This window comes from Scyliorhinus torazame, chromosome 4 (genome assembly GCF_047496885.1).
Source record: "Scyliorhinus torazame isolate Kashiwa2021f chromosome 4, sScyTor2.1, whole genome shotgun sequence".
Classification (NCBI taxonomy): Eukaryota; Metazoa; Chordata; class Chondrichthyes; order Carcharhiniformes; family Scyliorhinidae; genus Scyliorhinus; species Scyliorhinus torazame.
This window is the reverse complement of record NC_092710.1, coordinates 42772804-42839738: the sequence shown is the minus strand read 5'-3', so window position 1 is coordinate 42839738 and position 66935 is coordinate 42772804.

Sequence of the window (66935 nt, the reverse complement as noted above, 5' to 3'; positions counted from 1 at the left end):
AGTGTGGCACTGCAAAGGAAAGTGAGAGTGAGGAGAGTGGCACTGCAAGGGTAAGTGAGAGCGAGGAGCGTGGCACTGCAAGGGTAAGTGAGAGTGAGGAGTGTGGCACTGCAAGGGTAAGTGAGAGCGAGGAGTGTAGCACTGCAAGAGTAAGTGAGAGCATGGAGTGTGGCAGTGCAAGGGTAAGTGAGAGCATGGAGTGTGGCACTGCAAGGGTGAGAGCGAGGAGTGTGGCACTGCAAGGGCAAGTGAGAGCGAGGTGTGTCACACTGCAAGGGTAAGTGAGAGCGGGGAGTGTGGCAGTGCAAGGGTAAGTGAGAGCGAGGAGTGTGGCACTGGAAGGGTGAGAGCGATGAGTGTGGCACTGGAAGTGCAAGTGAGGGCGAGGAGTGTGGCACTGCAAGAGTAAGTGAGAGCGAGGAGTGTGGCAATGCACGGGTAAGTGAGTGCGAGGAGCGTGGCACTGCAAGGGTGAGAGCGAGGAGCGTGGTACTGCAAGGATAAGTGAGAGCGAGGAGTGTGGCACTGCAAGGGTAAGTGAGAGCGAGGAGTGTGGCACTGCAAGGGTAAGTGAGAGCGAGGAGTTTGGCACTGCAAGAGTAAGTGAGAGCGAGGAGCGTGGCACTGCAAGGTTAAGTGAGAGCGAGGTGTGTGGCACTGCAAGTGTAAGTGAGAGCGAGGATTGTGGCACTGCAAGGGTAAGTGAGAGCGAGGAGTGTGGCACTGCAAGGGTAAGTGAGAGCGAGGAGTGTGGCACTGCAAGGGTAAGAGAGAGCGAGGAGTGTCGCACTGCAAGGGTAAGTGAGAGCGAGGAGTGTGGCACTGCAAGGGTAAATGAGAGCGAGGAGTGTGACACTGCAGGGGTAAGTGAGAGCGAGGAGTGTGGCACTGCAAGGTTAAGTGAGAGCGAGGTGTGTGGCACTGCAAGGTTGAGAGTGAGAAGTGTGGCACTGCAAGGGTAAGTGAGAGCGAGGAGTGTGGTACTGCAAGGGTAAGAGAGAGCGAGGAGTGTGGCACTGCAAGGGTAAGTGAGAGCGAGGATTGTGGCACTGCAAGGGTAAGTCAGAGCGAGGAGTGTGGCACTGCAAGGGTAAGTGAGAGCGAGCAGCGTGGTACTGCAAGGGTATGAGAGAGCGAGGGGTGTGGCACTGCAAGGGTATGTGAGAGCGAGGATTGTGGCACTGCAAGGGTAAGTGAGAGCGAGGAGTGTGGCACTGCAAGGTTAATAGAGAGCGAGGAGTGTGGCACTGCAAGGGTAAGTGAGAGCGACGAGTGTGGCACTGCAAGGGTAAGTGAGAGCGAGGATTGTGGCACTGCAAGGGTAAGTGAGAGCGAGGAGAGTGGCACTGCAAGGGTAAGTGAGAGCGAGGAGAGTGGACTGCAAGGGTAAGTGAGAGCGAGGAGAGTGGCACTGCAAGGGAAAGTGAGAGCCGGAAGTGTGGCAGTGCAAGGGTAAGTGAGAGCGAGGAGTGTGGCACTGCAAGGGTGAGAGCGAGGAGTGTGGCACTGCAAGGGTAAGTGAGAGTGAGGAGCGTGGTACTGCAAGGGTATGAGAGAGCGAGTGGTGTGGCACTGCAAGGGTAAGTGAGAGCGAGGATTGTGGCACTCCAAGGGTAAGTGAGAGCGAGGATTGTGGCACTGCAAGGGTAAGTGAGAGCGAGGAGTGTGGCACTGCAAGGGTAAGTGAGAGCGAGGAGCGTGGTACTGCAAGGGCATGAGAGAGCGAGTGGTGTGGCACTGCAAGGTTAAGTGAGAGCGAGGATTGTGGCACTCCAAGGGTAAGTGAGAGCGAGGAGTGTGGCACTGCAAGGGTAATAGAGAACGAGGAGTGTGGCACTGCAAGGGTAAGTGAGAGCGACGAGTGTGGCACTGCAAGGGTAAGTGAGAGCGAGGATTGTGGCACTGCAAGGGTAAGTGAGAGCGAGGAGTGTGGCACTGCAAGAGTAAGTGAGAGTGAGGAGTGTGGCACTGCAAGGGAAAGTGAGAGCGAGGAGTGTGGCACTGCAAGCGTAAGTGAGAGCGAGGAGTGTGTCACTGCAAGGGTAATACAGAGCGAGGAGTGTAGCACTGCAAGGGTAAGTGAGAGCGAGGAGTGTGGCACTGCAAAGGTAAGTGAGAGCGAGGAGTGTGGAACTGCAAAGGAAAGTGAGAGCGAGGAGTGTGGCACTGCAAGGTTAAGAGAGAGCGAGGAGTGTGGCATTGCAAGGGTAAGTAACAGCGAAGAGTGCGGCACTGCAAGGGTGAGTGAGAGCGAGGAGTGTGACAATGCAAGGGTAAGTGAGAACGAGGATTGTGGCACTGCAAGTGTGAGAGCGAGGAGTGTGGCACTGCAAGGTTAAGTGAGAGCGAGGAGTGTGGCACTGCAAGGGTAAGTGAGAGCGAGGAGTGTGGCACTGCAAGGTCAAGTGAGAGCGAGGAGTGTGGCACTGCAAGGGTAAGTGAGAGTGAGGAGTGTCGCACTGCATGGGTAAGTGAGAGCGAGGAGTGTGACACTGCAAGGGTAAGTGAGAGCCGGAAGTGTGGCAGTGCAAGGGTAAGTGAGAGCGAGGAGTGTGGCACTGCAAGGGTGAGAGCGAGGAGTGTGGCACTGCAAGGGTAAGTGAGAGTGAGGAGTGTCGCACTGCATGGGAAAGTGAGAGCGAGGAGTGTCGCACTGCATGGGTAAGTGAGAGCGAGGAGTGTGACACTGCAAGGGAAAGTGAGAGCGGGAAGTGTAGCAGTGCAAGGGTAAGTGAGAGCGAGGAGTGTGGCACTGCAAGGGCAAGTGAGACGAGGAGTGTGGCACTCCAAGGGTAAGTGAGAGCGAGGAGCGTGGCACTGCAAGGTTAAGTGAGAGCGAGGTGTGTGGCACTGCAAGTGTAAGTGAGAGCGAGGATTGTGGCACTGCAAGGGTAAGTGAGAGCGAGGAGTGTGGCACTGCAAGGGTAAGTGAGAGCGAGGAGTGTGGCACTGCAAGGGTAAGAGAGAGCGAGGAGTGTCGCACTGCAAGGGTAAGTGAGAGCGAGGAGTGTGGCACTGCAAGGGTAAATGAGAGCGAGGAGTGTGACACTGCAGGGGTAAGTGAGAGCGAGGAGTGTGGCACTGCAAGGTTAAGTGAGAGCGAGGTGTGTGGCACTGCAAGGTTGAGAGTGAGAAGTGTGGCACTGCAAGGGTAAGTGAGAGCGAGGTGTGTGGCACTGCAAGTGTAAGTGAGAGCGAGGATTGTGGCACTGCAAGGGTAAGTCAGAGCGAGGAGTGTGGCACTGCAAGGGTAAGTGAGAGCGAGCAGCGTGGTACTGCAAGGGTAAGTGAGAGCGAGGAGTGTGGCACTGCAAGGGTAAGTGAGAGCGAGGATTGTGGCACTGCAAGGGTAAGTGAGAGCGAGGAGAGTGGCACTGCAAGGGTAAGTGAGAGCGAGGAGAGTGGACTGCAAGGGTAAGTGAGAGCGAGGAGAGTGGCACTGCAAGGGAAAGTGAGAGCCGGAAGTGTGGCAGTGCAAGGGTAAGTGAGAGCGAGGAGTGTGGCACTGCAAGGGTGAGAGCGAGGAGTGTGGCACTGCAAGGGTAAGTGAGAGTGAGGAGCGTGGTACTGCAAGGGTATGAGAGAGCGAGTGGTGTGGCACTGCAAGGGTAAGTGAGAGCGAGGATTGTGGCACTCCAAGGGTAAGTGAGAGCGAGGATTGTGGCACTGCAAGGGTAAGTGAGAGTGAGGAGTGTGGCACTGCAAGGGTAAGTGAGAGCGAGGAGCGTGGTACTGCAAGGGTATGAGAGAGCGAGTGGTGTGGCACTGCAAGGTTAAGTGAGAGCGAGGATTGTGGCACTCCAAGGGTAAGTGAGAGCGAGGAGTGTGGCACTGCAAGGGTAATAGAGAGCGAGGAGTGTGGCACTGCAAGGGTAAGTGAGAGCGACGAGTGTGGCACTGCAAGGGTAAGTGAGAGCGAGGATTGTGGCACTGCAAGGGTAAGTGAGAGCGAGGAGTGTGGCACTGCAAGAGTAAGTGAGAGCGAGGAGTGTGTCACTGCAAGGGTAATACAGAGCGAGGAGTGTAGCACTGCAAGGGTAAGTGAGAGCAAGGAGTGTGGCACTGCAAAGGTAAGTGAGAGCGAGGAGTGTGGAACTGCAAAGGAAAGTGAGAGCGAGGAGTGTGGCACTGCAAGGTTAAGAGAGAGCGAGGAGTGTGGCATTGCAAGGGTAAGTAACAGCGAAGAGTGCGGCACTGCAAGGGTGAGTGAGAGCGAGGAGTGTGACAATGCAAGGGTAAGTGAGAACGAGGATTGTGGCACTGCAAGTGTGAGAGCGAGGAGTGTGGCACTGCAAGGTTAAGTGAGAGCGAGGAGTGTGGCACTGCAAGGGTAAGTGAGAGCGAGGAGTGTGGCACTGCAAGGGCAAGTGAGAGCGAGGAGTGTGGCACTGCAAGGGTAAGTGAGAGTGAGGAGTGTCGCACTGCATGGGTAAGTGAGAGCGAGGAGTGTGACACTGCAAGGGTAAGTGAGAGCCGGAAGTGTGGCAGTGCAAGGGTAAGTGAGAGCGAGGAGTGTGGCACTGCAAGGGTGAGAGCGAGGAGTGTGGCACTGCAAGGGTAAGTGAGAGTGAGGAGTGTCGCACTGCATGGGAAAGTGAGAGCGAGGAGTGTCGCACTGCATGGGTAAGTGAGAGCGAGGAGTGTGACACTGCAAGGGAAAGTGAGAGCGGGAAGTGTAGCAGTGCAAGGGTAAGTGAGAGCGAGGAGTGTGGCACTGCAAGGGCAAGTGAGACGAGGAGTGTGGCACTCCAAGGGTAAGTGAGAGTGAGGAGTGTCGCACTGCATGGGTAAGTTAGAGCGAGGAGTGTGACACTGCAAGGGTAAGTGAGAGCGAGGAGTGTGGCACTGCAAGGTTGAGAGTGAGAAGTGTGGCACTGCAAGGGTAAGTGAGAGCGAGGAGTGTGGTACTGCAAGGGTAAGAGAGAGCGAGGAGTGTGGCACTGCAAGGGTAAGTGAGAGCGAGGATTGTGGCACTGCAAGTGTAAGTCAGAGCGAGGAGTGTGGCACTGCAAGGGTAAGTGAGAGCGAGCAGCGTGGTACTGCAAGGGTATGAGAGAGCGAGGGGTGTGGCACTGCAAGGGTATGTGAGAGCGAGGATTGTGGCACTGCAAGGGTAAGTGAGAGCGAGGAGTGTGGCACTGCAAGGTTAATAGAGAGCGAGGAGTGTGGCACTGCAAGGGTAAGTGAGAGCGAGGAGTTTGGCACTGCAAGAGTAAGTGAGAGCGAGGAGCGTGGCACTGCAAGGTTAAGTGAGAGCGAGGTGTGTGGCACTGCAAGTGTAAGTGAGAGCGAGGATTGTGGCACTGCAAGGGTAAGTGAGAGCGAGGAGTGTGGCACTGCAAAGGTAAGTGAGAGCGAGGAGTGTGGCACTGCAAGGGTAAGAGAGAGCGAGGAGTGTCGCACTGCAAGGGTAAGTGAGAGCGAGGAGTGTGGCACTGCAAGGGTAAATGAGAGCGAGGAGTGTGACACTGCAGGGGTAAGTGAGAGCGAGGAGTGTGGCACTGCAAGGTTAAGTGAGAGCGAGGTGTGTGGCACTGCAAGGTTGAGAGTGAAAAGTGTGGCACTGCAAGGGTAAGTGAGAGCGAGGAGTGTGGTACTGCAAGGGTAAGAGAGAGCGAGGAGTGTGGCACTGCAAGGGTAAGTGAGAGCGAGGATTGTGGCACTGCAAGGGTAAGTCAGAGCGAGGAGTGTGGCACTGCAAGGGTAAGTGAGAGCGAGCAGCGTGGTACTGCAAGGGTATGAGAGAGCGAGGGGTGTGGCACTGCAAGGGTATGTGAGAGCGAGGATTGTGGCACTGCAAGGGTAAGTGAGAGCGAGGAGTGTGGCACTGCAAGGTTAATAGAGAGCGAGGAGTGTGGCACTGCAAGGGTAAGTGAGAGCGACGAGTGTGGCACTGCAAGGGTAAGTGAGAGCGAGGATTGTGGCACTGCAAGGGTAAGTGAGAGCGAGGAGAGTGGCACTGCAAGCGTAAGTGAGAGCGAGGAGAGTGGACTGCAAGGGTAAGTGAGAGCGAGGAGAGTGGCACTGCAAGGGAAAGTGAGAGCCGGAAGTGTGGCAGTGCAAGGGTAAGTGAGAGCGAGGAGTGTGGCACTGCAAGGGTGAGAGCGAGGAGTGTGGCACTGCAAGGGTAAGTGAGAGTGAGGAGCGTGGTACTGCAAGGGTATGAGAGAGCGAGTGGTGTGGCACTGCAAGGGTAAGTGAGAGCGAGGATTGTGGCACTCCAAGGGTAAGTGAGAGCGAGGATTGTGGCACTGCAAGGGTAAGTGAGAGCGAGGAGTGTGGCACTGCAAGGGTAAGTGAGAGCGAGGAGCGTGGTACTGCAAGGGTATGAGAGAGCGAGTGGTGTGGCACTGCAAGGTTAAGTGAGAGCGAGGATTGTGGCACTCCAAGGGTAAGTGAGAGCGAGGAGTGTGGCACTGCAAGGGTAATAGAGAGCGAGGAGTGTGGCAATGCAAGGGTAAGTGAGAGCGACGAGTGTGGCACTGCAAGGGTAAGTGAGAGCGAGGATTGTGGCACTGCAAGGGTAAGTGAGAGCGAGGAGTGTGGCACTGCAAGAGTAAGTGAGAGTGAGGAGTGTGGCACTGCAAGGGAAAGTGAGAGCGAGGAGTGTGGCACTGCAAGCGTAAGTGAGAGCGAGGAGTGTGTCACTGCAAGGGTAATACAGAGCGAGGAGTGTAGCACTGCAAGGGTAAGTGAGAGCGAGGAGTGTGGCACTGCAAAGGTAAGTGAGAGCGAGGAGTGTGGAACTGCAAAGGAAAGTGAGAGCGAGGAGTGTGGCACTGCAAGGTTAAGAGAGAGCGAGGAGTGTGGCATTGCAAGGGTAAGTAACAGCGAAGAGTGCGGCACTGCAAGGGTGAGTGAGAGCGAGGAGTGTGACAATGCAAGGGTAAGTGAGAACGAGGATTGTGGCACTGCAAGTGTGAGAGCGAGGAGTGTGGCACTGCAAGGTTAAGTGAGAGCGAGGAGTGTGGCACTGCAAGGGTAAGTGAGAGCGAGGAGTGTGGCACTGCAAGGGCAAGTGAGAGCGAGGAGTGTGGCACTGCAAGGGTAAGTGAGAGTGAGGAGTGTCGCACTGCATGGGTAAGTGAGAGCGAGGAGTGTGACACTGCAAGGGTAAGTGAGAGCCGGAAGTGTGGCAGTGCAAGGGTAAGTGAGAGCGAGGAGTGTGGCACTGCAAGGGTGAGAGCGAGGAGTGTGGCACTGCAAGGGTAAGTGAGAGTGAGGAGTGTCGCACTGCATGGGAAAGTGAGAGCGAGGAGTGTCGCACTGCATGGGTAAGTGAGAGCGAGGAGTGTGGCACTGCAAGGGCAAGTGAGACGAGGAGTGTGGCACTCCAAGGGTAAGTGAGAGTGAGGAGTGTCGCACTGCATGGGTAAGTTAGAGCGAGGAGTGTGACACTGCAAGGGTAAGTGAGAGCGAGGAGTGTGGCACTGCAAGGTTGAGAGTGAGAAGTGTGGCACTGCAAGGGTAAGTGAGAGCGAGGAGTGTGGTACTGCAAGGGTAAGAGAGAGCGAGGAGTGTGGCACTGCAAGGGTAAGTGAGAGCGAGGATTGTGGCACTGCAAGGGTAAGTCAGAGCGAGGAGTGTGGCACTGCAAGGGTAAGTGAGAGCGAGCAGCGTGGTACTGCAAGGGTATGAGAGAGCGAGGGGTGTGGCACTGCAAGGGTATGTGAGAGCGAGGATTGTGGCACTGCAAGGGTAAGTGAGAGCGAGGAGTGTGGCACTGCAAGGTTAATAGAGAGCGAGGAGTGTGGCACTGCAAGGGTAAGTGAGAGCGACGAGTGTGGCACTGCAAGGGTAACTGAGAGCGAGGATTGTGGCACTGCAAGGGTAAGTGAGAGCGAGGAGAGTGGCACTGCAAGGGTAAGTGAGAGCGAGGAGAGTGGACTGCAAGGGTAAGTGAGAGCGAGGAGAGTGGCACTGCAAGGGAAAGTGAGAGCGAGGAGTGTGGCACTGCAAGCGTAAGTGAGAGCGAGGAGTGTGTCACTGCAAGGGTAAGAGAGAGTGAGGAGTGTGGCACTGCAAGGGTAAGTGAGAGCGAGGAGTGTGGCACTGCAAAGGTAAGTGAGAGCGAGGAGTGTGGCACTGCAAATGAAAGTGAGAGTGAGGAGAGTGGCACTGCAAGGGTAAGTGAGAGCGAGGAGCGTGGCACTGCAAGGGTAAGTGAGAGTGAGGAGTGTGGCACTGCAAGGGTAAGTGAGAGCGAGGAGTGTAGCACTGCAAGAGTAAGTGAGAGCATGGAGTGTGGCAGTGCAAGGGTAAGTGAGAGCATGGAGTGTGGCACTGCAAGGGTGAGAGCGAGGAGTGTGGCACTGCAAGGGCAAGTGAGAGCGAGGTGTGTCACACTGCAAGGGTAAGTGAGAGCGGGGAGTGTGGCAGTGCAAGGGTAAGTGAGAGCGAGGAGTGTGGCACTGGAAGGGTGAGAGCGAGGAGTGTGGCACTGGAAGTGCAAGTGAGGGCGAGGAGTGAGGCACTGCAAGAGTAAGTGAGAGCGAGGAGTGTGGCAATGCACGGGTAAGTGAGTGCGAGGAGCGTGGCACTGCAAGGGTGAGAGCGAGGAGCGTGTTACTGCAAGGATAAGTGAGAGCGAGGAGTGTGGCACTGCAAGGGTAAGTGAGAGCGAGGAGTGTGGCACTGCAAGAGTAAGTGAGAGCGAGGAGTTTGGCACTGCAAGAGTAAGTGAGAGCGAGGAGCGTGGCACTGCAAGGTTAAGTGAGAGCGAGGTGTGTGGCACTGCAAGTGTAAGTGAGAGTGAGGATTGTGGCACTGCAAGGGTAAGTGAGAGCGAGGAGTGTGGCACTGCAAGGGTAAGTGAGAGCGAGGAGTGTGGCACTGCAAGGGTAAGAGAGAGCGAGGAGTGTCGCACTGCAAGGGTAAGTGAGAGCGAGGAGTGTGGCACTGCAAGGGTAAATGAGAGCGAGGAGTGTGACACTGCAGGGGTAAGTGAGAGCGAGGAGTGTGGCACTGCAAGGTTAAGTGAGAGCGAGGTGTGTGGCACTGCAAGTGTAAGTGAGAGCGAGGATTGTGGCACTGCAAGGTTAAGAGAGAGCGAGGAGTGTGGCATTGCAAGGGTAAGTAACAGCGAGGAGTGTGGCACTGCAAGGGTGAGTGAGAGCGAGGAGTGTGGCACTGCAAGGGTAAGTGAGAGCGAGGATTGTGACACTGCAAGGGTAAGTGCAGCGAGGATTGTGGCACTGCAAATGTGAGAGCGAGGAGAGTGGCACTGCAAGGGTAACAGAGAGCGAGGAGTGTGGCACTGCAAGGGTAAGTGAGAGCGATGAGTGTGGTACTGCAAGGGCAAGTGAGAGCGAGGAGTGTGGCACTGCAAGGGTAAGTGAGAGCGAGGAGTGTGGCACTGCAAGGGTAAGAGAGAGCGAGGAGTGTGGCACTGCAAGGGTAAGTGAGAGCGAGGAGTGTGGCACTGCAAGGGTAAATGAGAGCGAGGAGTGTGACACTGCAGGGGTAAGTGAGAGCGAGGAGTGTGGCACTGCAAGGTTAAGTGAGAGCGAGGTGTGTGGCACTGCAAGTGTAAGTGAGAGCGAGGATTGTGGCACTGCAAGGGTAAGTGAGAGCGAGGATTGTGGCACTGCAAGGGTAAGTGAGAGCGAGGAGTGTGGCACTGCAAGGGTAAGTGAGAGCGAGGAGTGTGGCACTGCAAGGGTAAGAGAGAGCGAGGAGTGTCGCACTGCAAGGGTAAGTGAGAGCGAGGAGTGTGGCACTGCAAGGGTAAATGAGAGCGAGGAGTGTGACACTGCAGGGGTAAGTGAGAGCGAGGTGTGTGGCACTGCAAGTGTAAGTGAGAGCGAGGATTGTGGCACTGCAAGGTTAAGAGAGAGCGAGGAGTGTGGCATTGCAAGGGTAAGTAACAGCGAGGAGTGTGGCACTGCAAGGGTGAGTGAGAGCGAGGAGTGTGGCACTGCAAGGGTAAGTGAGAGCGAGGATTGTGGCACTGCAAATGTGAGAGCGAGGAGAGTGGCACTGCAAGGGTAACAGAGAGCGAGGAGTGTGGCACTGCAAGGGGAAGTGAGAGCGATGAGTGTGGTACTGCAAGGGCAAGTGAGAGCGAGGAGTGTGGCACTGCAAGGGTAAGTGAGAGCGAGGAGTGTGGCACTGCAAGGGTAAGAGAGAGCGAGGAGTGTGGCACTGCAAGGGTAAGTGAGAGCGAGGAGTGTGGCACTGCAATGGTAAATGAGAGCGAGGAGTGTGACGCTGCAGGGGTAAGTGAGAGCGAGGAGTGTGGCACTGCAAGGGTAAGTGAGAGCGAGGAGTGTGGCACTGCAAGGGTAAGTGAGAGCGAGGAGTGTGGCACTGCAAGGGTAAGAGAGAGCGAGGAGTGTGGCACTGCAAGGGTAAGTGAGAGCGAGGAGTATGGCACTGCAAGGGTAAATGAGAGCGAGGAGTGTGACACTGCAGGGGTAAGTGAGAGCGAGGAGTGTGGCACTGCAAGGGTAAGTGAGAGCGAGGCGTGTGGCACTGCAAGGGTAAGTGAGAGCGAGGATTGTGGCACTGCAAGTGTGAGTGAGAGCGAGGATTGTGGCACTGCAAGGGTAAGTGAGAGCGAGGAGTGTGGCACTGCAAGGTTAAGAGAGAGCGAGGAGTGTGGCATTGCAAGGGTAAGTGAGAGCGAGGAGCGTGGCACTGCAAGGTTAAGTGAGAGCGAGGAGTGTGGCACTGCAAGTGTAAGTGAGAGCGAGGATTGTGGCACTGCAAGGGTAAGTGAGAGCGAGGCGTGTGGCACTGCAAGGGTAAGTGAGAGCGAGGAGTGTGGCACTGCAAGGTTAAGAGAGAGCGAGGAGTGTGGCATTGCAAAGGTAAGTAACAGCGAGGAGTGTGGCACTGCAAGGGTGAGTGAGAGCGAGGAGTGTGGCACTGCTAGGGTAAGTGAGAGCGAGGAGTGTGACACTGCAAGGGTAAGTGAGAGCGAGGATTGTGGCACTGCAAGTGTGAGAGCGAGGAGTGTGGCACTGCAAGGGTAAGAGAGAGCGAGGAGTGTGGCACTGCAAGGGTAAGTGAGAGCGAGGAGTGTGGCACTGCAAAGGCAAGTGAGAGCGAGGAGTGTGGCACTGCAAGGGTAACTGAGAGTGAGGAGTGTCGCACTGCATGGGTAAGTGAGAGGGAGGAGTGTGACACTGCAAGGGTAAGTGAGAGCGGGAAGTGTGGCAGTGCAAGGGTAAGTGAGAGCGAGGAGTGTGGCACTGCAAGGGTGAGAGCGAGGAGTGTGGCACTGCAAGGGTAAGTGAGAGTGAGGAGTGTCGCACTGCATGGGAAATTGAGAGCGAGGAGTGTCGCACTGCATGTGTAAGTGAGAGCGAGGAGTGTGACACTGCAAGGGTAAGTGAGAGCGGGAAGTGTGCCAGTGCAAGGGTAAGTGAGAGCGAGGAGTGTGGCACTGCAAGGGTAAGTGAGAGTGAGGAGTGTGGCATTGCAAGGCTAAGTGAGAGCGAGGAGTGTGGCACTGCAAGGGTCAGTGAGAGCGAGAAGTGTGGCACTGCAAGTGTGAGTGAGAGCGAGGAGTGTGGCACTGCAAGGGTAAGAGAGAGCGAGGAGTGTGGCACTGCAAGGGTAAGTGAGAGCGAGGAGTGTGGCACTGCAAGGGTAAGTGAGAGCGAGGAGTGTGGCACTGCAAGGGTAAGAGAGAGCGAGGAGTGTGGCACTGCAAGGGTATGTGAGAGCGAGGAGTGTGGCACTGCAAAAGTAAGTGAGGGTGAGGAGAGTGGCACTGCAAGGGTAAGTGAGAGCGAGGAGCGTGGCACTGCAAGGGTAAGTGAGAGCGAGGAGTGTTGCAGTGCAAGAGTAAGTGAGAGCGAGGAGTGTGGCACTGCAAGGGTAAGTGAGAGCGAGGAGTGTGGCACTGCAAGGGTAATTGAGAGCGAGGACTGTGGCACTGCAAGGGTAAGAGAGAGCGAAGAGTGTGGCACTGCAAGGGTAAGTGAGAGCGAGGTGTGTGGCACAGCAAGGGTAAGTGAGAGCGAGGAGTGTGGCACTGCAAGGGTAAGTGAGAGTGAGGAGTGTGGCACTGCAAGGGTAAGTGAGAGCGAGGAGTGTAGCACTGCAAGGGTAAGTGAGAGCGTGGAGAATGGCACTGCAAGGGTGAGAGCGAGGAGTGTGGCACTGCAAGGGCAAGTGAGAGCGAGGAGTGTGGCACTGCAAGAGTAAGTGAGAGCGAGGAGTGTGGCATTGCAAGGGTAAGTGAGAGCGAGGAGTGTGACACTGCAAGGGTAAGTGAGAGCGGGAAGTGTGGCGGTGCAAGGGTAAGTGAGAGCGAGGAGTGTGGCACTGGAAGGGTAAGTGAGAGTGAGGAGTGTGGCATTGCAAGGCTAAGTGAGAGCGAGGAGTGTGGCACTGCAAGGGTAAGTGAGAGCGAGGAGTGTGGCACTGCAAGGGTAAGAGAGAGCGAGGAGTGTGGCACTGCAAGGGTAAATGAGAGCGAGGAGTGTGCCACTGCAAGGGTGAGAGCGAGGAGTGTGGCACTGCAAGGGTAAGTGAGAGCGAGGAGCGTGGCACTGCAAGGGTAAGTGAGAGCTAGGAATGTGGCACTGCAAGTGTAATTGAGAGTGAGGAGTGTGGCACTGCAAGGGTAAGTGAGAGTGAGGAGTGTCGCACTGCATGGGTAAGTGAGAGCGAGGAGTGTGACACTGCAAGGGTAAGTGAGAGCGGGAAGTGTGGCACTGCAAGGGTAAGTGAGAGCGAGGAGTGTGGCACTGCAAGGGTGAGAGCGAGGAGTGTGGCACTGCAAGGGTAAGTGAGAGCGAGGAGTTTGGCACTGCAAGGGTATGTGAGAGCGAGGAGTGTGGCACTGCAAAGGTAAGTGAGGGTGAGGAGAGTGGCACTGCAAGGGTAAGTGAGAGCGAGGAGCGTGGCACTGCAAGGGTAAGTGAGAGCGAGGAGTGTTGCAGTGCAAGAGTAAGTAAGAGCGAGGAGTGTGGCACTGCAAGGGTAAGTGAGAGCGAGGAGTGTGGCAATGCAAGGGTAAGTGAGAGCGAGGAGTGTGGCACTGCAAGGGTAAGTGAGAGCGAGGAGTGTGGTACTGCAAGGGTAAGTGAGAGCGAGGAGTGTGGCACTGCAAGGGTAAGTGAGAGCGAGGAGTGTGGCACTGCAAGGGTAAGTGAGAGCGAGGAGTGTGGCACTGCAAGGGTAATTGAGAGCGAGGACTGTGGCACTGCAAGGTTAAGAGAGAGGGAAGAGTGTGGCACTGCAAGGGTAACTGAGAGCGAGGTGTGTGGCACTGCAAGGGTAAGTGAGAGCGAGGAGTGTGGCACTGCAAGGGTAAGTGACAGTGAGGAGTGTGGCACTGCAAGGGTAAGTGAGAGCGAGGAGTGTAGCACTGCAAGAGTTAGTGAGAGCGAGGAGTGTGGCAGTGCAAGGGTAAGTGAGAGCGTGGAGTGTGGCACTGCAAGGGTGAAAGCGAGGAGTGTGGCACTGCAAGGGTAAATGAGAGCGAGGAGTGTGGCACTGCAAGAGTAAGTGAGAGCGAGGAGTGTGGCATTGCAAGGGTAAGTGAGAGCGAGGAGTGTGACACTGCAAGGGTAAGTGAGAGCGGGAAGTGTGGCAGTGCAAGGGTAAGTGAGAGCGAGGAGTGTGGCACTGCAAGGGTAAGTGAGAGTGAGGAGTGTGGCATTGCAAGGCTAAGTGAGAGCGAGGAGTGTGGCACTGCAACGGTAAGTGAGAGCGAGGAGTGTGGCACTGCAAGGGTAAGAGAGAGCGAGGAGTGTGGCACTGCAAGGGTAAGTGAGAGCGAGGAGTGTGGCACTGCAAGGGTAAATGAGAGCGAGGAGTGTGGCACTGCAAGGGTGAGAGCGAGGAGTGTGGCACTGCAAGGGTAAGTGAGAGCGAGGAGCGTGGCACTGCAAGGGTAAGTGAGAGCTAGGAATGTGGCACTGCAAGGGTAAGTGAGTGCGAGGAGTGTGGCACTGCAAGGGTAAGAGAGAGTGAGGAGTGTGGCACTGCAAGGGTAAGTGAGAGCGAGGAGTGTGGCACTGTAAGGGTAAGTGAGAGCGAGGAGTGTGGCACTGCAAGGGTAAGTGAGAGCGAGGAGTGTGGCACTGCAAGGGTAAGTGAGAGTGAGGAGTGTGGCACTGCAAGGTTAAGAGAGAGCGAGGAGTGTGGCATTGCAAGGGTAAGTAACAGCGAGGAGTGTGGCACTGCAAGGGAAAGTGAGAGCGAGGAGTGTGGCACTGCAAGGGCAAGTGAGAGCGAGGAGTGTGGCACTGCAAGGGTAAGTGAGAGTGAGGAGTGTCGCACTGCATGGGTAAGTGAGAGCGAGGAGTGTGACACTGCAAGGGTAAGTGAGAGCGGGAAGTGTGGCAGTGCAAGGGTAAGTGAGAGCGAGGAGTGTGGCACTGCAAGGGTGAGAGCGAGGAGTGTGGCACTGCAAGGGTAAATGAGAGTGAGGAGTGTCGCACTGCATGGGAAAGTGAGAGCGAGGAGTGTCGCACTGCATGGGTAAGTGAGAGCGAGGACTGTGACACTGCAAGGGTAAGTGAGAGCGGGAAGTGTGGCAGTGCAAGGGTAAGTGAGAGCGAGGAGTGTGGCACTGCAAGGGCAAGTGAGAGCGAGGAGTGTGGCACTGCAAGGGTAAGTGAGAGTGAGGAGTGTCGCACTGCATGGGTAAGTGAGAGCGAGGAGTGTGACACTGCAAGGGTAAGTGAGAGCGGGAAGTGTGGCAGTGCAAGGGTAAGTGAGAGCGAGGAGTGTGGCACTGCAAGGGTGAGAGCGAGGAGTGTGGCACCACAAGGGTAAGTGAGAGTGAGGAGTGTCGCACTGCATGGGAAAGTGAGAGCGAGGAGTGTCGCACTGCATGGGTAAGTGAGAGCGAGGAGTGTGACACTGCAAGGGTAAGTGAGAGCGGGAATTGTGGCAGTGCAAGGGTAAGTGAGAGCGAGGTGTGTGGCACTGCAAGGGTAAGTGAGAGTGAGGAGTGTGGCAATCCAAGGCTAAGTGAGAGCGAGGAGTGTGACAATGCAAGGGTCAGTGAGAGCGAGGAGTGTGGCACTGCAAGTGTGAGTGAGAGCGAAGAGTGTGGCACTGCAAGGGTAAGTGAGAGCGAGGAGTGTGGCACTGCAAGGGTAAGTGAGAGCGTGGAGTGTGGCACTGCAAAGATAAGTGAGGGCGAGGAGTGTGGCACTGCAAGGGTAAGTGAGAGCGAGGACTGTGGCACTGCAAGGGTAAGAGAGAGCGAAGAGTGTGGCACTGCAAGGGTAAGTGAGAGCGAGGTGTGTGGCACTGCAAGGGTAAGTGAGAGCGAGGAGTGTGGCACTGCAAGGGTAAGTGAGAGTGAGGAGTGTGGCACTGCAAGGGTAAGTGAGAGCGAGGAGTGTAGCACTGCAAGAGTTAGTGAGAGCGAGGAGTGTGGCAGTGCAAGGGTAAGTGAGAGCGTGGAGTGTGGCACTGCAAGGGTGAGAGCGAGGAGTGTGGCACTGCAAGGGCAAGTGAGAGCGAGGTGTGTCGCACTGCAAGGGTAAGTGAGAGCGGGGAGTGTGGCAGTGCAAGGGTAAGTGAGAGCGAGGAGTGTGGCACTGGAAGGGTGAGAGCGAGGAGTGTGGCACTGGAAGTGCAAGTGAGAGCGAGGAGTGTGGCACTGCAAGAGTAAGTGAGAGCGAGGAGTGTGGCAATGCACGGGTAAGTGAGTGCGAGGAGCGTGGCACTGCAAGGGTGAGAGCGACGAGCGTGGTACTGCAAGGATAAGTGAGAGCGAGGAGTGTGGCACTGCAAGGGTAAGTGAGAGCGAGGAGTGTGGCACTGCAAGGGTAAGTGAGAGCGAGGAGTGTGGCACTGCAAGAGTAAGTGAGAGCGAGGAGTGTGGCAGTGCAAGGGTAAGTGAGTGCGAGAGGTGTGGCACTGCAAGGGTGAGAGCGAGGAGCGTGGCACTGCAAGGTTAAGTGAGAGCGAGGAGTGTGGCACTGCAAGTGTAAGTGAGAGCGAGGATTGTGGCACTGCAAGGGTAAGTGAGAGCGAGGAGTGTGGCACTGCAAGGGTAAGAGAGAGCGAGGAGTGTGGCACTGCAAGGGTAAGTGAGAGCGAGGAGAGTGGCACTGCAAGGGTAAATGAGAGCGAGGAGTGTGACACTGCAGGGGTAAGTGAGAGCGAGGAGTGTGGCACTGCAAGGGTAAGTGAGAGCGAGGCGTGTGGCACTGCAAGGGTAAGTGAGAGCGAGGAGTGTGGCACTGCAAGGTTAAGAGAGAGCGAGGAGTGTGGCATTGCAAGGGTAAGTAACAGTGAGGAGTGTGGCACTGCAAGGGTGAGTGAGAGCGAGGAGTGTGGCACTGCAAGGGTAAGTGAGAGCGAGGAGTGTGACACTGCAACGGTAAGTGAGAGCGAGGATTGTGGCACTGCAAGTGTGAGAGCGAGGAATGTGGCACTGCAAGGGTAAGAGAGAGCGAGGAGTGTGGCACTGCAAGGGTAAGTGAGAGCGAGGAGTGTGGCACTGCAAAGGTAAGTGAGGGTGAGGAGAGTGGCACTGCAAGGGTAAGTGAGAGCGAGGAGCGTGGCACTGCAAGGGTAAGTGAGAGCGAGGAGTGTTGCAGTGCAAGAGTAAGTGAGAGCGAGGAGTGTGGCACTGCAAGGGTAAGTGAGAGCGAGGAGTGTGGCAATGCAAGGGTAAGTGAGAGCGAGGAGTGTGGCACTGCAAGGGTAAGTGAGAGCGAGGAGTGTGGCACTGCAAGGGTAAGTGAGAGCGAGGAGTGTGGCACTGCAAGGGTAAGTGAGAGCGAGGAGTGTGGCACTGCAAGGGTAATTGAGAGCGAGGACTGTGGCACTGCAAGGGTAAGAGAGAGCGAAGAGTGTGGCACTGCAAGGGTAACTGAGAGCGAGGTGTGTGGCACTGCAAGGGTAAGTGAGAGCGAGGAGTGTGGCACTGCAAGGGTAAGTGAGAGTGAGGAGTGTGGCACTGCAAGGGTAAGTGAGAACGAGGAGTGTAGCACTGCAAGAGTTAGTGAGAGCGAGGAGTGTGGCAGTGCAAGGGTAAGTGAGAGCGTGGGGTGTGGCACTGCAAGGGTGAGAGCGAGGAGTGTGGCACTGCAAGGGTAAATGAGAGCGAGGAGTGTGGCACTGCAAGAGTAAGTGAGAGCGAGGAGTGTGGCATTGCAAGGGTAAGTGAGAGCGAGGAGTGTGACACTGCAAGGGTAAGTGAGAGCGGGAAGTGTGGCAGTGCAAGGGTAAGTGAGAGCGAGGAGTGTGGCACTGCAAGGGTAAGTGAGAGTGAGGAGTGTGGCATTGCAAGGCTAAGTGAGAGCGAGGAGTGTGGCACTGCAAGGGTAAGTGAGAGCGAGGAGTGTGGCACTGCAAGGGTAAGAGAGAGCGAGGAGTGTGGCACTGCAAGGGTAAGTGAGAGCGAGGAGTGTGGCACTGCAAGGGTAAATGAGAGCGAGGAGTGTGGCACTGCAAGGGTGAGAGCGAGGAGTGTGGCACTGCAAGGGTAAGTGAGAGCGAGGAGCGTGGTACTGCAAGGGTAAGTGAGAGTTAGGAATGTGGCACTGCAAGGGTAAGTGAGTGCGAGGAGTGTGGCACTGCAAGGGTAAGAGAGAGTGAGGAGTGTGGCACTGCAAGGGTAAGTGAGAGCGAGGAGTGTGGCACTGTAAGGGTAAGTGAGAGCGAGGAGTGTGGCACTGCAAGGGTAAGTGAGAGCGAGGAGTGTGGCACTGCAAGGGTAAGTGAGAGTGAGGAGTGTGGCACTGCAAGGTTAAGAGAGAGCGAGGAGTGTGGCATTGCAAGGGTAAGTAACCGCGAGGAGTGTGGCACTGCAGTGGTAAGTGAGAGCGAGGAGTGTGGCACTGCAAGGGCAAGTGAGAGCGAGGAGTGTGGCACTGCAAGGTTAAGTGATAGTGAGGAGTGTCGCACTGCATGGGTAAATGAGAGCGAGGAGTGTGACACTGCAAGGGTAAGTGAGAGCGGGAAGTGTGGCAGTGCAAGGGTAAGTGAGAGCGAGGAGTGTGGCACTGCAAGGGTGAGAGCGAGGAGTGTGGCACTGCAAGGGTAAGTGAGAGTGAGGAGTGTCGCACTGCATGGGAAAGTGAGAGCGAGGAGTGTCGCACTGCATGGGTAAGTGAGAGCGAGGACTGTGACACTGCAAGGGTAAGTGAGAGCGGGAAGTGTGGCAGTGCAAGGGTAAGTGAGAGCGAGGAGTGTGGCACTGCAAGGGCAAGTGAGAGCGAGGAGTGTGGCACTGCAAGGGTAAGTGAGAGTGAGGAGTGTCGCACTGCATGGTTAAGTGAGAGCGAGGAGTGTGACACTGCAAGGGTAAGTGAGAGCGGGAAGTGTGGCAGTGCAAGGGTAAGTGAGAGCGAGGAGTGTGGCACTGCAAGGGTGAGAGCGAGGAGTGTGGCACTGCAAGGGTAAGTGAGAGTGAGGAGTGTCGCACTGCATGGGAAAGTGAGAGCGAGGAGTGTCGCACTGCATGGGTAAGTGAGAGCGAGGAGTGTGACACTGCAAGGGTAAGTGAGAGCGGGAATTGTGGCAGTGCAAGGGTAAGTGAGACCTAGGAGTGTGGCACTGCAAGGGTAAGTGAGAGTGAGGAGTGTGGCATTGCAAGGCTAAGTGAGAGCGAGGAGTGTGACACTGCAAGGGTCAGTGAGAGCGAGGAGTGTGGCACTGCAAGTGTGAGTGAGAGCGAAGAGTGTGGCACTGCAAGGGTAAGTGAGAGCGAGGAGTGTGGCACTGCAAGGGTAAGTGAGAGCGTGGAGTGTGGCACTGCAAAGATAAGTGAGGGCGAGGAGTGTGGCACTGCAAGGGTAAGTGAGAGCGAGGACTGTGGCACTGCAAGGGTAAGAGAGAGCGAAGAGTGTGGCACTGCAAGGGTAAGTGAGAGCGAGGTGTGTGGCACTGGAAGGGTAAGTGAGAGCGAGGAGTGTGGCACTGCAAGGGTAAGTGAGAGTGAGGAGTGTGGCACTGCAAGGGTAAGTGAGAGCGAGGAGTGTAGCACTGCAAGAGTTAGTGAGAGCGAGGAGTGTGGCAGTGCAAGGGTAAGTGAGAGCGTGGAGTGTGGCACTGCAAGGGTGAGAGCGAGGAGTGTGGCACTGCAAGGGCAAGTGAGAGCGAGGTGTGTCGCACTGCAAGGGTAAGTGAGAGCGGGGAGTGTGGCAGTGCAAGGGTAAGTGAGAGCGAGGAGTGTGGCACTGGAAGGGTGAGAGCGAGGAGTGTGGCACTGGAAGTGCAAGTGAGAGCGAGGAGTGTGGCACTGCAAGAGTATGTGAGAGCGAGGAGTGTGGCAATGCACGGGTAAGTGAGTGCGAGGAGCGTGGCACTGCAAGGGTGAAAGCGACGAGCGTGGTACTGCAAGGATAAGTGAGAGCGAGGAGTGTGGCACTGCAAGGGTAAGTGAGAGCGAGGAGTGTGGAACTGCAAGGGTAAGTGAGAGCGAGGAGTGTGGCACTGCAAGAGTAAGTGAGAGCGAGGAGTGTGGCAGTGCAAGGGTAAGTGAGTGCGAGAGGTGTGGCACTGCAAGGGTGAGAGCGAGGAGCGTGGCACTGCAAGGTTAAGTGAGAGCGAGGAGTGTGGCACTGCAAGTGTAAGTGAGAGCGAGGATTGTGGCACTGCAAGGGTAAGTGAGAGCGAGGAGTGTGGCACTGCAAGGGTAAGAGAGAGCGAGGAGTGTGGCACTGCAAGGGTAAGTGAGAGCGAGGAGAGTGGCACTGCAAGGGTAAATGAGAGCGAGGAGTGTGACACTGAAGGGTTAAGTGAGAGCGAGGAGTGTGGCACTGCAAGGGTAAGTGAGAGCGAGGCGTGTGGCACTGCAAGGGTAAGTGAGAGCGAGGAGTGTGGCACTGCAAGGTTAAGAGAGAGCGAGGAGTGTGGCATTGCAAGGGTAAGTAACAGCGAGGAGTGTGGCACTGCAAGGGTGAGTGAGAGCGAGGAGTGTGGCACTGCAAGGGTAAGTGAGAGCGAGGAGTGTGACACTGCAAGGGTAAGTGAGAGCGAGGATTGTGGCACTGCAAGTGTGAGAGCGAGGAGTGTGGCACTGCAAGGGTAAGTGAGAGCGAGGAGTGTGGCACTGCAAGGGTAAGTGAGAGTGAGGAGTGTGGCACTGCAAGGGTAAGTGAGAGCGAGGAGTGTAGCACTGCAAGAGTAAGTGAGAGCGAGGAGTGTGGCACTGCAAGGGTAAGTGAGAGTGAGGAGTGTGGCACTGCAAGGGTAAGTGAGAGCGAGGAGTGTAGCACTGCAAGAGTTAGTGAGAGCGAGGAGTGTGGCAGTGCAAGGGTAAGTGAGAGCGTGGAGTGTGGCACTGCAAGGGTGAGAGCGAGGAGTGTGGCACTGCAAGGGTAAATGAGAGCGAGGAGTGTGGCACTGCAAGAGTAAGTGAGAGCGAGGAGTGTGGCATTGCAAGGGTAAGTGAGAGCGAGGAGTGTGACACTGCAAGGGTAAGTGAGAGCGGGAAGTGTGGCAGTGCAAGGGTAAGTGAGAGCGAGGAGTGTGGCACTGCAAGGGTAAGTGAGAGTGAGGAGTGTGGCATTGCAAGGCTAAGTGAGAGCGAGGAGTGTGGCACTGCAACGGTAAGTGAGAGCGAGGAGTGTGGCACTGCAAGGGTAAGAGAGAGCGAGGAGTGTGGCACTGCAAGGGTAAGTGAGAGCGAGGAGTGTGGCACTGCAAGGGTAAATGAGAGCGAGGAGTGTGGCACTGCAAGGGTGAGAGCGAGGAGTGTGGCACTGCAAGGGTAAGTGAGAGCGAGGAGCGTGGCACTGCAAGGGTAAGTGAGAGCTAGGAATGTGGCACTGCAAGGGTAAGTGAGTGCGAGGAGTGTGGCACTGCAAGGGTAAGAGAGAGTGAGGAGTGTGGCACTGCAAGGGTAAGTGAGAGTGAGGAGTGTGGCACTGTAAGGGTAAGTGAGAGCGAGGAGTGTGGCACTGCAAGGGTAAGTGAGAGCGAGGAGTGTGGCACTGCAAGGGTAAGTGAGAGTGAGGAGTGTGGCACTGCAAGGTTAAGAGAGAGCGAGGAGTGTGGCATTGCAAGGGTAAGTAACAGCGAGGAGTGTGGCACTGCAAGGGAAAGTGAGAGCGAGGAGTGTGGCACTGCAAGGGCAAGTGAGAGCGAGGAGTGTGGCACTGCAAGGGTAAGTGAGAGTGAGGAGTGTCGCACTGCATGGGTAAGTGAGAGCGAGGAGTGTGACACTGCAAGGGTAAGTGAGAGCGGGAAGTGTGGCAGTGCAAGGGTAAGTGAGAGCGAGGAGTGTGGCACTGCAAGGGTGAGAGCGAGGAGTGTGGCACTGCAAGGGTAAGTGAGAGTGAGGAGTGTCGCACTGCATGGGAAAGTGAGAGCGAGGAGTGTCGCACTGCATGGGTAAGTGAGAGCGAGGACTGTGACACTGCAAGGGTAAGTGAGAGCGGGAAGTGTGGCAGTGCAAGGGTAAGTGAGAGCGAGGAGTGTGGCACTGCAAGGGCAAGTGAGAGCGAGGAGTGTGGCACTGCAAGGGTAAGTGAGAGTGAGGAGTGTCGCACTGCATGGGTAAGTGAGAGCGAGGAGTGTGACACTGCAAGGGTAAGTGAGAGCGGGAAGTGTGGCAGTGCAAGGGTAAGTGAGAGCGAGGAGTGTGGCACTGCAAGGGTGAGAGCGAGGAGTGTGGCACCGCAAGGGTAAGTGCGAGTGAGGAGTGTCGCACTGCATGGGAAAGTGAGAGCGAGGAGTGTCGCACTGCATGGGTAAGTGAGAGCGAGGAGTGTGACACTGCAAGGGTAAGTGAGAGCGGGAATTGTGGCAGTGCAAGGGTAAGTGAGAGCGAGGAGTGTGGCACTGCAAGGGTAAGTGAGAGTGAGGAGTGTGGCATTGCAAGGCTAAGTGAGAGCGAGGAGTGTGACAATGCAAGGGTCAGTGAGAGCGAGGAGTGTGGCACTGCAAGTGTGAGTGAGAGCGAAGAGTGTGGCACTGCAAGGGTAAGTGAGAGCGAGGAGTGTGGCACTGCAAGGGTAAGTGAGAGCGTGGAGTGTGGCACTGCAAAGATAAGTGAGGGCGAGGAGTGTGGCACTGCAAGGGTAAGTGAGAGCGAGGACTGTGGCACTGCAAGGGTAAGAGAGAGCGAAGAGTGTGGCACTGCAAGGGTAAGTGAGAGCGAGGTGTGTGGCACTGCAAGGGTAAGTGAGAGCGAGGAGTGTGGCACTGCAAGGGTAAGTGAGAGTGAGGAGTGTGGCACTGCAAGGGTAAGTGAGAGCGAGGAGTGTAGCACTGCAAGAGTTAGTGAGAGCGAGGAGTGTGGCAGTGCAAGGGTAAGTGAGAGCGTGGAGTGTGGCACTGCAAGGGTGAGAGCGAGGAGTGTGGCACTGCAAGGGCAAGTGAGAGCGAGGTGTGTCGCACTGCAAGGGTAAGTGAGAGCGGGGAGTGTGGCAGTGCAAGGGTAAGTGAGAGCGAGGAGTGTGGCACTGGAAGGGTGAGAGCGAGGAGTGTGGCACTGGAAGTGCAAGTGAGAGCGAGGAGTGTGGCACTGCAAGAGTAAGTGAGAGCGAGGAGTGTGGCAATGCACGGGTAAGTGAGTGCGAGGAGCGTGGCACTGCAAGGGTGAGAGCGACGAGCGTGGTACTGCAAGGATAAGTGAGAGCGAGGAGTGTGGCACTGCAAGGGTAAGTGAGAGCGAGGAGTGTGGCACTGCAAGGGTAAGTGAGAGCGAGGAGTGTGGCACTGCAAGAGTAAGTGAGAGCGAGGAGTGTGGCAGTGCAAGGGTAAGTGAGTGCGAGAGGTGTGGCACTGCAAGGGTGAGAGCGAGGAGCGTGGCACTGCAAGGTTAAGTGAGAGCGAGGAGTGTGGCACTGCAAGTGTAAGTGAGAGCGAGGATTGTGGCACTGCAAGGGTAAGTGAGAGCGAGGAGTGTGGCACTGCAAGGGTAAGAGAGAGCGAGGAGTGTGGCACTGCAAGGGTAAGTGAGAGCGAGGAGAGTGGCACTGCAAGGGTAAATGAGAGCGAGGAGTGTGACACTGCAGGGGTAAGTGAGAGCGAGGAGTGTGGCACTGCAAGGGTAAGTGAGAGCGAGGCGTGTGGCACTGCAAGGGTAAGTGAGAGCGAGGAGTGTGGCACAGCAAGGTTAAGAGAGAGCGAGGAGTGTGGCATTGCAAGGGTAAGTAACAGCGAGGAGTGTGGCACTGCAAGGGTGAGTGAGAGCGAGGAGTGTGGCACTGCAAGGGTAAGTGAGAGCGAGGAGTGTGACACTGCAAGGGTAAGTGAGAGCGAGGATTGTGGCACTGCAAGTGTGAGAGCGAGGAATGTGGCACTGCAAGGGTAAGAGAGAGCGAGGAGTGTGGCACTGCAAGGGTAAGTGAGAGCGAGGAGGGTGGCACTGCAAAGGTAAGTGAGGGTGAGGAGAGTGGCACTGCAAGGGTAAGTGAGAGCGAGGAGCGTGGCACTGCAAGGGTAAGTGAGAGCGAGGAGTGTTGCAGTGCAAGAGTAAGTGAGAGCGAGGAGTGTGGCACTGCAAGGGTAAGTGAGAGCGAGGAGTGTGGCAATGCAAGGGTAAGTGAGAGCGAGGAGTGTGGCACTGCAAGGGTAAGTGAGAGCGAGGAGTGTGGCACTGCAAGGGTAAGTGAGAGCGAGGAGTGTGGCACTGCAAGGGTAAGTGAGAGCGAGGAGTGTGGCACTGCAAGGGTAATTGAGAGCGAGGACTGTGGCACTGCAAGGGTAAGAGAGAGCGAAGAGTGTGGCACTGCAAGGGTAACTGAGAGCGAGGTGTGTGGCACTGCAAGGGTAAGTGAGAGCGAGGAGTGTGGCACTGCAAGGGTAAGTGAGAGTGAGGAGTGTGGCACTGCAAGGGTAAGTGAGAACGAGGAGTGTAGCACTGCAAGAGTTAGTGAGAGCGAGGAGTGTGGCAGTGCAAGGGTAAGTGAGAGCGTGGAGTGTGGCACTGCAAGGGTGAGAGCGAGGAGTGTGGCACTGCAAGGGTAAATGAGAGCGAGGAGTGTGGCACTGCAAGAGTAAGTGAGAGCGAGGAGTGTGGCATTGCAAGGGTAAGTGAGAGCGAGGAGTGTGACACTGCAAGGGTAAGTGAGAGCGGGAAGTGTGGCAGTGCAAGGGTAAGTGAGAGCGAGGAGTGTGGCACTGCAAGGGTAAGTGAGAGTGAGGAGTGTGGCATTGCAAGGCTAAGTGAGAGCGAGGAGTGTGGCACTGCAAGGGTAAGTGAGAGCGAGGAGTGTGGCACTGCAAGGGTAAGAGAGAGCGAGGAGTGTGGCACTGCAAGGGTAAGTGAGAGCGAGGAGTGTGGCACTGCAAGGGTAAATGAGAGCGAGGAGTGTGGCACTGCAAGGGTGAGAGCGAGGAGTGTGGCACTGCAAGGGTAAGTGAGAGCGAGGAGCGTGGCACTGCAAGGGTAAGTGAGAGCTAGGAATGTGGCACTGCAAGGGTAAGTGAGTGCGAGGAGTGTGGCACTGCAAGGGTAAGAGAGAGTGAGGAGTGTGGCACTGCAAGGGTAAGTGAGAGCGAGGAGTGTGGCACTGTAAGGGTAAGTGAGAGCGAGGAGTGTGGCACTGCAAGGGTAAGTGAGAGCGAGGAGTGTGGCACTGCAAGGGTAAGTGAGAGTGAGGAGTGTGGCACTGCAAGGTTAAGAGAGAGCGAGGAGTGTGGCATTGCAAGGGTAAGTAACAGCGAGGAGTGTGGCACTGCAGTGGTAAGTGAGAGCGAGGAGTGTGGCACTGCAAGGGCAAGTGAGAGCGAGGAGTGTGGCACTGCAAGGGTAAGTGATAGTGAGGAGTGTCGCACTGCATGGGTAAATGAGAGCGAGGAGTGTGACACTGCAAGGGTAAGTGAGAGCGGGAAGTGTGGCAGTGCAAGGGTAAGTGAGAGCGAGGAGTGTGGCACTGCAAGGGTGAGAGCGAGGAGTGTGGCACTGCAAGGGTAAGTGAGAGTGAGGAGTGTCGCACTGCATGGGAAAGTGAGAGCGAGGAGTGTCGCACTGCATGGGTAAGTGAGAGCGAGGACTGTGACACTGCAAGGGTAAGTGAGAGCGGGAAGTGTGGCAGTGCAAGGGTAAGTGAGAGCGAGGAGTGTGGCACTGCAAGGGTAAGTGAGAGCGAGGAGTGTGGCACTGCAAGGGTAAGTGAGAGTGAGGAGTGTCGCACTGCATGGTTAAGTGAGAGCGAGGAGTGTGACACTGCAAGGGTAAGGGAGAGCGGGAAGTGTGGCAGTGCAAGGGTAAGTGAGAGCGAGGAGTGTGGCACTGCAAGGGTGAGAGCGAGGAGTGTGGCACTGCAAGGGTAAGTGAGAGTGAGGAGTGTCGCACTGCATGGGAAAGTGAGAGCGAGGAGTGTCGCACTGCATGGGTAAGTGAGAGCGAGGAGTGTGACACTGCAAGGGTAAGTGAGAGCGGGAATTGTGGCAGTGCAAGGGTAAGTGAGACCTAGGAGTGTGGCACTGCAAGGGTAAGTGAGAGTGAGGAGTGTGGCATTGCAAGGCTAAGTGAGAGCGAGGAGTGTGACACTGCAAGGGTCAGTGAGAGCGAGGAGTGTGGCACTGCAAGTGTGAGTGAGAGCGAAGAGTGTGGCACTGCAAGGGTAAGTGAGAGCGAGGAGTGTGGCACTGCAAGGGTAAGTGAGAGCGTGGAGTGTGGCACTGCAAAGATAAGTGAGGGCGAGGAGTGTGGCACTGCAAGGGTAAGTGAGAGCGAGGACTGTGGCACTGCAAGGGTAAGAGAGAGCGAAGAGTGTGGCACTGCAAGGGTAAGTGAGAGCGAGGTGTGTGGCACTGGAAGGGTAAGTGAGAGCGAGGAGTGTGGCACTGCAAGGGTAAGTGAGAGTGAGGAGTGTGGCACTGCAAGGGTAAGTGAGAGCGAGGAGTGTAGCACTGCAAGAGTTAGTGAGAGCGAGGAGTGTGGCAGTGCAAGGGTAAGTGAGAGCGTGGAGTGTGGCACTGCAAGGGTGAGAGCGAGGAGTGTGGCACTGCAAGGGCAAGTGAGAGCGAGGTGTGTCGCACTGCAAGGGTAAGTGAGAGCGGGGAGTGTGGCAGTGCAAGGGTAAGTGAGAGCGAGGAGTGTGGCACTGGAAGGGTGAGAGCGAGGAGTGTGGCACTGGAAGTGCAAGTGAGAGCGAGGAGTGTGGCACTGCAAGAGTATGTGAGAGCGAGGAGTGTGGCAATGCACGGGTAAGTGAGTGCGAGGAGCGTGGCACTGCAAGGGTGAAAGCGACGAGCGTGGTACTGCAAGGATAAGTGAGAGCGAGGAGTGTGGCACTGCAAGGGTAAGTGAGAGCGAGGAGTGTGGAACTGCAAGGGTAAGTGAGAGCGAGGAGTGTGGCACTGCAAGAGTAAGTGAGAGCGAGGAGTGTGGCAGTGCAAGGGTAAGTGAGTGCGAGAGGTGTGGCACTGCAAGGGTGTGAGCGAGGAGCGTGGCACTGCAAGGTTAAGTGAGAGCGAGGAGTGTGGCACTGCAAGTGTAAGTGAGAGCGAGGATTGTGGCACTGCAAGGGTAAGTGAGAGCGAGGAGTGTGGCACTGCAAGGGTAAGAGAGAGCGAGGAGTGTGGCACTGCAAGGGTAAGTGAGAGCGAGGAGAGTGGCACTGCAAGGGTAAATGAGAGCGAGGAGTGTGACACTGAAGGGTTAAGTGAGAGCGAGGAGTGTGGCACTGCAAGGGTAAGTGAGAGCGAGGCGTGTGGCACTGCAAGGGTAAGTGAGAGCGAGGAGTGTGGCATTGCAAGGCTAAGTGAGAGCGAGGAGTGTGGCACTGCAAGGGTAAGTGAGAGCGAGGAGTGTGGCACTGCAAGGGCAAGTGAGAGCGAGGTGTGTCGCACTGCAAGGGTAAGTGAGAGCGGGGAGTGTGGCAGTGCAAGGGTAAGTGAGAGCGAGGAGTGTGGCACTGGAAGGGTGAGAGCGAGGAGTGTGGCACTGGAAGTGCAAGTGAGAGCGAGGAGTGTGGCACTGCAAGAGTAAGTGAGAGCGAGGAGTGTGGCAATGCACGGGTAAGTGAGTGCGAGGAGCGTGGCACTGCAAGGGTGAGAGCGACGAGCGTGGTACTGCAAGGATAAGTGAGAGCGAGGAGTGTGGCACTGCAAGGGTAAGTGAGAGCGAGGAGTGTGGCACTGCAAGGGTAAGTGAGAGCGAGGAGTGTGGCACTGCAAGAGTAAGTGAGAGCGAGGAGTGTGGCAGTGCAAGGGTAAGTGAGTGCGAGAGGTGTGGCACTGCAAGGGTGAGAGCGAGGAGCGTGGCACTGCAAGGTTAAGTGAGAGCGAGGAGTGTGGCACTGCAAGTGTAAGTGAGAGCGAGGATTGTGGCACTGCAAGGGTAAGTGAGAGCGAGGAGTGTGGCACTGCAAGGGTAAGAGAGAGCGAGGAGTGTGGCACTGCAAGGGTAAGTGAGAGCGAGGAGAGTGGCACTGCAAGGGTAAATGAGAGCGAGGAGTGTGACACTGCAGGGGTAAGTGAGAGCGAGGAGTGTGGCACTGCAAGGGTAAGTGAGAGCGAGGCGTGTGGCACTGCAAGGGTAAGTGAGAGCGAGGAGTGTGGCACTGCAAGGTTAAGAGAGAGCGAGGAGTGTGGCATTGCAAGGGTAAGTAACAGCGAGGAGTGTGGCACTGCAAGGGTGAGTGAGAGCGAGGAGTGTGGCACTGCAAGGGTAAGTGAGAGCGAGGAGTGTGACACTGCAAGGGTAAGTGAGAGCGAGGATTGTGGCACTGCAAGTGTGAGAGCGAGGAATGTGGCACTGCAAGGGTAAGAGAGAGCGAGGAGTGTGGCACTGCAAGGGTAAGTGAGAGCGAGGAGGGTGGCACTGCAAAGGTAAGTGAGGGTGAGGAGAGTGGCACTGCAAGGTTAAGTGAGAGCGAGGAGCGTGGCACTGCAAGGGTAAGTGAGAGCGAGGAGTGTTGCAGTGCAAGAGTAAGTGAGAGCGAGGAGTGTGGCACTGCAAGGGTAAGTGAGAGCGAGGAGTGTGGCAATGCAAGGGTAAGTGAGAGCGAGGAGTGTGGCACTGCAAGGGTAAGTGAGAGCGAGGAGTGTGGCACTGCAAGGGTAAGTGAGAGCGAGGAGTGTGGCACTGCAAGGATAAGTGAGAGCGAGGAGTGTGGCACTGCAAGGGTAATTGAGAGCGAGGACTGTGGCACTGCAAGGGTAAGAGAGAGCGAAGAGTGTGGCACTGCAAGGGAAACTGAGAGCGAGGTGTGTGGCACTGCAAGGGTAAGTGAGAGCGAGGAGTGTGGCACTGCAAGGGTAAGTGAGAGTGAGGAGTGTGGCACTGCAAGGGTAAGTGAGAACGAGGAGTGTAGCACTGCAAGAGTTAGTGAGAGCGAGGAGTGTGGCAGTGCAAGGGTAAGTGAGAGCGTGGAGTGTGGCACTGCAAGGGTGAGAGCGAGGAGTGTGGCACTGCAAGGGTAAATGAGAGCGAGGAGTGTGGCACTGCAAGAGTAAGTGAGAGCGAGGAGTGTGGCATTGCAAGGGTAAGTGAGAGCGAGGAGTGTGACACTGCAAGGGTAAGTGAGAGCGGGAAGTGTGGCAGTGCAAGGGTAAGTGAGAGCGAGGAGTGTGGCACTGCAAGGGTAAGTGAGAGTGAGGAGTGTGGCATTGCAAGGCTAAGTGAGAGCGAGGAGTGTGGCACTGCAAGGGTAAGTGAGAGCGAGGAGTGTGGCACTGCAAGGGTAAGAGAGAGCGAGGAGTGTGGCACTGCAAGGGTAAGTGAGAGCGAGGAGTGTGGCACTGCAAGGGTAAATGAGAGCGAGGAGTGTGGCACTGCAAGGGTGAGAGCGAGGAGTGTGGCACTGCAAGGGTAAGTGAGAGCGAGGAGCGTGGCACTGCAAGGGTAAGTGAGAGCTAGGAATGTGGCACTGCAAGGGTAAGTGAGTGCGAGGAGTGTGGCACTGCAAGGGTAAGAGAGAGTGAGGAGTGTGGCACTGCAAGGGTAAGTGAGAGCGAGGAGTGTGGCACTGTAAGGGTAAGTGAGAGCGAGGAGTGTGGCACTGCAAGGGTAAGTGAGAGCGAGGAGTGTGGCACTGCAAGGGTAAGTGAGAGTGAGGAGTGTGGCACTGCAAGGTTAAGAGAGAGCGAGGAGTGTGGCATTGCAAGGGTAAGTAACAGCGAGGAGTGTGGCACTGCAGTGGTAAGTGAGAGCGAGGAGTGTGGCACTGCAAGGGCAAGTGAGAGCGAGGAGTGTGGCACTGCAAGGGTAAGTGATAGTGAGGAGTGTCGCACTGCATGGGTAAATGAGAGCGAGGAGTGTGACACTGCAAGGGTAAGTGAGAGCGGGAAGTGTGGCAGTGCAAGGGTAAGTGAGAGCGAGGAGTGTGGCACTGCAAGGGTGAGAGCGAGGAGTGTGGCACTGCAAGGGTAAGTGAGAGTGAGGAGTGTCGCACTGCATGGGAAAGTGAGAGCGAGGAGTGTCGCACTGCATGGGTAAGTGAGAGCGAGGACTGTGACACTGCAAGGGTAAGTGAGAGCGGGAAGTGTGGCAGTGCAAGGGTAAGTGAGAGCGAGGAGTGTGGCACTGCAAGGGTAAGTGAGAGCGAGGAGTGTGGCACTGCAAGAGTTAGTGAGAGCGAGGAGTGTGGCAGTGCAAGGGTAAGTGAGAGCGTGGGGTGTGGCACTGCAAGGGTGAGAGCGAGGAGTGTGGCACTGCAAGGGTAAATGAGAGCGAGGAGTGTGGCACTGCAAGAGTAAGTGAGAGCGAGGAGTGTGGCATTGCAAGGGTAAGTGAGAGCGAGGAGTGTGACACTGCAAGGGTAAGTGAGAGCGGGAAGTGTGGCAGTGCAAGGGTAAGTGAGAGCGAGGAGTGTGGCACTGCAAGGGTAAGTGAGAGTGAGGAGTGTGGCATTGCAAGGCTAAGTGAGAGCGAGGAGTGTGGCACTGCAAGGGTAAGTGAGAGCGAGGAGTGTGGCACTGCAAGGGTAAGAGAGAGCGAGGAGTGTGGCACTGCAAGGGTAAGTGAGAGCGAGGAGTGTGGCACTGCAAGGGTAAATGAGAGCGAGGAGTGTGGCACTGCAAGGGTGAGAGCGAGGAGTGTGGCACTGCAAGGGTAAGTGAGAGCGAGGAGCGTGGTACTGCAAGGGTAAGTGAGAGTTAGGAATGTGGCACTGCAAGGGTAAGTGAGTGCGAGGAGTGTGGCACTGCAAGGGTAAGAGAGAGTGAGGAGTGTGGCACTGCAAGGGTAAGTGAGAGCGAGGAGTGTGGCACTGTAAGGGTAAGTGAGAGCGAGGAGTGTGGCACTGCAAGGGTAAGTGAGAGCGAGGAGTGTGGCACTGCAAGGGTAAGTGAGAGTGAGGAGTGTGGCACTGCAAGGTTAAGAGAGAGCGAGGAGTGTGGCATTGCAAGGGTAAGTAACCGCGAGGAGTGTGGCACTGCAGTGGTAAGTGAGAGCGAGGAGTGTGGCACTGCAAGGGCAAGTGAGAGCGAGGAGTGTGGCACTGCAAGGTTAAGTGATAGTGAGGAGTGTCGCACTGCATGGGTAAATGAGAGCGAGGAGTGTGACACTGCAAGGGTAAGTGAGAGCGGGAAGTGTGGCAGTGCAAGGGTAAGTGAGAGCGAGGAGTGTGGCACTGCAAGGGTGAGAGCGAGGAGTGTGGCACTGCAAGGGTAAGTGAGAGTGAGGAGTGTCGCACTGCATGGGAAAGTGAGAGCGAGGAGTGTCGCACTGCATGGGTAAGTGAGAGCGAGGACTGTGACACTGCAAGGGTAAGTGAGAGCGGGAAGTGTGGCAGTGCAAGGGTAAGTGAGAGCGAGGAGTGTGGCACTGCAAGGGCAAGTGAGAGCGAGGAGTGTGGCACTGCAAGGGTAAGTGAGAGTGAGGAGTGTCGCACTGCATGGTTAAGTGAGAGCGAGGAGTGTGACACTGCAAGGGTAAGTGAGAGCGGGAAGTGTGGCAGTGCAAGGGTAAGTGAGAGCGAGGAGTGTGGCACTGCAAGGGTGAGAGCGAGGAGTGTGGCACTGCAAGGGTAAGTGAGAGTGAGGAGTGTCGCACTGCATGGGAAAGTGAGAGCGAGGAGTGTCGCACTGCATGGGTAAGTGAGAGCGAGGAGTGTGACACTGCAAGGGTAAGTGAGAGCGGGAATTGTGGCAGTGCAAGGGTAAGTGAGACCTAGGAGTGTGGCACTGCAAGGGTAAGTGAGAGTGAGGAGTGTGGCATTGCAAGGCTAAGTGAGAGCGAGGAGTGTGACACTGCAAGGGTCAGTGAGAGCGAGGAGTGTGGCACTGCAAGTGTGAGTGAGAGCGAAGAGTGTGGCACTGCAAGGGTAAGTGAGAGCGAGGAGTGTGGCACTGCAAGGGTAAGTGAGAGCGTGGAGTGTGGCACTGCAAAGATAAGTGAGGGCGAGGAGTGTGGCACTGCAAGGGTAAGTGAGAGCGAGGACTGTGGCACTGCAAGGGTAAGAGAGAGCGAAGAGTGTGGCACTGCAAGGGTAAGTGAGAGCGAGGTGTGTGGCACTGGAAGGGTAAGTGAGAGCGAGGAGTGTGGCACTGCAAGGGTAAGTGAGAGTGAGGAGTGTGGCACTGCAAGGGTAAGTGAGAGCGAGGAGTGTAGCACTGCAAGAGTTAGTGAGAGCGAGGAGTGTGGCAGTGCAAGGGTAAGTGAGAGCGTGGAGTGTGGCACTGCAAGGGTGAGAGCGAGGAGTGTGGCACTGCAAGGGCAAGTGAGAGCGAGGTGTGTCGCACTGCAAGGGTAAGTGAGAGCGGGGAGTGTGGCAGTGCAAGGGTAAGTGAGAGCGAGGAGTGTGGCACTGGAAGGGTGAGAGCGAGGAGTGTGGCACTGGAAGTGCAAGTGAGAGCGAGGAGTGTGGCACTGCAAGAGTATGTGAGAGCGAGGAGTGTGGCAATGCACGGGTAAGTGAGTGCGAGGAGCGTGGCACTGCAAGGGTGAAAGCGACGAGCGTGGTACTGCAAGGATAAGTGAGAGCGAGGAGTGTGGCACTGCAAGGGTAAGTGAGAGCGAGGAGTGTGGAACTGCAAGGGTAAGTGAGAGCGAGGAGTGTGGCACTGCAAGAGTAAGTGAGAGCGAGGAGTGTGGCAGTGCAAGGGTAAGTGAGTGCGAGAGGTGTGGCACTGCAAGGGTGAGAGCGAGGAGCGTGGCACTGCAAGGTTAAGTGAGAGCGAGGAGTGTGGCACTGCAAGTGTAAGTGAGAGCGAGGATTGTGGCACTGCAAGGGTAAGTGAGAGCGAGGAGTGTGGCACTGCAAGGGTAAGAGAGAGCGAGGAGTGTGGCACTGCAAGGGTAAGTGAGAGCGAGGAGAGTGGCACTGCAAGGGTAAATGAGAGCGAGGAGTGTGACACTGAAGGGTTAAGTGAGAGCGAGGAGTGTGGCACTGCAAGGGTAAGTGAGAGCGAGGCGTGTGGCACTGCAAGGGTAAGTGAGAGCGAGGAGTGTGGCACTGCAAGGTTAAGAGAGAGCGAGGAGTGTGGCATTGCAAGGGTAAGTAACAGCGAGGAGTGTGGCACTGCAAGGGTGAGTGAGAGCGAGGAGTGTGGCACTGCAAGGGTAAGTGAGAGCGAGGAGTGTGACACTGCAAGGGTAAGTGAGAGCGAGGATTGTGGCACTGCAAGTGTGAGAGCGAGGAGTGTGGCACTGCAAGGGTAAGTGAGAGCGAGGAGTGTGGCACTGCAAGGGTAAGTGAGAGTGAGGAGTGTGGCACTGCAAGGGTAAGTGAGAGCGAGGAGTGTAGCACTGCAAGAGTAAGTGAGAGCGAGGAGTGTGGCACTGCAAGGGTAAGTGAGAGTGAGGAGTGTGGCACTGCAAGGGTAAGTGAGAGCGAGGAGTGTAGCACTGCAAGAGTTAGTGAGAGCGAGGAGTGTGGCAGTGCAAGGGTAAGTGAGAGCGTGGAGTGTGGCACTGCAAGGGTGAGAGCGAGGAGTGTGGCACTGCAAGGATAAATGAGAGCGAGGAGTGTGGCACTGCAAGAGTAAGTGAGAGCGAGGAGTGTGGCATTGCAAGGGTAAGTGAGAGCGAGGAGTGTGACACTGCAAGGGTAAGTGAGAGCGGGAAGTGTGGCAGTGCAAGGGTAAGTGAGAGCGAGGAGTGTGGCACTGCAAGGGTAAGTGAGAGTGAGGAGTGTGGCATTGCAAGGCTAAGTGAGAGCGAGGAGTGTGGCACTGCAACGGTAAGTGAGAGCGAGGAGTGTGGCACTGCAAGGGTAAGAGAGAGCGAGGAGTGTGGCACTGCAAGGGTAAGTGAGAGCGAGGAGTGTGGCACTGCAAGGGTAAATGAGAGCGAGGAGTGTGGCACTGCAAGGGTGAGAGCGAGGAGTGTGGCACTGCAAGGGTAAGTGAGAGCGAGGAGCGTGGCACTGCAAGGGTAAGTGAGAGCTAGGAATGTGGCACTGCAAGGGTAAGTGAGTGCGAGGAGTGTGGCACTGCAAGGGTAAGAGAGAGTGAGGAGTGTGGCACTGCAAGGGTAAGTGAGAGTGAGGAGTGTGGCACTGTAAGGGTAAGTGAGAGCGAGGAGTGTGGCACTGCAAGGGTAAGTGAGAGCGAGGAGTGTGGCACTGCAAGGGTAAGTGAGAGTGAGGAGTGTGGCACTGCAAGGTTAAGAGAGAGCGAGGAGTGTGGCATTGCAAGGGTAAGTAACAGCGAGGAGTGTGGCACTGCAAGGGAAAGTGAGAGCGAGGAGTGTGGCACTGCAAGGGCAAGTGAGAGCGAGGAGTGTGGCACTGCAAGGGTAAGTGAGAGTGAGGAGTGTCGCACTGCATGGGTAAGTGAGAGCGAGGAGTGTGACACTGCAAGGGTAAGTGAGAGCGGGAAGTGTGGCAGTGCAAGGGTAAGTGAGAGCGAGGAGTGTGGCACTGCAAGGGTGAGAGCGAGGAGTGTGGCACTGCAAGGGTAAGTGAGAGTGAGGAGTGTCGCACTGCATGGGAAAGTGAGAGCGAGGAGTGTCGCACTGCATGGGTAAGTGAGAGCGAGGACTGTGACACTGCAAGGGTAAGTGAGAGCGGGAAGTGTGGCAGTGCAAGGGTAAGTGAGAGCGAGGAGTGTGGCACTGCAAGGGCAAGTGAGAGCGAGGAGTGTGGCACTGCAAGGGTAAGTGAGAGTGAGGAGTGTCGCACTGCATGGGTAAGTGAGAGCGAGGAGTGTGACACTGCAAGGGTAAGTGAGAGCGGGAAGTGTGGCAGTGCAAGGGTAAGTGAGAGCGAGGAGTGTGGCACTGCAAGGGTGAGAGCGAGGAGTGTGGCACCGCAAGGGTAAGTGCGAGTGAGGAGTGTCGCACTGCATGGGAAAGTGAGAGCGAGGAGTGTCGCACTGCATGGGTAAGTGAGAGCGAGGAGTGTGACACTGCAAGGGTAAGTGAGAGCGGGAATTGTGGCAGTGCAAGGGTAAGTGAGAGCGAGGAGTGTGGCACTGCAAGGGTAAGTGAGAGTGAGGAGTGTGGCATTGCAAGGCTAAGTGAGAGCGAGGAGTGTGACAATGCAAGGGTCAGTGAGAGCGAGGAGTGTGGCACTGCAAGTGTGAGTGAGAGCGAAGAGTGTGGCACTGCAAGGGTAAGTGAGAGCGAGGAGTGTGGCACTGCAAGGGTAAGTGAGAGCGTGGAGTGTGGCACTGCAAAGATAAGTGAGGGCGAGGAGTGTGGCACTGCAAGGGTAAGTGAGAGCGAGGACTGTGGCACTGCAAGGGTAAGAGAGAGCGAAGAGTGTGGCACTGCAAGGGTAAGTGAGAGCGAGGTGTGTGGCACTGCAAGGGTAAGTGAGAGCGAGGAGTGTGGCACTGCAAGGGTAAGTGAGAGTGAGGAGTGTGGCACTGCAAGGGTAAGTGAGAGCGAGGAGTGTAGCACTGCAAGAGTTAGTGAGAGCGAGGAGTGTGGCAGTGCAAGGGTAAGTGAGAGCGTGGAGTGTGGCACTGCAAGGGTGAGAGCGAGGAGTGTGGCACTGCAAGGGCAAGTGAGAGCGAGGTGTGTCGCACTGCAAGGGTAAGTGAGAGCGGGGAGTGTGGCAGTGCAAGGGTAAGTGAGAGCGAGGAGTGTGGCACTGGAAGGGTGAGAGCGAGGAGTGTGGCACTGGAAGTGCAAGTGAGAGCGAGGAGTGTGGCACTGCAAGAGTAAGTGAGAGCGAGGAGTGTGGCAATGCACGGGTAAGTGAGTGCGAGGAGCGTGGCACTGCAAGGGTGAGAGCGACGAGCGTGGTACTGCAAGGATAAGTGAGAGCGAGGAGTGTGGCACTGCAAGGGTAAGTGAGAGCGAGGAGTGTGGCACTGCAAGGGTAAGTGAGAGCGAGGAGTGTGGCACTGCAAGAGTAAGTGAGAGCGAGGAGTGTGGCAGTGCAAGGGTAAGTGAGTGCGAGAGGTGTGGCACTGCAAGGGTGAGAGCGAGGAGCGTGGCACTGCAAGGTTAAGTGAGAGCGAGGAGTGTGGCACTGCAAGTGTAAGTGAGAGCGAGGATTGTGGCACTGCAAGGGTAAGTGAGAGCGAGGAGTGTGGCACTGCAAGGGTAAGAGAGAGCGAGGAGTGTGGCACTGCAAGGGTAAGTGAGAGCGAGGAGAGTGGCACTGCAAGGGTAAATGAGAGCGAGGAGTGTGACACTGCAGGGGTAAGTGAGAGCGAGGAGTGTGGCACTGCAAGGGTAAGTGAGAGCGAGGCGTGTGGCACTGCAAGGGTAAGTGAGAGCGAGGAGTGTGGCACAGCAAGGTTAAGAGAGAGCGAGGAGTGTGGCATTGCAAGGGTAAGTAACAGCGAGGAGTGTGGCACTGCAAGGGTGAGTGAGAGCGAGGAGTGTGGCACTGCAAGGGTAAGTGAGAGCGAGGAGTGTGACACTGCAAGGGTAAGTGAGAGCGAGGATTGTGGCACTGCAAGTGTGAGAGCGAGGAATGTGGCACTGCAAGGGTAAGAGAGAGCGAGGAGTGTGGCACTGCAAGGGTAAGTGAGAGCGAGGAGGGTGGCACTGCAAAGGTAAGTGAGGGTGAGGAGAGTGGCACTGCAAGGGTAAGTGAGAGCGAGGAGCGTGGCACTGCAAGGGTAAGTGAGAGCGAGGAGTGTTGCAGTGCAAGAGTAAGTGAGAGCGAGGAGTGTGGCACTGCAAGGGTAAGTGAGAGCGAGGAGTGTGGCAATGCAAGGGTAAGTGAGAGCGAGGAGTGTGGCACTGCAAGGGTAAGTGAGAGCGAGGAGTGTGGCACTGCAAGGGTAAGTGAGAGCGAGGAGTGTGGCACTGCAAGGGTAAGTGAGAGCGAGGAGTGTGGCACTGCAAGGGTAATTGAGAGCGAGGACTGTGGCACTGCAAGGGTAAGAGAGAGCGAAGAGTGTGGCACTGCAAGGGTAACTGAGAGCGAGGTGTGTGGCACTGCAAGGGTAAGTGAGAGCGAGGAGTGTGGCACTGCAAGGGTAAGTGAGAGTGAGGAGTGTGGCACTGCAAGGGTAAGTGAGAACGAGGAGTGTAGCACTGCAAGAGTTAGTGAGAGCGAGGAGTGTGGCAGTGCAAGGGTAAGTGAGAGCGTGGAGTGTGGCACTGCAAGGGTGAGAGCGAGGAGTGTGGCACTGCAAGGGTAAATGAGAGCGAGGAGTGTGGCACTGCAAGAGTAAGTGAGAGCGAGGAGTGTGGCATTGCAAGGGTAAGTGAGAGCGAGGAGTGTGACACTGCAAGGGTAAGTGAGAGCGGGAAGTGTGGCAGTGCAAGGGTAAGTGAGAGCGAGGAGTGTGGCACTGCAAGGGTAAGTGAGAGTGAGGAGTGTGGCATTGCAAGGCTAAGTGAGAGCGAGGAGTGTGGCACTGCAAGGGTAAGTGAGAGCGAGGAGTGTGGCACTGCAAGGGTAAGAGAGAGCGAGGAGTGTGGCACTGCAAGGGTAAGTGAGAGCGAGGAGTGTGGCACTGCAAGGGTAAATGAGAGCGAGGAGTGTGGCACTGCAAGGGTGAGAGCGAGGAGTGTGGCACTGCAAGGGTAAGTGAGAGCGAGGAGCGTGGCACTGCAAGGGTAAGTGAGAGCTAGGAATGTGGCACTGCAAGGGTAAGTGAGTGCGAGGAGTGTGGCACTGCAAGGGTAAGAGAGAGTGAGGAGTGTGGCACTGCAAGGGTAAGTGAGAGCGAGGAGTGTGGCACTGTAAGGGTAAGTGAGAGCGAGGAGTGTGGCACTGCAAGGGTAAGTGAGAGCGAGGAGTGTGGCACTGCAAGGGTAAGTGAGAGTGAGGAGTGTGGCACTGCAAGGTTAAGAGAGAGCGAGGAGTGTGGCATTGCAAGGGTAAGTAACAGCGAGGAGTGTGGCACTGCAGTGGTAAGTGAGAGCGAGGAGTGTGGCACTGCAAGGGCAAGTGAGAGCGAGGAGTGTGGCACTGCAAGGGTAAGTGATAGTGAGGAGTGTCGCACTGCATGGGTAAATGAGAGCGAGGAGTGTGACACTGCAAGGGTAAGTGAGAGCGGGAAGTGTGGCAGTGCAAGGGTAAGTGAGAGCGAGGAGTGTGGCACTGCAAGGGTGAGAGCGAGGAGTGTGGCACTGCAAGGGTAAGTGAGAGTGAGGAGTGTCGCACTGCATGGGAAAGTGAGAGCGAGGAGTGTCGCACTGCATGGGTAAGTGAGAGCGAGGACTGTGACACTGCAAGGGTAAGTGAGAGCGGGAAGTGTGGCAGTGCAAGGGTAAGTGAGAGCGAGGAGTGTGGCACTGCAAGGGTAAGTGAGAGCGAGGAGTGTGGCACTGCAAGGGTAAGTGAGAGTGAGGAGTGTCGCACTGCATGGTTAAGTGAGAGCGAGGAGTGTGACACTGCAAGGGTAAGGGAGAGCGGGAAGTGTGGCAGTGCAAGGGTAAGTGAGAGCGAGGAGTGTGGCACTGCAAGGGTGAGAGCGAGGAGTGTGGCACTGCAAGGGTAAGTGAGAGTGAGGAGTGTCGCACTGCATGGGAAAGTGAGAGCGAGGAGTGTCGCACTGCATGGGTAAGTGAGAGCGAGGAGTGTGACACTGCAAGGGTAAGTGAGAGCGGGAATTGTGGCAGTGCAAGGGTAAGTGAGACCTAGGAGTGTGGCACTGCAAGGGTAAGTGAGAGTGAGGAGTGTGGCATTGCAAGGCTAAGTGAGAGCGAGGAGTGTGACACTGCAAGGGTCAGTGAGAGCGAGGAGTGTGGCACTGCAAGTGTGAGTGAGAGCGAAGAGTGTGGCACTGCAAGGGTAAGTGAGAGCGAGGAGTGTGGCACTGCAAGGGTAAGTGAGAGCGTGGAGTGTGGCACTGCAAAGATAAGTGAGGGCGAGGAGTGTGGCACTGCAAGGGTAAGTGAGAGCGAGGACTGTGGCACTGCAAGGGTAAGAGAGAGCGAAGAGTGTGGCACTGCAAGGGTAAGTGAGAGCGAGGTGTGTGGCACTGGAAGGGTAAGTGAGAGCGAGGAGTGTGGCACTGCAAGGGTAAGTGAGAGTGAGGAGTGTGGCACTGCAAGGGTAAGTGAGAGCGAGGAGTGTAGCACTGCAAGAGTTAGTGAGAGCGAGGAGTGTGGCAGTGCAAGGGTAAGTGAGAGCGTGGAGTGTGGCACTGCAAGGGTGAGAGCGAGGAGTGTGGCACTGCAAGGGCAAGTGAGAGCGAGGTGTGTCGCACTGCAAGGGTAAGTGAGAGCGGGGAGTGTGGCAGTGCAAGGGTAAGTGAGAGCGAGGAGTGTGGCACTGGAAGGGTGAGAGCGAGGAGTGTGGCACTGGAAGTGCAAGTGAGAGCGAGGAGTGTGGCACTGCAAGAGTATGTGAGAGCGAGGAGTGTGGCAATGCACGGGTAAGTGAGTGCGAGGAGCGTGGCACTGCAAGGGTGAAAGCGACGAGCGTGGTACTGCAAGGATAAGTGAGAGCGAGGAGTGTGGCACTGCAAGGGTAAGTGAGAGCGAGGAGTGTGGAACTGCAAGGGTAAGTGAGAGCGAGGAGTGTGGCACTGCAAGAGTAAGTGAGAGCGAGGAGTGTGGCAGTGCAAGGGTAAGTGAGTGCGAGAGGTGTGGCACTGCAAGGGTGTGAGCGAGGAGCGTGGCACTGCAAGGTTAAGTGAGAGCGAGGAGTGTGGCACTGCAAGTGTAAGTGAGAGCGAGGATTGTGGCACTGCAAGGGTAAGTGAGAGCGAGGAGTGTGGCACTGCAAGGGTAAGAGAGAGCGAGGAGTGTGGCACTGCAAGGGTAAGTGAGAGCGAGGAGAGTGGCACTGCAAGGGTAAATGAGAGCGAGGAGTGTGACACTGAAGGGTTAAGTGAGAGCGAGGAGTGTGGCACTGCAAGGGTAAGTGAGAGCGAGGCGTGTGGCACTGCAAGGGTAAGTGAGAGCGAGGAGTGTGGCATTGCAAGGCTAAGTGAGAGCGAGGAGTGTGGCACTGCAAGGGTAAGTGAGAGCGAGGAGTGTGGCACTGCAAGGGCAAGTGAGAGCGAGGTGTGTCGCACTGCAAGGGTAAGTGAGAGCGGGGAGTGTGGCAGTGCAAGGGTAAGTGAGAGCGAGGAGTGTGGCACTGGAAGGGTGAGAGCGAGGAGTGTGGCACTGGAAGTGCAAGTGAGAGCGAGGAGTGTGGCACTGCAAGAGTAAGTGAGAGCGAGGAGTGTGGCAATGCACGGGTAAGTGAGTGCGAGGAGCGTGGCACTGCAAGGGTGAGAGCGACGAGCGTGGTACTGCAAGGATAAGTGAGAGCGAGGAGTGTGGCACTGCAAGGGTAAGTGAGAGCGAGGAGTGTGGCACTGCAAGGGTAAGTGAGAGCGAGGAGTGTGGCACTGCAAGAGTAAGTGAGAGCGAGGAGTGTGGCAGTGCAAGGGTAAGTGAGTGCGAGAGGTGTGGCACTGCAAGGGTGAGAGCGAGGAGCGTGGCACTGCAAGGTTAAGTGAGAGCGAGGAGTGTGGCACTGCAAGTGTAAGTGAGAGCGAGGATTGTGGCACTGCAAGGGTAAGTGAGAGCGAGGAGTGTGGCACTGCAAGGGTAAGAGAGAGCGAGGAGTGTGGCACTGCAAGGGTAAGTGAGAGCGAGGAGAGTGGCACTGCAAGGGTAAATGAGAGCGAGGAGTGTGACACTGCAGGGGTAAGTGAGAGCGAGGAGTGTGGCACTGCAAGGGTAAGTGAGAGCGAGGCGTGTGGCACTGCAAGGGTAAGTGAGAGCGAGGAGTGTGGCACTGCAAGGTTAAGAGAGAGCGAGGAGTGTGGCATTGCAAGGGTAAGTAACAGCGAGGAGTGTGGCACTGCAAGGGTGAGTGAGAGCGAGGAGTGTGGCACTGCAAGGGTAAGTGAGAGCGAGGAGTGTGACACTGCAAGGGTAAGTGAGAGCGAGGATTGTGGCACTGCAAGTGTGAGAGCGAGGAATGTGGCACTGCAAGGGTAAGAGAGAGCGAGGAGTGTGGCACTGCAAGGGTAAGTGAGAGCGAGGAGGGTGGCACTGCAAAGGTAAGTGAGGGTGAGGAGAGTGGCACTGCAAGGTTAAGTGAGAGCGAGGAGCGTGGCACTGCAAGGGTAAGTGAGAGCGAGGAGTGTTGCAGTGCAAGAGTAAGTGAGAGCGAGGAGTGTGGCACTGCAAGGGTAAGTGAGAGCGAGGAGTGTGGCAATGCAAGGGTAAGTGAGAGCGAGGAGTGTGGCACTGCAAGGGTAAGTGAGAGCGAGGAGTGTGGCACTGCAAGGGTAAGTGAGAGCGAGGAGTGTGGCACTGCAAGGATAAGTGAGAGCGAGGAGTGTGGCACTGCAAGGGTAATTGAGAGCGAGGACTGTGGCACTGCAAGGGTAAGAGAGAGCGAAGAGTGTGGCACTGCAAGGGAAACTGAGAGCGAGGTGTGTGGCACTGCAAGGGTAAGTGAGAGCGAGGAGTGTGGCACTGCAAGGGTAAGTGAGAGTGAGGAGTGTGGCACTGCAAGGGTAAGTGAGAACGAGGAGTGTAGCACTGCAAGAGTTAGTGAGAGCGAGGAGTGTGGCAGTGCAAGGGTAAGTGAGAGCGTGGAGTGTGGCACTGCAAGGGTGAGAGCGAGGAGTGTGGCACTGCAAGGGTAAATGAGAGCGAGGAGTGTGGCACTGCAAGAGTAAGTGAGAGCGAGGAGTGTGGCATTGCAAGGGTAAGTGAGAGCGAGGAGTGTGACACTGCAAGGGTAAGTGAGAGCGGGAAGTGTGGCAGTGCAAGGGTAAGTGAGAGCGAGGAGTGTGGCACTGCAAGGGTAAGTGAGAGTGAGGAGTGTGGCATTGCAAGGCTAAGTGAGAGCGAGGAGTGTGGCACTGCAAGGGTAAGTGAGAGCGAGGAGTGTGGCACTGCAAGGGTAAGAGAGAGCGAGGAGTGTGGCACTGCAAGGGTAAGTGAGAGCGAGGAGTGTGGCACTGCAAGGGTAAATGAGAGCGAGGAGTGTGGCACTGCAAGGGTGAGAGCGAGGAGTGTGGCACTGCAAGGGTAAGTGAGAGCGAGGAGCGTGGCACTGCAAGGGTAAGTGAGAGCTAGGAATGTGGCACTGCAAGGGTAAGTGAGTGCGAGGAGTGTGGCACTGCAAGGGTAAGAGAGAGTGAGGAGTGTGGCACTGCAAGGGTAAGTGAGAGCGAGGAGTGTGGCACTGTAAGGGTAAGTGAGAGCGAGGAGTGTGGCACTGCAAGGGTAAGTGAGAGCGAGGAGTGTGGCACTGCAAGGGTAAGTGAGAGTGAGGAGTGTGGCACTGCAAGGTTAAGAGAGAGCGAGGAGTGTGGCATTGCAAGGGTAAGTAACAGCGAGGAGTGTGGCACTGCAGTGGTAAGTGAGAGCGAGGAGTGTGGCACTGCAAGGGCAAGTGAGAGCGAGGAGTGTGGCACTGCAAGGGTAAGTGATAGTGAGGAGTGTCGCACTGCATGGGTAAATGAGAGCGAGGAGTGTGACACTGCAAGGGTAAGTGAGAGCGGGAAGTGTGGCAGTGCAAGGGTAAGTGAGAGCGAGGAGTGTGGCACTGCAAGGGTGAGAGCGAGGAGTGTGGCACTGCAAGGGTAAGTGAGAGTGAGGAGTGTCGCACTGCATGGGAAAGTGAGAGCGAGGAGTGTCGCACTGCATGGGTAAGTGAGAGCGAGGACTGTGACACTGCAAGGGTAAGTGAGAGCGGGAAGTGTGGCAGTGCAAGGGTAAGTGAGAGCGAGGAGTGTGGCACTGCAAGGGTAAGTGAGAGCGAGGAGTGTGGCACTGCAAGGGTAAGTGAGAGTGAGGAGTGTCGCACTGCATGGTTAAGTGAGAGCGAGGAGTGTGACACTGCAAGGGTAAGGGAGAGCGGGAAGTGTGGCAGTGCAAGGGTAAGTGAGAGCGAGGAGTGTGGCACTGCAAGGGTGAGAGCGAGGAGTGTGGCACTGCAAGGGTAAGTGAGAGTGAGGAGTGTCGCACTGCATGGGAAAGTGAGAGCGAGGAGTGTCGCACTGCATGGGTAAGTGAGAGCGAGGAGTGTGACACTGCAAGGGTAAGTGAGAGCGGGAATTGTGGCAGTGCAAGGGTAAGTGAGACCTAGGAGTGTGGCACTGCAAGGGTAAGTGAGAGTGAGGAGTGTGGCATTGCAAGGCTAAGTGAGAGCGAGGAGTGTGACACTGCAAGGGTCAGTGAGAGCGAGGAGTGTGGCACTGCAAGTGTGAGTGAGAGCGAAGAGTGTGGCACTGCAAGGGTAAGTGAGAGCGAGGAGTGTGGCACTGCAAGGGTAAGTGAGAGCGTGGAGTGTGGCACTGCAAAGATAAGTGAGGGCGAGGAGTGTGGCACTGCAAGGGTAAGTGAGAGCGAGGACTGTGGCACTGCAAGGGTAAGAGAGAGCGAAGAGTGTGGCACTGCAAGGGTAAGTGAGAGCGAGGTGTGTGGCACTGGAAGGGTAAGTGAGAGCGAGGAGTGTGGCACTGCAAGGGTAAGTGAGAGTGAGGAGTGTGGCACTGCAAGGGTAAGTGAGAGCGAGGAGTGTAGCACTGCAAGAGTTAGTGAGAGCGAGGAGTGTGGCAGTGCAAGGGTAAGTGAGAGCGTGGAGTGTGGCACTGCAAGGGTGAGAGCGAGGAGTGTGGCACTGCAAGGGCAAGTGAGAGCGAGGTGTGTCGCACTGCAAGGGTAAGTGAGAGCGGGGAGTGTGGCAGTGCAAGGGTAAGTGAGAGCGAGGAGTGTGGCACTGGAAGGGTGAGAGCGAGGAGTGTGGCACTGGAAGTGCAAGTGAGAGCGAGGAGTGTGGCACTGCAAGAGTATGTGAGAGCGAGGAGTGTGGCAATGCACGGGTAAGTGAGTGCGAGGAGCGTGGCACTGCAAGGGTGAAAGCGACGAGCGTGGTACTGCAAGGATAAGTGAGAGCGAGGAGTGTGGCACTGCAAGGGTAAGTGAGAGCGAGGAGTGTGGAACTGCAAGGGTAAGTGAGAGCGAGGAGTGTGGCACTGCAAGAGTAAGTGAGAGCGAGGAGTGTGGCAGTGCAAGGGTAAGTGAGTGCGAGAGGTGTGGCACTGCAAGGGTGAGAGCGAGGAGCGTGGCACTGCAAGGTTAAGTGAGAGCGAGGAGTGTGGCACTGCAAGTGTAAGTGAGAGCGAGGATTGTGGCACTGCAAGGGTAAGTGAGAGCGAGGAGTGTGGCACTGCAAGGGTAAGAGAGAGCGAGGAGTGTGGCACTGCAAGGGTAAGTGAGAGCGAGGAGAGTGGCACTGCAAGGGTAAATGAGAGCGAGGAGTGTGACACTGAAGGGTTAAGTGAGAGCGAGGAGTGTGGCACTGCAAGGGTAAGTGAGAGCGAGGCGTGTGGCACTGCAAGGGTAAGTGAGAGCGAGGAGTGTGGCACTGCAAGGTTAAGAGAGAGCGAGGAGTGTGGCATTGCAAGGGTAAGTAACAGCGAGGAGTGTGGCACTGCAAGGGTGAGTGAGAGCGAGGAGTGTGGCACTGCAAGGGTAAGTGAGAGCGAGGAGTGTGACACTGCAAGGGTAAGTGAGAGCGAGGATTGTGGCACTGCAAGTGTGAGAGCGAGGAGTGTGGCACTGCAAGGGTAAGAGAGAGCGAGGAGTGTGGCACTGCAAGGGTAAGTGAGAGCGAGGAGGGTGGCACTGCAAAGGTAAGTGAGGGTGAGGAGAGTGGCACTGCAAGGGTAAGTGAGAGCGAGGAGCGTGGCACTGCAAGGGTAAGTGAGAACGAGGAGTGTTGCAGTGCAAGAGTAAGTGAGAGCGAGGAGTGTGGCACTGCAAGGGTAAGTGAGAGCGAGGAGTGTGGCAATGCAAGGGTAAGTGAGAGCGAGGAGTGTGGCACTGCAAGGGTAAGTGAGAGCGAGGAGTGTGGTACTGCAAGGGTAAGTGAGAGCGAGGAGTGTGGCACTGCAAGGGTAAGTGAGAGAGAGGAGTGTGGCACTGCAAGGGTAAGTGAGAGCGAGGAGTGTGGCACTGCAAGGGTAATTGAGAGCGAGGACTGTGGCACTGCAAGGGTAAGAGAGAGCGAAGAGTGTGGCACTGCAAGGGTAACTGAGAGTGAGGTGTGTGGCACTGCAAGGGTAAGTGAGAGCGAGGAGTGTGGCACTGCAAGGGTAAGTGAGAGTGAGAAGTGTGGCACTGCAAGGGTAAGTGAGAGCGAGGAGTGTAGCACTGCAAGAGTTAGTGAGAGCGAGGAGTGTGGCAGTGCAAGGGTAAGTGAGAGCGTGGAGTGTGGCACTACAAGGGTGAGAGCGAGGAGTGTGGCACTGCAAGGGTAAATGAGAGAGAGGAGTGTGGCACTGCAAGAGTAAGTGAGAGCGAGGAGTGTGGCATTGCAAGGGTCAGTGAGAGCGAGGAGTGTGGCACTGCAAGTGTGAGTGAGAGCGAAGAGTGTGGCACTGCAAGGGTAAGTGAGAGCGAGGACTGTGGCACTGCAAGGGTAAGTGAGAGCGTGGAGTGTGGCACTGCAAAGATAAGTGAGGGCGAGGAGTGTGGCACTGCAAGGGTAAGTGAGAGCGAGGACTGTGGCACTGCAAGGGTAAGAGAGAGCGAAGAGTGTGGCACTGCAAGGGTAAGTGAGAGCGAGGTGTGTGGCACTGCAAGGGTAAGTGAGAGCGAGGAGTGTGGCACTGCAAGGGTCAGTGAGAGCGAGGAGTGTGGCACTGCAAGTGTGAGTGAGAGCGAGGAGTGTGGCACTGCAAGGTTGAGAGCGAGGAGTGTGGCACTGCAACGGTAAGTGAGAGCGAGGAGTGTGGCACTGCAAGGGTAAGTGAGAGCGAGGAGTGTGGCACTGCAAGGTTAAGAGAGAGCGAGGAGTGTGGCATTGCAAGGGTAAGTAACAGCGAGGAGTGTGGCACTGCAAGGGTGAGTGAGAGCGAGGAGTGTGGCACTGCAAGGGTAAGTGAGAGCGAGGAGTGTGACACTGCAAGGGTAAGTGAGAGCGAGGATTGTGGCACTGCAAGTGTGAGAGCGAGGAGTGTGGCACTGCAAGGGTAAGAGAGAGCGAGGAGTGTGGCACTGCAAGGGTAAGTGAGAGCGAGGAGGGTGGCACTGCAAAGGTAAGTGAGGGTGAGGAGAGTGGCACTGCAAGGGTAAGTGAGAGCGAGGAGCGTGGCACTGCAAGGGTAAGTGAGAGCGAGGAGTGTTGCAGTGCAAGAGTAAGTGAGAGCGAGGAGTGTGGCACTGCAAGGGTAAGTGAGAGCGAGGAGTGTGGCAATGCAAGGGTAAGTGAGAGCGAGGAGTGTGGCACTGCAAGGGTAAGTGAGAGCGAGGAGTGTGGTACTGCAAGGGTAAGTGAGAGCGAGGAGTGTGGCACTGCAAGGGTAAGTGAGAGAGAGGAGTGTGGCACTGCAAGGGTAAGTGAGAGCGAGGAGTGTGGCACTGCAAGGGTAATTGAGAGCGAGGACTGTGGCACTGCAAGGGTAAGAGAGAGCGAAGAGTGTGGCACTGCAAGGGTAACTGAGAGTGAGGTGTGTGGCACTGCAAGGGTAAGTGAGAGCGAGGAGTGTGGCACTGCAAGGGTAAGTGAGAGTGAGGAGTGTGGCACTGCAAGGGTAAGTGAGAGCGAGGAGTGTAGCACTGCAAGAGTTAGTGAGAGCGAGGAGTGTGGCAGTGCAAGGGTAAGTGAGAGCGTGGAGTGTGGCACTGCAAGGGTGAGAGCGAGGAGTGTGGCACTGCAAGGGTAAATGAGAGAGAGGAGTGTGGCACTGCAAGAGTAAGTGAGAGCGAGGAGTGTGGCATTGCAAGGGTAAGTGAGAGCGAGGAGTGTGACACTGCAAGGGTAAGTGAGAGCGGGAAGTGTGGCAGTGCAAGGGTAAGTGAGAGCGAGGAGTGTGGCACTGCAAGGGTAAGTGAGAGTGAGGAGTGTGGCATTGCAAGGCTAAGTGAGAGCGAGGAGTGTGGCACTGCAAGGGTAAGTGAGAGCGGGGAGTGTGGCACTGCAAGGGTAAGAGAGATCGAGGAGTGTGGCACTGCAAGGGTAAGTGAGAGCGAGGAGTGTGGCACTGCAAGGGTAAATGAGAGCGAGGAGTGTGGCACTGCAAGGGTGAGAGCGAGGAGTGTGGCACTGCAAGGGTAAGTGAGAGCGAGGAGCGTGGCACTGCAAGGGTAAGTGAGAGCTAGGAATGGGGCACTGCAAGGGTAAGTGAGTGCGAGGAGTGTGGCACTGCAAGGGTAAGAGAGAGTGAGGAGTGTGGCACTGCAAGGGTAAGTGAGAGCGAGGAGTGTGGCACTGTAAGGGTAAGTGAGAGCGAGGAGTGTGGCACTGCAAGGGTAAGTGAGAGCGAGGAGTGTGGCACTGCAAGGGTAAGTGAGAGTGAGGAGTGTGGCACTGCAAGGTTAAGAGAGAGCGAGGAGTGTGGCATTGCAAGGGTAAGTAACAGCGAGGAGTGTGGCACTGCAAGGGTAAGTGACAGCGAGGAGTGTGGCACTGCAAGGGCAAGTGAGAGCGAGGAGTGTGGCACTGCAAGGGTAAGTGAGAGTGAGGAGTGTCGCACTGCATGGGTAAGTGAGAGCGAGGAGTGTGACACTGCAAGGGTAAGTGAGAGCGGGAAGTGTGGCAGTGCAAGGGTAAGTGAGAGCGAGGAGTGTGGCACTGCAAGGGTGAGAGCGAGGAGTGTGGCACTGCAAGGGTAAGTGAGAGTGAGGAGTGTCGCACTGCATGGGAAAGTGAGAGCGAGGAGTGTCGCACTGCATGGGTAAGTGAGAGCGAGGACTGTGACACTGCAAGGGTAAGTGAGAGCGGGAAGTGTGGCAGTGCAAGGGTAAGTGAGAGCGAGGAGTGTGGCACTGCAAGGGCAAGTGAGAGCGAGGAGTGTGGCACTGCAAGGGTAAGTGAGAGTGAGGAGTGTCGCACTGCATGGGTAAGTGAGAGCGAGGAGTGTGACACTGCAAGGGTAAGTGAGAGCGGGAAGTGTGGCAGTGCAAGGGTAAGTGAGAGCGAGGAGTGTGGCACTGCAAGGGTGAGAGCGAGGAGTGTGGCACTGCAAGGGTAAGTGAGAGTGAGGAGTGTCGCACTGCATGGGAAAGTGAGAGCGAGGAGTGTCGCACTGCATGGGTAAGTGAGAGCGAGGAGTGTGACACTGCAAGGGTAAGTGAGAGCGGGAATTGTGGCAGTGCAAGGGTAAGTGAGACCGAGGAGTGTGGCATTGCAAGGCTAAGTGAGAGCGAGGAGTGTGACACTGCAAGGGTCAGTGAGAGCGAGGAGTGTGGCACTGCAAGTGTGAGTGAGAGCGAAGAGTGTGGCACTGCAAGGGTAAGTGAGAGCGAGGACTGTGGCACTGCAAGGGTAAGTGAGAGCGTGGAGTGTGGCACTGCAAAGATAAGTGAGGGCGAGGAGTGTGGCACTGCAAGGGTAAGTGAGAGCGAGGACTGTGGCACTGCAAGGGTAAGAGAGAGCGAAGAGTGTGGCACTGCAAGGTTAAGTGAGAGCGAGGTGTGTGGCACTGCAAGGGTAAGTGAGAGCGAGGAGTGTGGCACTTCAAGGGTAAGTGAGAGTGAGGAGTGTGGCACTGCAAGGGTAAGTGAGAGCGAGGAGTGTAGCACTGCAAGAGTTAGTGAGAGCGAGGAGTGTCGCAGTGCAAGGGTAAGTGAGAGCGTGGAGTGTGGCACTGCAAGGGTGAGAGCGAGGAGTGTGGCACTGCAAGGGCAAGTGAGAGCGAGGTGTGTCGCACTGCAAGGGTAAGTGAGAGCGGGGAGTGTGGCAGTGCAAGGGTAAGTGAGAGCGAGGAGTGTGGCACTGGAAGGGTGAGAGCGAGGAGTGTGGCACTGGAAGTGCAAGTGAGAGCGAGGAGTGTGGCACTGCAAGAGTAAGTGAGAGCGAGGAGTGTGGCAATGCACGGGTAAGTGAGTGCGAGGAGCGTGGCACTGCAAGGGTGAGAGCGACGAGCGTGGTACTGCAAGGATAAGTGAGAGCGTGGAGTGTGGCACTGCAAGGGTAAGTGAGAGCGAGGAGTGTGGCACTGCAAGGGTAAGTGAGAGCGAGAAGTGTGGCACTGCAATAGTAAGTGAGAGCGAGGAGTGTGGCAGTGCAAGGGTAAGTGAGTGCGAGAGGTGTGGCACTGCAAGGGTGAGAGCGAGGAGCGTGGCACTGCAAGGTTAAGTGAGAGCGAGGAGCGTGGCACTGCAAGTGTAAGTGAGAGCGAGGATTGTGGCACTGCAAGGGTAAGTGAGAGCGAGGAGTGTGGCACTGCAAGGGTAAGAGAGAGCGAGGAGTGTGGCACTGCAAGGGTAAGTGAGAGCGAGGAGAGTGGCACTGCAAGGGTAAATGAGAGCGAGGAGTGTGACACTGCAGGGGTAAGTGAGAGCGAGGAGTGTGGCACTGCAAGGGTAAGTGAGAGCGAGGCGTGTGGCACTGCAAGGGTAAGTGAGAGCGAGTAGTGTGGCACTGCAAGGTTAAGAGAGAGCGAGGAGTGTGGCATTGCAAGGGTAAGTAACAGCGAGGAGTGTGGCACTGCAAGGGTAAGTGAGAGTGAGGAGTGTGGCATTGCAAGGCTAAGTGAGAGCGAGGAGTGTGGCACTGCAAGGGTAAGTGAGAGCGGGGAGTGTGGCACTGCAAGGGTAAGAGAGATCGAGGAGTGTGGCACTGCAAGGGTAAGTGAGAGCGAGGAGTGTGGCACTGCAAGGGTAAATGAGAGCGAGGAGTGTGGCACTGCAAGGGTGAGAGCGAGGAGTGTGGCACTGCAAGGGTAAGTGAGAGCGAGGAGCGTGGCACTGCAAGGGTAAGTGAGAGCTAGGAATGGGGCACTGCAAGGGTAAGTGAGTGCGAGGAGTGTGGCACTGCAAGGGTAAGAGAGAGTGAGGAGTGTGGCACTGCAAGGGTAAGTGAGAGCGAGGAGTGTGGCACTGTAAGGGTAAGTGAGAGCGAGGAGTGTGGCACTGCAAGGGTAAGTGAGAGCGAGGAGTGTGGCACTGCAAGGGTAAGTGAGAGTGAGGAGTGTGGCACTGCAAGGTTAAGAGAGAGCGAGGAGTGTGGCATTGCAAGGGTAAGTAACAGCGAGGAGTGTGGCACTGCAAGGGTAAGTGACAGCGAGGAGTGTGGCACTGCAAGGGCAAGTGAGAGCGAGGAGTGTGGCACTGCAAGGGTAAGTGAGGGTGAGGAGTGTCGCACTGCATGGGTAAGTGAGAGCGAGGAGTGTGACACTGCAAGGGTAAGTGAGAGCGGGAAGTGTGGCAGTGCAAGGGTAAGTGAGAGCGAGGAGTGTGGCACTGCAAGGGTGAGAGCGAGGAGTGTGGCACTGCAAGGGTAAGTGAGAGTGAGGAGTGTCGCACTGCATGGGAAAGTGAGAGCGAGGAGTGTCGCACTGCATGGGTAAGTGAGAGCGAGGACTGTGACACTGCAAGGGTAAGTGAGAGCGGGAAGTGTGGCAGTGCAAGGGTAAGTGAGAGCGAGGAGTGTGGCACTGCAAGGGCAAGTGAGAGCGAGGAGTGTGGCACTGCAAGGGTAAGTGAGAGTGAGGAGTGTCGCACTGCATGGGTAAGTGAGAGCAAGGAGTGTGACACTGCAAGGGTAAGTGAGAGCGGGAAGTGTGGCAGTGCAAGGGTAAGTGAGAGCGAGGAGTGTGGCACTGCAAGGGTGAGAGCGAGGAGTGTGGCACTGCAAGGGTAAGTGAGAGTGAGGAGTGTCGCACTGCATGGGAAAGTGAGAGCGAGGAGTGTCGCACTGCATGGGTAAGTGAGAGCGAGGAGTGTGACACTGCAAGGGTAAGTGAGAGCGGGAATTGTGGCAGTGCAAGGGTAAGTGAGACCTAGGAGTGTGGCATTGCAAGGCTAAGTGAGAGCGAGGAGTGTGACACTGCAAGGGTCAGTGAGAGCGAGGAGTGTGGCACTGCAAGTGTGAGTGAGAGCGAAGAGTGTGGCACTGCAAGGGTAAGTGAGAGCGAGGACTGTGGCACTGCAAGGGTAAGTGAGAGCGTGGAGTGTGGCACTGCAAAGATAAGTGAGGGCGAGGAGTGTGGCACTGCAAGGGTAAGTGAGAGCGAGGACTGTGGCACTGCAAGGGTAAGAGAGAGCGAAGAGTGTGGCACTGCAAGGGTAAGTGAGAGCGAGGTGTGTGGCACTGCAAGGGTAAGTGAGAGCGAGGAGTGTGGCACTGCAAGGGTCAGTGAGAGCGAGGAGTGTGGCACTGCAAGTGTGAGTGAGAGCGAGGAGTGTGGCACTGCAAGGGTAAGTGAGAGCGAGGAATGTGGCACTGCAAGGTTGAGAGCGAGGAGTGTGGCACTGCAACGGTAAGTGAGAGCGAGGAGTGTGGCACTGCAAGGGTAAGTGAGAGCGAGGAGTGTGGCACTGCAAGGTTAAGAGAGAGCGAGGAGTGTGGCACTGCAAGGGTAAGAGAGAGCGAGGAGTGTGGCACTGCAAGGGTAAGTGAGAGCGAGGAGGGTGGCACTGCAAAGGTAAGTGAGGGTGAGGAGAGTGGCACTGCAAGGGTAAGTGAGAGCGAGGAGCGTGGCACTGCAAGGGTAAGTGAGAGCGAGGAGTGTTGCAGTGCAAGAGTAAGTGAGAGCGAGGAGTGTGGCACTGCAAGGGTAAGTGAGAGCGAGGAGTGTGGCAATGCAAGGGTAAGTGAGAGTGAGGAGTGTGGCACTGCAAGGGTAAGTGAGAGCGAGGAGTGTGGCACTGCAAGGGTAATTGAGAGTGAGGACTGTGGCACTGCAAGGGTAAGAGAGAGCGAAGAGTGTGGCACTGCAAGGGTAACTGAGAGTGAGGTGTGTGGCACTGCAAGGGTAAGTGAGAGCGAGGAGTGTGGCACTGCAAGGGTAAGTGAGAGTGAGGAGTGTGGCACTGCAAGGGTAAGTGAGAGCGAGGAGTGTAGCACTGCAAGAGTTAGTGAGAGCGAGGAGTGTGGCAGTGCAAGGGTAAGTGAGAGCGTGGAGTGTGGCACTGCAAGAGTGAGAGCGAGGAGTGTGGCACTGCAAGGGTAAATGAGAGAGAGGAGTGTGGCACTGCAAGAGTAAGTGAGAGCGAGGAGTGTGGCATTGCAAGGGTAAGTGAGAGCGAGGAGTGTGACACTGCAAGGGTAAGTGAGAGCGGGAAGTGTGGCAGTGCAAGGGTAAGTGAGAGCGAGGAGTGTGGCACTGCAAGGGTAAGTGAGAGTGAGGAGTGTGGCATTGCAAGGCTAAGTGAGAGCGAGGAGTGTGGCACTGCAAGGGTAAGTGAGAGCGGGGAGTGTGGCACTGCAAGGGTAAGAGAGATCGAGGAGTGTGGCACTGCAAGGGTAAGTGAGAGCGAGGAGTGTGGCACTGCAAGGGTAAATGAGAGCGAGGAGTGTGGCACTGCAAGGGTGAGAGCGAGGAGTGTGGCACTGCAAGGGTAAGTGAGAGCGAGGAGCGTGGCACTGCAAGGGTAAGTGAGAGCTAGGAATGGGGCACTGCAAGGGTAAGTGAGTGCGAGGAGTGTGGCACTGCAAGGGTAAGAGAGAGTGAGGAGTGTGGCACTGCAAGGGTAAGTGAGAGCGAGGAGTGTGGCACTGTAAGGGTAAGTGAGAGCGAGGAGTGTGGCACTGCAAGGGTAAGTGAGAGCGAGGAGTGTGGCACTGCAAGGGTAAGTGAGAGTGAGGAGTGTGGCACTGCAAGGTTAAGAGAGAGCGAGGAGTGTGGCATTGCAAGGGTAAGTAACAGCGAGGAGTGTGGCACTGCAAGGGTAAGTGACAGCGAGGAGTGTGGCACTGCAAGGGCAAGTGAGAGCGAGGAGTGTGGCACTGCAAGGGTAAGTGAGAGTGAGGAGTGTCGCACTGCATGGGTAAGTGAGAGCGAGGAGTGTGACACTGCAAGGGTAAGTGAGAGCGGGAAGTGTGGCAGTGCAAGGGTAAGTGAGAGCGAGGAGTGTGGCACTGCAAGGGTGAGAGCGAGGAGTGTGGCACTGCAAGGGTAAGTGAGAGTGAGGAGTGTCGCACTGCATGGGAAAGTGAGAGCGAGGAGTGTCGCACTGCATGGGTAAGTGAGAGCGAGGACTGTGACACTGCAAGGGTAAGTGAGAGCGGGAAGTGTGGCAGTGCAAGGGTAAGTGAGAGCGAGGAGTGTGGCACTGCAAGGGCAAGTGAGAGCGAGGAGTGTGGCACTGCAAGGGTAAGTGAGAGTGAGGAGTGTCGCACTGCATGGGTAAGTGAGAGCGAGGAGTGTGACACTGCAAGAGTAAGTGAGAGCGGGAAGTGTGGCAGTGCAAGGGTAAGTGAGAGCGAGGAGTGTGGCACTGCAAGGGTGAGAGCGAGGAGTGTGGCACTGCAAGGGTAAGTGAGAGTGAGGAGTGTCGCACTGCATGGGAAAGTGAGAGCGAGGAGTGTCGCACTGCATGGGTAAGTGAGAGCGAGGAGTGTGACACTGCAAGGGTAAGTGAGAGCGGGAATTGTGGCAGTGCAAGGGTAAGTGAGACCTAGGAGTGTGGCATTGCAAGGCTAAGTGAGAGCGAGGAGTGTGACACTGCAAGGGTCAGTGAGAGCGAGGAGTGTGGCACTGCAAGTGTGAGTGAGAGCGAAGAGTGTGGCACTGCAAGGGTAAGTGAGAGCGAGGACTGTGGCACTGCAAGGGTAAGTGAGAGCGTGGAGTGTGGCACTGCAAAGATAAGTGAGGGCGAGGAGTGTGGCACTGCAAGGGTAAGTGAGAGCGAGGACTGTGGCACTGCAAGGGTAAGAGAGAGCGAAGAGTGTGGCACTGCAAGGTTAAGTGAGAGCGAGGTGTGTGGCACTGCAAGGGTAAGTGAGAGCGAGGAGTGTGGCACTTCAAGGGTAAGTGAGAGTGAGGAGTGTGGCACTGCAAGGGTAAGTGAGAGCGAGGAGTGTAGCACTGCAAGAGTTAGTGAGAGCGAGGAGTGTGGCAGTGCAAGGGTAAGTGAGAGCGTGGAGTGTGGCACTGCAAGGGTGAGAGCGAGGAGTGTGGCACTGCAAGGGCAAGTGAGAGCGAGGTGTGTCGCACTGCAAGGGTAAGTGAGAGCGGGGAGTGTGGCAGTGCAAGGGTAAGTGAGAGCGAGGAGTGTGGCACTGGAAGGGTGAGAGCGAGGAGTGTGGCACTGGAAGGGTGAGAGCGAGGAGTGTGGCACTGGAAGTGCAAGTGAGAGCGAGGAGTGTGGCACTGCAAGAGTAAGTGAGAGCGAGGAGTGTGGCAATGCACGGGTAAGTGAGTGCGAGGAGCGTGGCACTGCAAGGGTGAGAGCGACGAGCGTGGTACTGCAAGGATAAGTGAGAGCGTGGAGTGTGGCACTGCAAGGGTAAGTGAGAGCGAGGAGTGTGGCACTGCAAGGGTAAGTGAGAGCGAGGAGTGTGGCACTGCAATAGTAAGTGAGAGCGAGGAGTGTGGCAGTGCAAGGGTAAGTGAGTGCGAGAGGTGTGGCACTGCAAGGGTGAGAGCGAGGAGCGTGGCACTGCAAGGTTAAGTGAGAGCGAGGAGCGTGGCACTGCAAGTGTAAGTGAGAGCGAGGATTGTGGCACTGCAAGGGTAAGTGAGAGCGAGGAGTGTGGCACTGCAAGGGTAAGAGAGAGCGAGGAGTGTGGCACTGCAAGGGTAAGTGAGAGCGAGGAGAGTGGCACTGCAAGGGTAAATGAGAGCGAGGAGTGTGACACTGCAGGGGTAAGTGAGAGCGAGGAGTGTGGCACTGCAAGGGTAAGTGAGAGCGAGGCGTGTGGCACTGCAAGGGTAAGTGAGAGCGAGTAGTGTGGCACTGCAAGGTTAAGAGAGAGCGAGGAGTGTGGCATTGCAAGGGTAAGTAACAGCGAGGAGTGTGGCACTGCAAGGGTAAGTGAGAGTGAGGAGTGTGGCATTGCAAGGCTAAGTGAGAGCGAGGAGTGTGGCACTGCAAGGGTAAGTGAGAGCGGGGAGTGTGGCACTGCAAGGGTAAGAGAGATCGAGGAGTGTGGCACTGCAAGGGTAAGTGAGAGCGAGGAGTGTGGCACTGCAAGGGTAAATGAGAGCGAGGAGTGTGGCACTGCAAGGGTGAGAGCGAGGAGTGTGGCACTGCAAGGGTAAGTGAGAGCGAGGAGCGTGGCACTGCAAGGGTAAGTGAGAGCTAGGAATGGGGCACTGCAAGGGTAAGTGAGTGCGAGGAGTGTGGCACTGCAAGGGTAAGAGAGAGTGAGGAGTGTGGCACTGCAAGGGTAAGTGAGAGCGAGGAGTGTGGCACTGTAAGGGTAAGTGAGAGCGAGGAGTGTGGCACTGCAAGGGTAAGTGAGAGCGAGGAGTGTGGCACTGCAAGGGTAAGTGAGAGTGAGGAGTGTGGCACTGCAAGGTTAAGAGAGAGCGAGGAGTGTGGCATTGCAAGGGTAAGTAACAGCGAGGAGTGTGGCACTGCAAGGGTAAGTGACAGCGAGGAGTGTGGCACTGCAAGGGCAAGTGAGAGCGAGGAGTGTGGCACTGCAAGGGTAAGTGAGGGTGAGGAGTGTCGCACTGCATGGGTAAGTGAGAGCGAGGAGTGTGACACTGCAAGGGTAAGTGAGAGCGGGAAGTGTGGCAGTGCAAGGGTAAGTGAGAGCGAGGAGTGTGGCACTGCAAGGGTGAGAGCGAGGAGTGTGGCACTGCAAGGGTAAGTGAGAGTGAGGAGTGTCGCACTGCATGGGAAAGTGAGAGCGAGGAGTGTCGCACTGCATGGGTAAGTGAGAGCGAGGACTGTGACACTGCAAGGGTAAGTGAGAGCGGGAAGTGTGGCAGTGCAAGGGTAAGTGAGAGCGAGGAGTGTGGCACTGCAAGGGCAAGTGAGAGCGAGGAGTGTGGCACTGCAAGGGTAAGTGAGAGTGAGGAGTGTCGCACTGCATGGGTAAGTGAGAGCAAGGAGTGTGACACTGCAAGGGTAAGTGAGAGCGGGAAGTGTGGCAGTGCAAGGGTAAGTGAGAGCGAGGAGTGTGGCACTGCAAGGGTGAGAGCGAGGAGTGTGGCACTGCAAGGGTAAGTGAGAGTGAGGAGTGTCGCACTGCATGGGAAAGTGAGAGCGAGGAGTGTCGCACTGCATGGGTAAGTGAGAGCGAGGAGTGTGACACTGCAAGGGTAAGTGAGAGCGGGAATTGTGGCAGTGCAAGGGTAAGTGAGACCTAGGAGTGTGGCATTGCAAGGCTAAGTGAGAGCGAGGAGTGTGACACTGCAAGGGTCAGTGAGAGCGAGGAGTGTGGCACTGCAAGTGTGAGTGAGAGCGAAGAGTGTGGCACTGCAAGGGTAAGTGAGAGCGAGGACTGTGGCACTGCAAGGGTAAGTGAGAGCGTGGAGTGTGGCACTGCAAAGATAAGTGAGGGCGAGGAGTGTGGCACTGCAAGGGTAAGTGAGAGCGAGGACTGTGGCACTGCAAGGGTAAGAGAGAGCGAAGAGTGTGGCACTGCAAGGGTAAGTGAGAGCGAGGTGTGTGGCACTGCAAGGGTAAGTGAGAGCGAGGAGTGTGGCACTGCAAGGGTCAGTGAGAGCGAGGAGTGTGGCACTGCAAGTGTGAGTGAGAGCGAGGAGTGTGGCACTGCAAGGGTAAGTGAGAGCGAGGAATGTGGCACTGCAAGGTTGAGAGCGAGGAGTGTGGCACTGCAACGGTAAGTGAGAGCGAGGAGTGTGGCACTGCAAGGGTAAGTGAGAGCGAGGAGTGTGGCACTGCAAGGTTAAGAGAGAGCGAGGAGTGTGGCACTGCAAGGGTAAGAGAGAGCGAGGAGTGTGGCACTGCAAGGGTAAGTGAGAGCGAGGAGGGTGGCACTGCAAAGGTAAGTGAGGGTGAGGAGAGTGGCACTGCAAGGGTAAGTGAGAGCGAGGAGCGTGGCACTGCAAGGGTAAGTGAGAGCGAGGAGTGTTGCAGTGCAAGAGTAAGTGAGAGCGAGGAGTGTGGCACTGCAAGGGTAAGTGAGAGCGAGGAGTGTGGCAATGCAAGGGTAAGTGAGAGCGAGGAGTGTGGCACTGCAAGGGTAAGTGAGAGCGAGGAGTGTGGCACTGCAAGGGTAATTGAGAGTGAGGACTGTGGCACTGCAAGGGTAAGAGAGAGCGAAGAGTGTGGCACTGCAAGGGTAACTGAGAGTGAGGTGTGTGGCACTGCAAGGGTAAGTGAGAGCGAGGAGTGTGGCACTGCAAGGGTAAGTGAGAGTGAGGAGTGTGGCACTGCAAGGGTAAGTGAGAGCGAGGAGTGTAGCACTGCAAGAGTTAGTGAGAGCGAGGAGTGTGGCAGTGCAAGGGTAAGTGAGAGCGTGGAGTGTGGCACTGCAAGAGTGAGAGCGAGGAGTGTGGCACTGCAAGGGTAAATGAGAGAGAGGAGTGTGGCACTGCAAGAGTAAGTGAGAGCGAGGAGTGTGGCATTGCAAGGGTAAGTGAGAGCGAGGAGTGTGACACTGCAAGGGTAAGTGAGAGCGGGAAGTGTGGCAGTGCAAGGGTAAGTGAGAGCGAGGAGTGTGGCACTGCAAGGGTAAGTGAGAGTGAGGAGTGTGGCATTGCAAGGCTAAGTGAGAGCGAGGAGTGTGGCACTGCAAGGGTAAGTGAGAGCGGGGAGTGTGGCACTGCAAGGGTAAGAGAGATCGAGGAGTGTGGCACTGCAAGGGTAAGTGAGAGCGAGGAGTGTGGCACTGCAAGGGTAAATGAGAGCGAGGAGTGTGGCACTGCAAGGGTGAGAGCGAGGAGTGTGGCACTGCAAGGGTAAGTGAGAGCGAGGAGCGTGGCACTGCAAGGGTAAGTGAGAGCTAGGAATGGGGCACTGCAAGGGTAAGTGAGTGCGAGGAGTGTGGCACTGCAAGGGTAAGAGAGAGTGAGGAGTGTGGCACTGCAAGGGTAAGTGAGAGCGAGGAGTGTGGCACTGTAAGGGTAAGTGAGAGCGAGGAGTGTGGCACTGCAAGGGTAAGTGAGAGCGAGGAGTGTGGCACTGCAAGGGTAAGTGAGAGTGAGGAGTGTGGCACTGCAAGGTTAAGAGAGAGCGAGGAGTGTGGCATTGCAAGGGTAAGTAACAGCGAGGAGTGTGGCACTGCAAGGGTAAGTGACAGCGAGGAGTGTGGCACTGCAAGGGCAAGTGAGAGCGAGGAGTGTGGCACTGCAAGGGTAAGTGAGAGTGAGGAGTGTCGCACTGCATGGGTAAGTGAGAGCGAGGAGTGTGACACTGCAAGGGTAAGTGAGAGCGGGAAGTGTGGCAGTGCAAGGGTAAGTGAGAGCGAGGAGTGTGGCACTGCAAGGGTGAGAGCGAGGAGTGTGGCACTGCAAGGGTAAGTGAGAGTGAGGAGTGTCGCACTGCATGGGAAAGTGAGAGCGAGGAGTGTCGCACTGCATGGGTAAGTGAGAGCGAGGACTGTGACACTGCAAGGGTAAGTGAGAGCGGGAAGTGTGGCAGTGCAAGGGTAAGTGAGAGCGAGGAGTGTGGCACTGCAAGGGCAAGTGAGAGCGAGGAGTGTGGCACTGCAAGGGTAAGTGAGAGTGAGGAGTGTCGCACTGCATGGGTAAGTGAGAGCGAGGAGTGTGACACTGCAAGAGTAAGTGAGAGCGGGAAGTGTGGCAGTGCAAGGGTAAGTGAGAGCGAGGAGTGTGGCACTGCAAGGGTGAGAGCGAGGAGTGTGGCACTGCAAGGGTAAGTGAGAGTGAGGAGTGTCGCACTGCATGGGAAAGTGAGAGCGAGGAGTGTCGCACTGCATGGGTAAGTGAGAGCGAGGAGTGTGACACTGCAAGGGTAAGTGAGAGCGGGAATTGTGGCAGTGCAAGGGTAAGTGAGACCTAGGAGTGTGGCATTGCAAGGCTAAGTGAGAGCGAGGAGTGTGACACTGCAAGGGTCAGTGAGAGCGAGGAGTGTGGCACTGCAAGTGTGAGTGAGAGCGAAGAGTGTGGCACTGCAAGGGTAAGTGAGAGCGAGGACTGTGGCACTGCAAGGGTAAGTGAGAGCGTGGAGTGTGGCACTGCAAAGATAAGTGAGGGCGAGGAGTGTGGCACTGCAAGGGTAAGTGAGAGCGAGGACTGTGGCACTGCAAGGGTAAGAGAGAGCGAAGAGTGTGGCACTGCAAGGTTAAGTGAGAGCGAGGTGTGTGGCACTGCAAGGGTAAGTGAGAGCGAGGAGTGTGGCACTTCAAGGGTAAGTGAGAGTGAGGAGTGTGGCACTGCAAGGGTAAGTGAGAGCGAGGAGTGTAGCACTGTAAGAGTTAGTGAGAGCGAGGAGTGTGGCAGTGCAAGGGTAAGTGAGAGCGTGGAGTGTGGCACTGCAAGGGTGAGAGCGAGGAGTGTGGCACTGCAAGGGCAAGTGAGAGCGAGGTGTGTCGCACTGCAAGGGTAAGTGAGAGCGGGGAGTGTGGCAGTGCAAGTGTAAGTGAGAGCGAGGACTGTGGCACTGGAAGGGTGAGAGCGAGGAGTGTGGCACTGGAAGGGTGAGAGCGAGGAGTGTGGCACTGGAAGTGCAAGTGAGAGCGAGGAGTGTGGCACTGCAAGAGTAAGTGAGAGCGAGGAGTGTGGCAATGCACGGGTAAGTGAGTGCGAGGAGCGTGGCACTGCAAGGGTGAGAGCGACGAGCGTGGTACTGCAAGGATAAGTGAGAGCGTGGAGTGTGGCACTGCAAGGGTAAGTGAGAGCGAGGAGTGTGGCACTGCAAGGGTAAGTGAGAGCGAGGAGTGTGGCACTGCAAGAGTAAGTGAGAGCGAGGAGTGTGGCAGTGCAAGGGTAAGTGAGTGCGAGAGGTGTGGCACTGCAAGGGTGAGAGCGAGGAGCGTGGCACTGCAAGGTTAAGTGAGAGCGAGGAGCGTGGCACTGCAAGTGTAAGTGAGAGCGAGGATTGTGGCACTGCAAGGGTAAGTGAGAGCGAGGAGTGTGGCACTGCAAGGGTAAGAGAGAGCGAGGAGTGTGGCACTGCAAGGGTAAGTGAGAGCGAGGAGAGTGGCACTGCAAGGGTAAATGAGAGCGAGGAGTGTGACACTGCAGGGGTAAGTGAGAGCAAGGAGTGTGGCACTGCAAGGGTAAGTGAGAGCGAGGCGTGTGGCACTGCAAGGGTAAGTGAGAGCGAGTAGTGTGGCACTGCAAGGTTAAGAGAGAGCGAGGAGTGTGGCATTGCAAGGGTAAGTAACAGCGAGGAGTGTGGCACTGCAAGGGTGAGTGAGAGCGAGGAGTGTGGCACTGCAAGGGTAAGTGAGAGCGAGGAGTGTGACACTGCAAGGGTAAGTGAGAGCGAGGATTGTGGCACTGCAAGTGTGAGAGCGAGGAGTGTGGCACTGCAAGGGTAAGAGAGAGCGAGGAGTGTGGCACTGCAAGGGTAAGTGAGAGCGAGGAGTGTGGCACTGCAAAGGCAAGTGAGAGCGAGGAGTGTGGCACTGCAAGGGTAAGTGAGAGTGAGGAGTGTCGCACTGCATGGGTAAGTGAGAGGGAGGAGTGTGACACTGCAAGGGTAAGTGAGAGCGGGAAGTGTGGCAGTGCAAGGGTAAGTGAGAGCGAGGAGTGTGGCACTGCAAGGGTGAGAGCGTGGAGTGTGGCACTGCAAGGGTAAGTGAGAGTGAGGAGTGTCGCACTGCATGGGAAATTGAGAGCGAGGAGTGTCGCACTGCATGGGTAAGTGAGAGCGAGGAGTGTGACACTGGAAGGGTAAGTGAGAGCGAGGAGTGTGGCACTGCAAGGGTAAGTGAGAGTGAGGAGTGTGGCATTGCAAGGCTAAGTGAGAGCGAGGAGTGTGGCACTGCAAGGGTCAGTGAGAGCGAGGAGTGTGGCACTGCAAGTGTGAGTGAGAGCGAGGAGTGTGGCACTGCAAGGGTAAGTGAGAGCGAGGAGTGTGGCACTGCAAGGGTAAGTGAGAGCGAGGAGTGTGGCACTGCAAGGGTAAGAGAGAACGAGGAGTGTGGCACTGCAAGGGTATGTGAGAGCGAGGAGTGTGGCACTGCAAAGGTAAGTGAGGGTGAGGAGAGTGGCACTGCAAGGGTAAGTGAGAGCGAGGAGCGTGGCACTGCAAGGGTAAGTAAGAGCGAGGAGTGTTGCAGTGCAAGAGTAAGTGAGAGCGAGGAGTGTGGCACTGCAAGGGTAAGTGAGAGCGAGGAGTGTGGCACTGCAAGGGTAATTGAGAGCGAGGACTGTGGCACTGCAAGGGTAAGAGAGAGCGAAGAGTGTGGCACTGCAAGGCAAAGTGAGAGCGAGGTGTGTGGCACAGCAAGGGTAAGTGAGAGCGAGGAGTGTGGCACTGCAAGGGTAAGTGAGAGTGAGGAGTGTGTCACTGCAAGGGTAAGTGAGAGCGAGGAGTGTAGCACTGCAAGGGTAAGTGAGAGCGTGGAGTGTGGCACTGCAAGGGTGAGAGCGAGGAGTGTGGCACTGCAAGGGCAAGTGAGAGCGAGGAGTGTGGCACTGCAAGAGTAAGTGAGAGCGAGGAGTGTGGCATTGCACGGGTAAGTGAGAGCGAGGAGTGTGACACTGCAAGGGTAAGTGAGAGCGGGAAGTGTGGCAGTGCAAGGGTAAGTGAGAGCGAGGAGTGTGGCACTGCAAGGGTAAGTGAGAGCGAGGAGTGTGGCACTGCAAGGGTAAGTGAGAGTGAGGAGTGTGGCATTGCAAGGCTAAGTGAGAGCGAGGAGTGTGGCACTGCAAGGGTAAGTGAGAGCGAGGAGTGTGGCACTGCAAGGGTAAGAGAGAGCGAGGAGTGTGGCACTGCAAGGGTAAGTGAGAGCGAGGAGTGTGGCACTGCAAGGGTAAATGAGAGCGAGGAGTGTGCCACTGCAAGGGTGAGAGCGAGGAGTGTGGCACTGCAAGGGTAAGTGAGAGCGAGGAGTGTGGCACTGCAAGGGTAAGTGAGAGCTAGGAATGTGGCACTGCAAGTGTAAGTGAGAGTGAGGAGTGTGGCACTGCAAGGGTAAGTGAGAGTGAGGAGTGTCGCACTGCATGGGTAAGTGAGAGCGAGGAGTGTGACACTGCAAGGGTAAGTGAGAGCGGGAAGTGTGGCACTGCAAGGGTAAGTGAGAGCGAGGAGTGTGGCACTGCAAGGGTGAGAGCGAGGAGTGTGGCACTGCAAGGGTAAGTGAGAGTGAGGAGTGTCGCACTGCATGGAAAATTGAGAGCGAGGAGTGTCGCACTGCATGGGTAAGTGAGAGCGAGGAGTGTGACACTGCAAGGGTAAGTGAGAGCGGGAAGTGTGGCAGTGCAAGGGTAAGTGCGCGCGAGGAGTGTGGCACTGCAAGGGTAAGTGAGAGTGAGGAGTGTGGCATTGCAAGGCTAAGTGAGAGCGAGGAGTGTGGCACTGCAAGGGTCAGTGAGAGCGAGGAGTGTGGCACTGCAAGTGTGAGTGAGAGCGAGGAGTGTGGCACTGCAAGGGTAAGTGAGAGCGAGGAGTGTGGCACTGCAAGGGTAAGTGAGAGCGAGGAGTGTGGCACTGCAAGTGTGAGTGAGAGTGAGGAGTGTGGCACTGCAAGGGTAAGTGAGAGCGAGGAGTGTGGCACTGCAAGGGTAAGTGAGAGCGAGGAGTGTGGCACTGCAAGGGTAAGAGAGAGCGAGGAGTGTGGCACTGCAAGGGTATGTGAGAGCGAGGAGTGTGGCACTGCAAAGGTAAGTGAGGGTGAGGAGAGTGGCACTGCAAGGGTAAGTGAGAGCGAGGAGCGTGGCACTGCAAGGGTAAGTGAGAGCGAGGAGTGTTGCAGTGCAAGAGTAAGTGAGAGCGAGGAGTGTGGCACTGCAAGGGTAAGTGAGAGCGAGGAGTTTGGCAATGCAAGGGTAAGTGAGAGCGAGGAGTGTGGCACTGCAAGGGTAAGTGAGAGCGAGGAGTGTGGTACTGCAAGGGTAAGTGAGAGCGAGGACTGTGGCACTGCAAGGGTAAGAGAGAGCGAAGAGTGTGGCACTGCAAGGGTAACTGAGAGCGAGGTGTGTGGCACTGCAAGGGTAAGTGAGAGCGAGGAGTGTGGCACTGCAAGGGTAAGTGAGAGTGAGGAGTGTGGCACTGCAAGGGTAAGTGAGTGCGAGGAGTGTAGCACTGCAAGAGTTAGTGAGAGCGAGGAGTGTGGCAGTGCAAGGGTAAGTGAGAGCGTGGAGTGTGGCACTGCAAGGGTGAGAGCGAGGAGTGTGGCACTGCAAGGGTAAATGAGAGCGAGGAGTGTGGCACTGCAAGAGTAAGTGAGAGCGAGGAGTGTGGCATTGCAAGGGTAAGTGAGAGCGAGGAGTGTGACACTGCAAGGGTAAGTGAGAGCGGGAAGTGTGGCAGTGCAAGGGTAAGTGAGAGCGAGGAGTGTGGCTCTGCAAGGGTAAGTGAGAGTGAGGAGTGTGGCATTGCAAGGCTAAGTGAGAGCGAGGAATGTGGCACTGCAAGGGTAAGTGAGAGCGAGGAGTGTGGCACTGCAAGGGTAAGAGAGAGAGAGGAGTGTGGCACTGCAAGGGTAAGTGAGAGCGAGGAGTGTGGCACTGCAAGGGTAAATGAGAGCGAGGAGTGTGGCACTGCAAGGGTGAGAGCGAGGAGTGTGGCACTGCAAGGGTAAGTGAGAGCGAGGAGCGTGGCACTGCAAGGGTAAGTGAGAGCTAGGAATGTGGCACTGCAAGGGTAAGTGAGTGCGAGGAGTGTGGCACTGCAAGGGTAAGAGAGAGTGAGGAGTGTGGCACTGCAAGGGTAAGTGAGAGCGAGGAGTGTGGCACTGTAAGGGTAAGTGAGAGCGAGGAGTGTGGCACTGCAAGGGTAAGTGAGAGCGAGGAGTGTGGCACTGCAAGGGTAAGAGCGAGGAGTGTGACACTGCAAGGGTAAGTGAGAGCGAGGAGCGTGGCACTGCAAGGGTAAGTGAGAGCTAGGAATGTGGCACTGCAAGGGTAAGTGAGTGCGAGGAGTGTGGCACTGCAAGGGTAAGAGAGAGTGAGGAGTGTGGCACTGCAAGGGTAAGTGAGAGCGAGGAGTGTGGCACTGTAAGGGTAAGTGAGAGCGAGGAGTGTGGCACTGCAAGGGTAAGTGAGAGCGAGGAGTGTGGCACTGCAAGGGTAAGAGCGAGGAGTGTGACACTGCAAGGGTAAGTGAGAGAGAGGAGTGTGGCACTGCAAGGGTAAGAGAGAGCGAGGAGTGTGGCACTGCAATGGTAAGTGAGAGCGAGGAGTGTGGCACTGCAAGGGTAAGTGAGAGCTAGGAGTCTGGCACTGCAAGGGTAAGTGAGAGCGAGGAGTGTGGCACTGCAAGGGCAAGTGAGAGCGAGGAGTGTGGCACTGCAAGGGTAAGTGAGAGCGAGGAGTGTGGCACTGCAAGGGTCAGTGAGAGCGAGGTGTGTGGCACTGCAAGGGTCAGTGAGAGCTAGGAGTGTGGCACTGCAAGGGTAAGAGAGAGCGAGGAGTGTGGCACTGCAAGGGTAAGTGAGAGCGAGGAGTGTGGCACTGCAAGGGTAAGTGAGAGCGAGGAGTGTGGCACTGCAAGGGTAAGAGCGAGGAGTGTGACACTGCAAGGGTAAGTGAGAGAGAGGAGTGTGGCACTGCAAAGGTAAGAGAGAGCGAGGAGTGTGGCACTGCAATGGTAAGTGAGAGCGAGGAGTGTGGCACTGCAAGGGTAAGTGAGAGCTAGGAGTCTGGCACTGCAAGGGTAAGTGAGAGCGAGGAGTGTGGCACTGCAAGGGCAAGTGAGAGCGAGGAGTGAGGCACTGCAAGGGTAAGTGAGAGCGAGGAGTGTGGCACTGCAAGGGTCAGTGAGAGCGAGGTGTGTGGCACTGCAAGGGTCAGTGAGAGCTAGGAGTGTTGCACTGCAAGGGTAAGAGAGAGCGAGGAGTGTGGCACTGCAAGGGTAAGTGAGAGCGAGGAGTGTGGCACTGCAAGGGTAAGTGAGAGCGAGGAGTGTGGCACTACAAGGGTCAGTGAGAGCTAGGAGTGTGGCACTGCAAGGGTAAGAGAGAGCGAGGAGTGTGGCACTGCAAGGGTAAGTGAGAGCGAGGAGTGTGGCACTGCAAGGGTAAGTGAGAGCGAGGAGTGCGGCACTGCAAGGGTAAGTGAGAGCGAGGAGTGTTGCACTGCAAGGGTAAGTGAGAGCGAGGAGTGTGGCACTGCAAGGGTAAGTGAGAGCGAGGAGTGTGGCACTGCAAGGGTAAGTGAGAGCGTGGATTGTGGCACTGCAAGGGTAAGTGAGAGCGAGGAGTGTGGCACTGCAAGGGTAAGTGAGAGCGAGGGGTGTGGCACTGCAAGGGTAAGTCAGAGCGAGGATTGTGGCACTGCAAGGGTAAGTGAGAGCGAGGAGTGTGGCACTGCAAGGGTAAGAGCGAGGAGTGTGACACTGCAAGGGTAAGTGAGAGAGAGGAGTGTGGCACTGCAAGGGTAAGAGAGAGCGAGGAGTGTGGCACTGCAATGGTAAGTGAGAGCGAGGAGTGTGGCACTGCAAGGGTAAGTGAGAGCTAGGAGTCTGGCACTGCAAGGGTAAGTGAGAGCGAGGAGTGTGGCACTGCAAGGGCAAGTGAGAGCGAGGAGTGTGGCACTGCAAGGGTAAGTGAGAGCGAGGAGTGTGGCACTGCAAGGGTCAGTGAGAGTGAGGTGTGTGGCACTGCAAGGGTCAGTGAGAGCTAGGAGTGTGGCACTGCAAGGGTAAGAGAGAGCGAGGAGTGTGGCACTGCAAGGGTAAGTGAGAGCGAGGAGTGTGGCACTGCAAGGGTAAGTGAGAGCGAGGAGTATGGCACTGCAAGGGTCAGTGAGAGCTAGGAGTGTGGCACTGCAAGGGTAAGAGAGAGCGAGGAGTGTGGCACTGCAAGGGTAAGTGAGAGCGAGGAGTGTGGCACTGCAAGGGTAAGTGAGAGCGAGGAGTGCGGCACTGCAAGGGTAAGTGAGAGCGAGAAGTGTGGCACTGCAAGGGTAAGTGAGAGCGAAGAGTGTGGCACTGCAAGGGTAAGTGAGAGCGAGGAGTGTGGCACTGCAAGGGTAAGTGAGAGCGAGGATTGTGGCACTGCAAGGGTAAGTGAGAGCGAGGAGTGTGGCACTGCAAGCGTAAGTGAGAGCGAGGGGTGTGGCACTGCAAGGGTAAGTCAGAGCGAGGAGTGTGGCACTGCAAGGGTAAGAGAGAGCGAGGCGTGTGGCACTGCAAGGGTGAGAGCGAGGAATGTGGCACTGCAAGTGTAAGTGAGAGCGACGAGTGTGGCAGTGCATGGTATGAGGGGTGAAGTGTCAGTACCTTCAAAGGGATACCAAAGACGGATGCTGTGTACAATACTGTCCTGCATCAGGCGCCTCAAAGGCAACGCTTACATGTGGGTGACCGTCTTCTTGCCTCTCGGTGCTAATGTCCCCCAAGTCCCAGGACAGTGGATGTCTGAGAGGCACACGTTGGTAAGCCCATCACGGGCGTGAGGGAGGGCTGGCGATAACGGGCCCAATCGATCAGGCTCTGGAGACCCTCTCTCCCTTTCTGCCCTCAGGGTAAGAAGGCCTACAACAACATTGAGATGTTGAAGATGGGAACAGAAGGGCCGTACTTCCGAAACCTGACCAGCGCTGAGGCACAGGCGCTCGAGTTGGCCGGAGATCAGGGCGGCTTTTGCATCTCCGATGCCAAGACCAGAGTGAAGAGCATTAAACGTGAGGAGGACTCGAGCTTTTGTCAACGCCTCGGGGCAGAGAGGGTAGGCGACACACGTGGCCGGGAGTCAGGGTTCAGGGCAGAGGAGGCTAATAGCTTGTGTTCTCCCCCTGCAGGTCGACGTGCTGCGGAGGGATATCGAGAAGCCCCCAATGATGTTCTTCTTGCCTCCTCGGAGGAAGGGAGTGCTCACACCCCGGAGGACGCGGCATCAAATCTCTCGCCCTTCCTTTCCGCCAGCGAAGGGACGATCACCTCGGTGGGAAAGCCAATGGTGCCGGACTCTCCATACGGTGAACACCTCCATGTGATGCAGGGCCAGCTGATGGGGGCTATGAAAGACGAGGTCCCCGAGAGCCCGCTGGACTTTGGAGAACAGGCCCATTCCGAGCGCCAGGCCGATGATGAGGGCCCCCTGATGTTGGCCACTCTCAGTCTGCTGGAGTTGCAGCAACGAGCCGGGGAGAGTCTGGCAGAGCTGCCCAAGGCTATAAGCGGACATGCACGGATGATGGAGGAGTGCCAGCAGGATATGACTTCGGTCATTGGTCATTCCTGCGAGCGCATGGCCTCCGACATGGAGAGGCTGGCGTCCGCCATGGAGAGTCAGATCCAGCAGAACACTCAGTGCCTGCTGGGTGTGAGTGCCAACCTGCAGACCGTCGCTTTGGCCGTGAGCTCGCTGCAGCCGAATGGGAGGCACATGGTGCACCTGGACACTCCTCCCAGAGAGGCGCCTCCCCCATCGACGGAAAGCAGGGAGATGCCATCGTGCATGGAGAGCCCGGAGGAGCTGCAGCCTGGCACACAGTGGGGCTCCCATCGAGATGGTCTCAGGGTGGACAGGAGCTCCCCAGCCCCTCTGCCAGCGACCAGCTGCCTGCAACGCAAGCGGCCTCAGAGGAGGCTTCTGGACTAATGAAGGAACGCCTTAGTTTGCCGGGTACCCTAGGGCACGGATAACCAGAGTGCAGCCGCCATGGTCATCACATACCATGGGCCATGGTGAAATAATGATGGGCATTAAATACCGCCCCAGCCAACATCACCCACCTCCCGGAAAATACATCGGAAACAAAGATACCGCACCTGAAGGTGCCAGTCAGATGTCGATGGAGAGGACTTCCCAGCCCCAGGCTGACATGTTGCTGGAATATGTTCTCGCTGCTTTATGATTAAATGGTGTTTTGTGCTTTCACTATGCTTTTTTTCCACAGAATTATTGAAACAGAAAACAATAGAGGAAGCATTTGGCCCTTCGAGCCTGCTCCACCAGTCATTATGATCATGGCTGATCATCCAGCTCAAAACCCTGATCCCGCTTTCCCGCCTTTTCTTTGATCCTCTTCACTATATCTAACTGATTCTTGAAAACATGCAATGTTTTAAACTGCTTTCTGTGGTAATTAATTCTTCAGGCCGCCCACTCTCTGAAGTAATTTCTCCTCTCAGTCCTAAATGGTCCACCGCGTATTCTCAGACTGTAACC